General features: G+C 34.7%; 2 protein-coding genes across 2 annotated transcripts; both read right to left on the bottom strand.

Annotated features, from left to right (window-relative positions):
- Nucleotides 1-34,227: 34,227 nt before the first annotated feature.
- On the bottom strand, nucleotides 34,228-35,333 carry LOC131629682 (F-box/kelch-repeat protein At3g23880-like). Its single transcript, XM_058900459.1, has 2 exons — nucleotides 34,685-35,333; nucleotides 34,228-34,616 (listed from the first exon to the last, which is right to left on the bottom strand). Exons 1-2 carry the CDS (start codon nucleotides 35,331-35,333, stop codon nucleotides 34,228-34,230), a joined length of 1,038 nt encoding a protein of 345 aa, XP_058756442.1.
- Nucleotides 35,334-57,059: 21,726 nt separating this feature from the next.
- LOC131629684 (F-box/kelch-repeat protein At3g06240-like) lies at nucleotides 57,060-58,305 on the bottom strand. Its single transcript, XM_058900462.1, has 2 exons — nucleotides 58,184-58,305; nucleotides 57,060-57,907 (listed from the first exon to the last, which is right to left on the bottom strand). Exons 1-2 carry the CDS (start codon nucleotides 58,275-58,277, stop codon nucleotides 57,162-57,164), a joined length of 840 nt encoding a protein of 279 aa, XP_058756445.1. The 5' UTR covers nucleotides 58,278-58,305; the 3' UTR covers nucleotides 57,060-57,161.
- Between the last annotated feature and the right edge of the window lie 13,784 nt (nucleotides 58,306-72,089).

Here is a 72,089-nt window from a genome sequence, read left to right as displayed (position 1 = left end):
TTGAGACGTCTTCGATTCGTTTGGAAGATTGTGACTACCTCATTTCTTAGTTGACGAGGGATAGCCGTTGTGGTATCTTCATATTTTGACCTCCTAGTGCGAGAGATGACCATTGTGGTTTTGATTTTCCTCAACCTTTGAAGGATAACCATTGTTGTATCCTTAGATGCGAGCTCCTAATGAATTTTGAATGCTCATTCAGGTTAACTGAACACTACCCTGCCCCTAGGTTAAATGTGAGGGTTTTTCGTATAGAAAATAAACTCCTACTTCAAGGCTCAAAGGGGTTTGCAAGGGATTAACTTCCTTATTCCTCCAGTGTTTAGGGATTTGAAATAATGCATGTAAATCATCAACATGGTTTTACTCGAAAGCACACCAATTGAGGTTATGAGTATTATGTGTTTGTCATTCTCCCTTCGGAGTTATCATGCTTTATCACCGAGAGTTTGGTATCACAAGAAAAAAAACGTATAAGAGCGAATGGATATTTTTTCAAGACAAACATATCCAATGCATTATTATTATGGTTAAAAAATAAACAAGTATTACATATGAACAGTGTTGAATCAAAACAAGAAAGATTACGCATGAAAATGCATGACAGTGTGGTGATTGCCAATGTCGAGGAGATTCTCTCTGTTAGGACTTATTGCTTCAGAATATCCATTAAGTTAGAGGAGGGCTTCGAATTTGGACTTCAGGTATGAATGTGATAATAGCCTTTTGCATTAATCGGGTCTTAAACCTTGTCTGTGAATGGCTGACAGTCATTAATCGAATGGTTAAGTGCCCCAGAGTGGAAAACTAACCAGGCATTAGTATCTGAACCTGTTATGCAATGATATGTATGTAAATGCATATGCAATGTTTTCAAGGGTCTTTATGGAATCTAGTTTGCAACATTAGAATTTGAACTTGGTTGCAGCTTTGTGTGAAGAACTCTGACTTTCATCTTTGAACGTCCTTCTATAAGAATCAAGCTCACCATATCAAGTTGGTCATAGCCTCTGATTCAGGATACTTTACTTTGCGTTTGAAGGCGTGTGGCTAGGGGAAAATAAATCCTCTTTCCTTTTGATAGGAATTTATCTCTCGATAATCCTTCCATAATAGCACCTGGAAATTGTGCGCCATAAATCTCTAAGATCCTTGAACAAGGTTAGTTAACATACTATGTTATGATGCTATGATGGTATGCTGATGCATTAAGTAAAAGCATAAGGTGATGAGGACGAGTAAGTCCTACAAATAGCTAAAACAAATCTTGCAAGGAAATCAAGAGGTTAGATGATGAATACAAACAAGTCACACTAAGTACAAGGTGATGAGGATGAGTAAGTCATACAAAAAGCTCAAACAAATATTTCAAGGAGATCAAGCGGTTAGATAATGAATACAAACAAGTCACACAAGTAGCCTTAGGTTTAAAGGCTCGTATCAGATCAATAGGTATGTACCCTCCCCCTTGAAGTTTAGTTGGCTCAACCTGTCTTAGAATAGTAATTGGGTTCTAGGGAGCTCATATCACAGAACTTTCTCGAAGGCATTATTTTAGTTCGGAAATTGCATCGCCAACCAAAAACATCCTGAAAGTCTGATCTCAATGAGTGTAGCTTCGAGTATCAACCAACTTCAGTCTAAAACAAAGCCAGCCATCTCGCTACTTTCTAATGGCTAAAGATGAGTTAACTAAGGTTCTAAAGGTCAGTTAGTGCTAATGACACCATGCAGTAGACTAATGTTATCCTCGATTCGGGCCTCAAGGAACATCAGTACACACCAAAGCGTCGCACTAACCATGGCCACCATATCAAACATACCGGTATACGCCGTATAGTCTCCTTGGTCTGATGGTAAAGTGATTCGTTGTTGATCGAAGGTGTTGCTCTAACTAATGTGTTAAGTTTTTTGATGATGATCTGATGGAAGCTTGATGTAAGTTTGGATGGATTTTTCTTTTTCATAAATAACTCTTGTATTAAAAGAGAGTACTAGGGGTAATAAACCCTTAGAAGAGAGAGCAGGATAACCTGAATCCCAACTGTCATACCCCAAAATTTGCCCATCATATTTCAAATAATTTGGTTCAAGCATTGAGGAATAAGCTTACTTACATATCTCCTAAGCAACAACCTTCCAACTAGGGTTCTGCTCTTCTCCAGGTAAATTCAATTTTTGATGCCCAGGTGGACTTCATGGCCTCTCATATGCTTCAAAGGATCCTCGGGCCAATTTTCAAGCTCTGATTCCCAAGTTTGCTCAGTCAATTTCTCAAATGGTCTACAGTCGACCAATTTGACGTAAAAGTCAACTATGGTCAAACTACAGTCAAAACCCCTGATTTTTTGTCAACATCAACATTTTTGAGTCATATTCATCATTTTATCAAGGTTTGATCATGATTCATCAAGGAAAGCTCATAAATCATCGAAAGTTTGAGTTTCTAAATTAGGGTTTTGAACCATAAGTCAACTGAACTTTGACTGATCATATCTCTCTCATACTTTATCATAAATTTCTCAACCAAAGCTCATTCTCAAGGAAATTTGATTCTCTACAAATTTGATGTTGGGCCCAAGACCAAGAAATGCACCATTTGAGAGATATGAGCCAAAATATTACAGGTCATTCTAGAAGCTCGCAAAAAGCTGTTTTTTTGTCAGGAGCCATATCATCAAGATAAAATCTCTAAATGTAAAAAAGATTCCAAAGTGGCTTGTAGAGGAAATCTTGAGCTTTCCAAAAAGACCTAGAACACCTTCATAGGATGAAAATTGAGAGAGTTATGATTAACAGAAGTTTGGCGAAATTTGGAAAATGCATGAAACCCTAAGTGAGCAAATTCAAACTTTTGGACAATGGGCCTATAATATTGAGTTGTCCACGTGACAATGAGCTTATAGGAGGCCCATAGATCATTTTTTATTTATTTAATGGTTTTATTTCTTTTATTTTTGAATTTATCAATTTAAATTCAAATTAAATCAAATAAAATCATAAGATATTATATGATTAATGCTCCAAATATTTGATCAACTCAAAAGCAATCCAAGGGCCATAAACAAAAGAGAAAAACGTGAAAAGGTGCACAAAATAGAATTGGAGCTCAAATTGGAAAGTTTTGCACAAGAATCAAATCTAATTTGTTCTCCATAAAAGCCAATAATTTTTTCCCATGTTAGTTGACCTAATTCATCCCATATATATACTCTACCACTTAGCATCAAGCTCTGACGAATCCTAGCCTCCAAGCAGCCCTCCTTCACTTGCAAAAATACCAAAAAAAGTGTGAATTTCGTGTGCCTTATTGCAGCCTCTTTCAGGATCAAAGGACCATTCAGTCGTCCTCTTGAGGTAGCTTAGAGTGATTTTGGACGCAAGCATGACCCCCATATTGTTTATATGATCACATCTTATTGTCGTATTTTCACATATTTATTTGATCTTAGTTTTACACATATCTTCATGCTATAACGTAATCTAATGAATCTAATGATCTTTTTGAGTTTATGACATGATTTTGAGAAGGTCTAAACTCTTAAACCAAAGCTTCCATGCAAGAATGCAAATTCGCCATTGTTAGGGCATAACGAAGCTTCCTCTTCAAATGCGTATTTCCATTCGTTTTTAGGACAAACTAATGCCAAATTTGAATTCAGGAGACAATTTTACATGGATTTGGGTTATGCCTCTTTTTGTTCATGATGTTTTTTTGTAGGTTTTGACTTTCGAAGGAATTTTCGCAAGAAAAATCGCAACAAATTTCCTAAGGAAATCTGCAGCAAACGCGTGGGAGGAAGATGAACAGGGACGAGACTCTTTGACCGCTGCGTGGCGAGATACTACTGGCTGGTCAACAAATCCGAATTCTCTCTCCACTCATGAGTGGCCACTCGTATCTAGATGGGGCCCATTTTGACTTTTATTTTGAACTTTAACATTTAGTCACTTATTTTATATATATTGTTTGTTGTTGGTGATGTTAACAGCGAACGAAAAATGGCTGAATGGAGGAGAAGATGGACTTAAGGCTTTGGTGCTCAAGGGCAGGGACTCTATCCCTGCCTCTTGCATTTTATTTTGTTAATGTTTTTCAGATTTACCTTTGTTGTAGATCCAGCGCTTGCAGTTCATGCACGCATACGATACACTCTCACTCTCCACCCTCAGATCCCATGGAGTGTAGATCTGAAGAACCCAGCTGGAGGTCCCTACGGTGCTCTTTCAAGAGGCCACCGTACCAGATCCCAGCCTATTTTTCTTATTTATTTATTTCTTAGTTTTATTTTTGCACTAATCACCTTTTATTTAATTAACTATTAACCTACCAAAAACTTTATTTTATTAACAAAATTAGATTTAGGTTCCACCTTTTCATTTATTTAATTAACTTAGAATAAATTAATTACTTAGATTAATCAGGTTTTTTTACCAGCTTTAAATAATTAGATTAATTATGTTTTTTAACCAAATTTAATTCACTAGATCATTTAGGTTTTTTTAGCCAATTTAATATTTAATCAATTAATTTTTTAATTAGGATTTGAATCATGATTAATTAGTTAATTTAGATTTACGGTTTAATCAAATAGTTTTAGTTTAGACTTTTAGTGTGGATTAATTAATATTAGTCAGGTTCACCCTTAACCCTATTTTTTTTTTTCTAATTAAAATTACTCTCAATTTTCTTCTCATCTCTAAATCCTATGAATGTCGTGTGCTTGTTTTCTTCATAATTATTTAATTATTCATTTAAATTTTAGAAATCGATGTATATGTTGCAAGGACGTTTTGGTAATAGCGTAGGTTTACGTTTCCGCATTTACTTTCTGCACATTATAACTGCTATTATTATCTGTTTAGATGTATGGTCTAGGATTGTATGGTAAGATAAAAGTAACCTTTAGATCACTAACTCAAGATGATTAAATATCTAAATCTAACACACCCATTTTACTGTTCACACACTCACCTCTAGGGTTTCCCCTCTTCTGTTGCCTTCGAATAATGGTCAAGTCCCTCGAACGTAGGGATGTCTTAGCAAGGTTGCCTCCGATTAATGTCATCATAGTCCCTTCGAGTTGCCTACGATAAAATGATGACCGTCCCTTTGAATGCTAAGACGTCCTTACATGTTGCCTTCCATGACCATTCGATGACCCTTCGACGTCCCTTAACACGTCCAATAGATAGGACTACCTACCCACAAATGGTATGGTTAGTCCTATCCCTTAAATGAAAGTAGAAAGTATAGGAAAGACCAAACATAGGGTAAGTAGCCTTTAGTTTGCTTGCTCAAACATAAAAATGCTTTCCACACCCCATTTTTCAACATTGTCTCTTCAGACATTTTCAAACTCAAACTGTTTTTTTAAACACACACACACACTATGCTTTTTCAAGCCTTTCAAACAAAACAAATGAGTTAAGCAAACTAAGAGCTTGTAGATAACTACGGATGAAAAGGGTGCTAACACCTTCCCTTTTCATAACTTACCCCCCGAACTCAATTCTTTTCTTAAATGGTCTTTCCTGTACTTCTATACCTTTCCTAATAATTGGACAAAATAAAAGTCGGTGGCGACTCTTGCTCACCGCAACATTTGCTTGCGAAATAAATAAAAGTCAGTTCTCCCATCGAGTTACACCAACATAATGCTAAATCAAATGCACAAAGACAGGTTTTTAACAGCTTAACCGTGCATTTTACTCCTCCCTTTTCTGTGTTCATGAGTCGTGTTTATATATTAATGGATGGTGAAATTTTAGTGAGATTTTCAGAGGGAAATTTCTTGAGATAGAGGGGCAGAATTAGTTAGATTTTGGAGGGAGTTTTTGTTGATCCGAGTGAATGAATTTGGTTGAAAATTGGCCATTGATAATTTTTTAATGGAAGTGGGATTGTATTTGATGAAATTCTGTTATGAGTTTTGTAAATGTTGAAATTTTGTAATGAATTTTGAATGGAAGAATGTGGAATTGCCGAGATGCTAAAAACGTGTGAACTCATGGCACATGGTCCCACATAAATAATTCTCATAGCTTGAAATATTAAAAAATATGGCTTGAAAGCTTAGAAGTGGCTTAATGGCTTGTACTTGGAAAAAACTCTGGCTTAGGTGGCTTAGATCACAAATACTTAATGAGCCCTGATATTCTTGAATCAAATGGACCTCCCTTTATATTAATTGCACCTATTAAAAAAAGCAAAAAAACAATAACCAAATAATATGATAAAAGAATAAAAATTATTAGTTTTGATTTAAAATTCAACTTAATCTAAATTGAATTAAAAATTAAAATTATAAATCTAAAAAAGATTAATAAAATAAACAGAAAATACTATTTAATCGTAAAATCAAACAAAATGCGCATATGGAAATGTATATATATATTTTGAATGAATGCTAGCATAAATGGACAAATAATAATGTGTATATATTTATTTTTTATTTGTTTTTATATAAAGATGAAAATGATGAATTAACTGAAAATGTGCAAAAATGTACGACTTTTTCTATGCATCTGATGAAAATAATAAGGGAAAAAATGAGGTATTACAATAAGAACTCCTCACACTCGTTGTACTCAACAGGAACCGTTTTGATTGTTTTGCATGTATGGGTGTTGTTTAGGTTTACTTGCAATTAATTCTCTATTATTGGATTTAATTAAGGCAGAAAAATAAGTTTTTAATTAGTGTGCGCACCTTAGTTTTGAAACCTCGTGTCTACGTATGTCGATAATGCAATGAAGAAATCAGAGCTCCGTAGTTCGTGGGGTAGAAAATAAGTATTTGTTTGTGGTTTTTAGTGGACGATGTTAACGTTCTCGTTCTAGCAGTTAGACATTGCCGCTTACGCTTGGAGACTTATGAGTTGCCTGTATTGTGGTAGAACAGAAATAAAATGTCTTTTTTGAAAAGGTTTTTCATGCCCTAAGGCGGAAAAAGAAGGTTTGGTGAGTTGTGATTGATTTTAATGTGGGAGACAAGCATCTAATCACAAGCCAAAGTTCGGCCTACAATTAGAGTACTCAAAAAGCAGAAGGGATATGGAATCTACAACGTCTTCATTTTAATCCTCAAAGGGTTTTTATTTAAGAAATTCGTGTGGTGAGTTTAATAAATGGTTCTTGGAGGGAGATGAGTATATAACCACAAACCAAGTATGGTTGGCAATCAGCACACTTAGGAAGGTGAAAGGACAAGTGCGCCCAGACCTCTCCTATCATCCCATGAGGACCGAATTAAACTCGTTTATTATTATGTATTTTGAATGGATGACAAGTGTTGGTCCACAAGCTTAGAACAGTGGGAAGCCCAAGTACTTGCGAGATTATATGGACAAGTACGTACACATCATTCCTTTTTCATCCAATTTATTATGAAAGTGAGTTTGAAAAGGTAACTTGATGGTGGATCAAGTGTTTTTATTTTGATTTCTTTTTTTGGTTCAATTGTATGGAGTGCAATGGGATGAAGTACTTGACATTGGACCAAGCACTTGCATGCAGTGTGTTCAATTAATTTATTTTTGAAAATACTTGACATTGAATCAATTTTTTTTTTGTCTTTTGAAAAAAAATTGATTTTATAAGATCGTTTTCGTTTTATCTTATTTACAAACATGTAAAGGAAAGCAATAAAAAAAGTAAAGTTCTACGTTGTTACATGTCCATGGATAGGGGTAGCATTTTACCCACCTAGGGGGATGAATTACACTTTCATGAGAATGGGGGACATTTTACACATAATGGAGGGGGGGGGGGGGGGGGGGGGGATGAATCCATAAAAAATCCATACGAGCCATACACCATACAAAAAATATTCACCAAATTAAGCATACACCGATGCAAAACATAAGCCAAAAATATGGCATAATGTCAAACCAAAATTTATGCACATGTAGTGAAAAAATACCAAAATGCATGTAAAATATACTAAGGAGAAATAGCACACAAAAAAACCATATAGAATTTAAAAATTATATGAAAGAGAGATCTAAAAATTAAAATGCTAAAATAGTATCCCAAAATTATTCTAGAATAATCCTAAAAAAATATTAAAGAACTATCTAAAAAATTTAAATGGTGTATATCATGTAATATGTGATGTTGAAAAGAAAAGAAGATGCATTGGGCTGAAAAAATAAGACTTTAAGCTGGCCTACTGTTTTATCTCAACTTCTTATTAGGTGCAAAATTTTGAAGAAGAAAAGAGGGTGTGAAAAGAAAAATAATAGTGAATGGGAATGGGTATTAAAAATATTAAAGAATAAAAGAAAAATAAAAGAAAAAAATTAAAAGGCCCTGAACCAGACCGGCCGGCCGAACTAACCCGGTCCAATTCTTCCCATTCTATCCAAGCGCTACAACGTAAGAACAAAGAGGAAAAATGGAACGATAAAAAAACAGTGCAATCCCATCCCAAAATCTGAGACACCCGGAGCTGTGGGGTGGTTGTCTGCCGGCTCTGCTTCGGCGGCGACGCCTCCCCTCCCCATGGTGGGCCTCTCTATTCATTGCACACTCTCTTCTTCCTACATTCTCCATTAAAGGTCTTTAAGGTAAAATTGAAAATTAAATTTTTTGGCATAATATTTGTGGAAAATGGAGTTTTTGGTTAGATTCTAATGGGTTTTTTTTCCTAATGTCAATTCTTTGTGTTTTTCCTGATTGGGGATTGATTTGGGATTTGGAATTTCAAGAAAAGAGTTTTTTTGGGTTTATGTCAAGGTTTGGGGTTTTAGTGTAAAAATTGATTTTTCAAATATGTTATTTAATTTTAAATGCTTGAATCCATGCTAATGTCATGCCTCATTCAGTTCTATGCAAAAACTATGAATTGGAATGCTTATGGTGATTTTTCTTTGTTACTTGAATTGAAATTCTGATGGATAAAAAAAAGTTCTTATCTAAATAATCTACTTCGTGACAATAGTATAAGTTAGTATGAGGTGTTGATGTGGTTGTGGAGTGGTCGTGTGATGAACTTGAATAATATGTTCAAGATTGAGATAGAAGAGGTGTTTATATAGTGTATGGTAAAATGTGTTCATGAAATTACACATTTATGGATACAAAGGGTTATTTTGTGTTAAGATCAAGTACATTGTAACCTTTCATTCCAATGGTATAACAAAGAGTTTTTTCTAGCACTAGGATCAAGTTTGGTTCTATGTACACTTAGTGTAGAAGAATAGCAAAGTGAACCAAATACTTTGAATGATTCAATCTCAGGAATTTTGTCATGAAAAACCTTATATGGGGACTGTTTGTTCAAAGTAGCAGCTGGGACCCTATTTATGATGAAGGTGGCATAAAGAAGTGTATAGGACCAGTCCTGTTTTGGTATTTTGGCTTGGTAAAGTAGTGCTCTTCCAACATTGAGTAAATGTTGGTGTTTTCTCCCTACCCTCCCATTTTTCTGAGGGGTTTCAACATAAGGCTTCAGGTGTCGAATACCTAAGGAGTCATAAAAGGTTTATAACAAAAATCCAGGGCTATTATCATTTCTTATGGTTTTAGACGTAATATTGAATTGATTATGGATCATGGCTACAAATTGTTTAACTTTTGTAGAAACTTCAGCTTTGGTTTTTAGTAAAATAATTCATACATAACGAGTATAGTCATCAAAGATTGATAGAAAATATTTATGATGGTGTGTTAAAGAGATGGCCAAGGGCCCCCATATGTCAAGTTGAAGCATTTCAAATTTGGAATTAGTAATGCTAGAACTATGACAAAAATGAAATTTCTTTTGTCTAGCTAAGTGGAAAATATCACATGTAGTTTTATTATCAAAATAAATAGATGCATACAACAAAGTCATATGGCTAAGGTTTCTATTTAACATATGACCTAGTATAAAATACCATAAGGCATTACTAGGTAGAATGGTGTGAATTATGGTAGAAGAAGAGTGTGGTGGTCTTGTGTCATCAACAAGGGTACAAGCATCCATTTGCAGTCTATATAGACCTCCAATCTATTTACCTAAACCAATCATCTGCATCGTGCTCAAATAATGTAATACACATTCATTGACAGAAAAGTCAATTTTATAGTTCAGAGATTTACACAATTTGGATATTAAGATCAAATTGAGATGAAACTCATCAGAATATAAGACATTGTGTAGGTAAAATATGGAGGAGAACTTATTGTTACCATCTTGCTTGACACAAATAGAATTACCATTTGGTAATGTGATACTAAGAGGTTTAATATCAAGAGTTGAAGTAAAGAATTGCAATGAAGAACTAACATGGTCATTGGCACCAAAATTGATAATCCAATATTTACTATGAGGTAAAGTTTTGTAAATTGTGTAGATAATATCTGATGATGCAGTAGTTGATGAATTATCAAGAATCATGGAAGAAACTGATACATTATTGCAAGGATTTGCTGAAGGTAACCAATTAAATTGTCGGAGCAAGTTAATTAGTTGATCATATTTTTCTTGAGAAATGGTAGAATTGTTGCTTGCTTGAGACATTTCTGTAGTGGCATCAATTTGTGAAGCAGGATCACTATTTTGACTAGTGAATCCACTAACTTGAGATTTTTTTTGTTGAAATTTGGGTTGCCATGAGTTTGATAACAAAAACCAATTGTATGGCCACTCCTATTGTAGAAAGTGCACTGTGTACGAGGATTCTTGAAGTGTTGTGGTTTGCCTTTGTGGTCGAATCTATGAACTGCATTGACCAATAATGAACTATCTTCCTCATTTGGAGTAACAAATTTTTTATTAATTTCTTCTTGTACAACAAGTGAGTAGAATTTGTGAATTAGTGGTAGAGATTCCTTTAATAGAACTTGAGTTCTCACAACAAAAAGTTGATCATTAAAACTAGTTAAAAATTGCATGACTTGATCTTCATGTCGATAGGCGCATATTTTTCATGGCTAAGCATCTGCATTGATGGACACGTGAGCACACAGAAAAAGGACGATACTCATTGAGTTCTTCCCATAATTCTTTTAACTCGATGAAGTAAATCCATAACAGGTTTTGTTGCTTGTTTCAAACTATTGATAGAAGATCGAAGTGTGAATATACGAATGCGGTCAACTTTTGAGAATCATTCTTTCAGGTCAGTCCATACATCAATGGCACGGACATGAAAGTTAACGGTGGATACAATTTGTTCAGATACAAAATTCAAAAGCCAAGAATGAATTAAGTAATTGCACCTTTCTCATTGATTACGATTAGGATCATCATGAGGTGGAATATCAACTATGCCAACAACAAATTGGAGTTTGATCTTTGCACCTAAAGCTTGTTGCATTTATTTGCTCCATGCTAGGTAGTTAGATCCATTCAGTTTTGAAGAAATGCATATGAGCTATATATATTATCTAAAGTTATTGTGGTGTATTACATATCTATATATAATTATAGTATATGAGCTATATATACTTATTATCTAGAATTTAACTTTATAAATATTTTATGGAATTAGATGGATCATCAAGATGATAAAATGAGGTTTTTTCTTCACCCACCTCCTAACCTTCTTGCCCACCCCTGGTGAATTTACCACAATACCCCTTGTTTCGGAAGTTCATTTCCGAAACGGTACTTTTTTTTGGAAAAAAGGTGTTTTCGGAAATGAACTTCCGAAAACGTGTTTTTTTTAATATAAAATATTGATTTCGGAGATGCATCTCCGAAATAAAGTCACTTTTCAGAAAATGTGGTGTTTCGGAAGTTCATCTCCGAGCGCACCCCCCTTGGAGGAATTCGGAAATGCACTTCCGAAAATAGGTCTGGACAGAAGAAAATGAACAATTCGCTTTATTTAATCGGGTGAAAATTACAACGATAATATTACATAAAATTAAAGTTACATATTGTTAAACACGGGTAGGTGGGGATGAGAGAGTGGTTGGGAGAAAAAAGGCTTCCAAATTTCAAAAGGTTTATTTATTATTTTAATAAAAATACGTACAACTGAATGTAACAAATGACGGAGGAGGTGTAACCGGAGCCGAAACATATGACGGAGGAGGTGGATGTCCGGAGGAAGAAGACCCGGAGCCGAAACATATGACGGAGGAGGTGGATGTCCGGAGGAAGAAGACCCGGAGGTACGTCCACCGCGAGACAAAGGAGCCAATCAATGTAAGCTATAATTTATCATTATCATCAGGGGACGTCATTACAAAAAATTGGAAAAAAAATCTTATTATTTTTAATCTTGATTTTTTAGAAATGACGTCCCCAGATGATAATCATAAACTATAGCTTACATTGATTGGCTACTTTGTCTCGTGGTGGACGTATCTCCAGTTCTACTTCCTCCAGACATCCACCTCATCCGTCATATGTTCCGACCCCGGTTACCACTTCCAAAAACTAACATGATAAATCCAATACAAATACACTGTGCGATACAATCCGAAATCAGAACAAAACAAAACAAAAACATGTTATTCTGCCCGACGAGCGTTACAAAATACACATCAAACAAAAAAAAACACGTTATTCTTCCCGACGAGCGAACTCCTCCGAATGAAGATAATTATACCAATCCTCATCCCACTCAGTCTCAGAACCATCAGCGTTGATCACGACTCTCACGCCTGAAGACTGAGCTTGAGCATCCGGGCCCCGGGCCCCCTGGGAACGAGAAGTAGAGCCGGTCGAAACCTTCTTCTTCTCCTTCACCTCCTTCACCTCCTTCACCTCCTTCACCTCTTTCACCTCTTTCTTTGAAGAATCCTTTCTTCCCTTAGCGCCCTCTCTAGAAGACATGTTCCTGTAAACAATTGAAATCGATTAATATGCGAGACAAAATAAAAAACAAAAAAATTTGAACTTCTGATATATTTCGGAAGTTCATTTCCGAAAACTGGGATGGAGGTGTTTTCGGAAATGAACTTCCGAAACACCCCTGCGATGCAATTTCCTGCAACTTCCATGGCAGACCCCTAAATCAACCTTCAAACCAAATCAAAATGCTTCTAAACAACCTAAATACTACTAACAACCTAGCCATATATCATTTATGCAATTAAAACCCTAAATAACATGCATTTGAATAATAGATCTAAAAATTTCAAAACTTACAAAGTGTTAGGATTGAGGGCTTTTGAATGTTGTTTAGCAGTGTGATTGGAGCCTTGATGCAGCTTTGGAATTCTGTTTGCACAAATTTTCGCCTCTGCCACTTTTTGTTTTGATTTAGGGTAAATGATTGGGGGAGGGGGAGTGTTTTGATAAATCTGCAGAAATCGCAGTATTTCGGAAGTGAACTTCCGAAATAATTGTTTCGGAAATGAACTTCCGAAGTAAGTCAATTTTTTAAAAAAAACACGCTTTCGGAAATGAACTTCCGAAGCAGGGGTAGTTTTGGTTTTTCGCAGGAGGTGACCACCCATAGGGAGGTGGGTAAAGAAATTTTCTAAAATGATTCATCCGATCATTGATCATATTATTATTGTATCCAATTTATCAATATTTTATTTACATTTTAATATATCTTAAAATATTTGAAATATTAAATATTTTGTGTTTGATTATTTATGTTGTTTATGAATTGACAAATTATTTTTTGTGTGAATATCACGTTCTCATTATTCGATCCAATTTATCGTTTCTGTTATCAATAATTCTTCTTCTTCTTTCTTTTTCACATGCTATCATTTTTTATTCACGTTGTTTTTTTATGAAGATTCATCGAAAAAGAGAGAATGAAGCTAGAGTATTTGAGCTGATACCATATTGTGAATCACCATATTTGGTGTAATTTTAACTAACTTCATTGAAAAATTGTGAAGAATACAAGCTATTACTTATAAATTAAGTAATGTCTATATTAACTATACAACATTAGTATGTATTTGATTCTGAACTCCAACTAACTACCAGCTGTCATATAACTAACTACTAATTGTTATAATAGAAAATAAATAGCTATTGTATGTTGCAGTTGGCATCTCCATATTGCTTAGAAGAAATTGAGTCTTGTAACACTTATCAACAATTGTTAATTGATCCATATTTATCAATTATTAGAGTACACATAACTTTTTTTGGTAAGATATCTACACTAACAATATCTATATCCACATTGGTTTTTTAAGATTTAGAAACCACTAGGTCTTTATTAATCTAAGGCCTAAGTGAGTCTTGTTAAATGTTGCCTCCAGTGGTGATTTTGTTTTAACTTTTTTTAGAATGTATTTAGCAATATTTTTGTCCAATATCTTTACGAGTAAATTTTTCTACCCTATTATTTGATAAGATTTCTAAAACAAATGGAGTTTAGGATATTCTACATCAACATTAAATACATATGTTTTTCTTTCTAAAAAAATAAATTGGATAAAAAATTCAAAATGTCAAAATCCATAATATTCTAGTTAAATATCCAAGGTTTTTTTTTTTGTTTTTTTCAAATTCTTAGGTATCCTGTTGTTTTGAATGGGTACTGGTACCCAATTGAACTGGACTAATTACAAATTCACTACAACACGGAAGGGCTTTAAAAGCGCTTTTTATGGACTTTAAAAGCGCTGTGAAAGGCAGCGCTGACGTAGGTAACAAAAGCTCTTCAGAAAGCGCTCTGGTAGGCCCCCCCTATAAGAGCGCTTTTCTGGAAAAAGCGCTCTGGTAGGCCCCCCTATAAGAGCGCTTTCCTGGAAAAAGCGCTCTTGTAGACCCCCCTTTAAGAGCGCTTTTTCCAGCAAAGCGCTCTGATAGCCCCCCCTATGAGAGCTCTTTTTTTTGAAAAAGCGCTCTGATAGGCCCCCCTATAAGAGCGCTTTTCCAAAAGCGCTTTCGTATGTTGCGTTTTTTTTTATTTTTTATGCTTTTTTATTAATCTTTGGCAGCGCTTTTACTAAGAAGCGCTTTAGTAGGGGTACCTTTAAGAGCGCTTTTTAAAAGCGCTGTCGTTGCTAAATGAGGTATTTTAATGTGCAGCCTGTAATTTAATCCTCCCAATCGACGTGTAATATTTTCGACCTGTAATATGTTTTCAACCTGTAATATTTTCGACCTGTAATTTATTTTCGACGATATTATTTCAGCCATCAGTAAGACAATATATATACTAATATAATACCATTATAATATCCAAAATTATATATATACATCATTATATCGATAATATTATAGTTCAAATCGACACAAATCCTACATGAAAAATTGCTTAATATAAAATTGACACAAATCCTCTTTTATTTCTCCCAACTTAAGTCTCGGGTACCCAGCAGCACGGAATTCGTCAAGGTACTACAAAACAAAAACATAATATGAATGATATATTTAGTTAAATGTAATAAATTATATGAAATTATCTTAAGTTATAAATTCATACCGTGAGCGGAATCTCTAATTGATTTGCCTGAAAGATTTCTTTCATAAACCTCAATACAAAGTATCCGCAATCGTAACTGTTTCGCTGTTGCGGACACTACATAGAAAAACAAATAAGATTCTATAGTTGTCTTGTTTTATCAAGTAGCATAAATATATTATAAGCAAAATTGTGAAAAATAATGTACCTGCACTTGGATCCAAGTAATTTTGTTAGATTTAGTTCGGGATACCTGTGCGTCCCGTTGACTTCGGAACACTTGTATTGATCTAATTAACAAATATATAAAAGCATATGTTTAGATCAATCCCACAAATAAGTAAATATATAAATATACACGAATATATATTTAGAACGATCCCACTTACAAATCAACGATGTCCTTCATAGCCGGATAATTGGTCCATTCACCATTTATCGAATTCAGATAATACACGACTTCCCTTATAGGGTTGATAGCAAGCAGCAACCAGTGTGCTCTATAAATTAAAACAATAGGTTATATGAAAATTTTGCTATACACAAAAGAAACAGAGATTAGATGAACAAAGAATGAGAAACTAACCCTACTGGTCGGGTATTATACGCCCAAAGATGCAGACTTTCTGTATTGCCGGTGGACATGAATCTATCGACTAAGCGCTGTCTAACTGATTCCGGTTCCGAAGCAATTGCCATTCCGCTGCAATGGGCGGAAGACACGAAACGGAATCTGTTAGACAATGGATTCCCGCGCAACACTCTGTCATACAACAACCTTAAATAAAAACATAATAAACATTAGATTATTTTCATTGAAATGTGTAAATAAATTATATTGTGGGACTAATTAAATAATATATCGGATGAGTGAATATTACCGGATGTATGAGTGCATGTTACTGACGCCTAGTTGATCATGCCTAAAAATCTCCTCCAAGTCATCAATTGTAATAAGTGACTTGAATTCAATACCGAAGACACTTTCATCCATATCGATTTCACGTAAAGCACCATCTTTCAAATCGGACATATCAACCATTGTTGCGAGCGTCGACCGGTATCGAGGCACAAAAGCACCGCCTTTTTTTGCCGCTTGCTTCGGAGGACCAGTGGGTGGTACGGTACGAACTTGCTGCGTCACTTGTTGTGACTCCCGAGCGGATGCCTAAAAATCATATAAGTTAGGTAAAATATAAAATCATGCAGATTTAGATTTAGATTAATTATTAACACTTTAAATGTACCTCTTTTAGTGATGCAACAGACTCCTCCTCCTGTAAAATCCCTTTACCCTTAATTGCGGGTTTTATAGGAGCAGTCTAAAATTAAAATGTAAAAAATAATTAATAAACGGTTTAGAATTGACATTCGAAAACTAAATGATTCATAATCGTTTTCAATATACCTCATCACTAATGGTAATGAGCTCCGAGGGCCATGCAACAAATGATCCTATTGCATCTCGCAGCAATGTCGTCTCTGAGACCATGTCAGGTACCGGTAGCATCGCATCATGATCTACTACAACATCCACCGATACTTTCAGGTGTCCATCCGGGAGCGGTCTATGGTGAAGTAAATCTCCTAAAGTGTTGTGCACTTTTCCCTTGCCAACTAGTCGATAATTCGGTTCCGATAAGTATAGTTGGCAAGATGAAATGCCCTAAACCAATAGTAAATATAAAGTCATTATCATTAATAAAATAGAACAATTTAAAAGGAAAAAAAATTATAATTACCTCGGGAAATTTCCTTTGATAGTTGATACTAGCCTTATCACTAGTTTCTTTCACCGATGAAGTGTTGCACTTTTCTCTCATATACATCTCTTTATCTCTTTGCAATTCAGAGACTTGTGCTTGCAATTCCTGCAACTTTTGCAACACTTCTTCATTGGTAGGATTTCTTCTCCTAGGACTCTTGTAAAAAGAGGTTGGAGTCACACCATGACCCTTACCCCTCACCCGACCGGGATACTAAGGAGCATCTAGTGCTCTACTAAGTACGCTCCCCTCACCGGTGGATGCCGATTGCGACAAGGTCTCCTGTAATTCATTTACATTAAAAATCACTTATATATTAAAAAACATTTGAGTTAATTAAAGACACAGTATTATACTTACACATTCAGTAAAAACTCTCTGAACTTCGGGATCGACAACTTGATTCTTGCCCACACGAGCTTCCCTCCACAACACATGTACAGGAAGTGAGGTTTCCTCACTTTTAGTCTCCTCTAACTATGCATTGACACAAATGATAAAATCGTCAAATAAAACACATTTAGACAATTAATTAAAACGCATTTCTATTTACTTACAATTTTATCCTCCAAGCGTGCATATCCCAAACGCCCTTTTTTGTATGGATATGCGGGTTTTTATGCTCTCGCACTATTCGTGGCACTCCTTTTCCGAAAATCTTCATCTCTTTGATTTACAAACTTAACCCAATCTTCTTCATCAATAAAGATCTCATACTTTTTTGGCCGTCCCGGCGCCTCTTCAAGAAAGTTTCCATCTTTATCCTTAAGATAGTTATTTGTCAAAAAAGCTTTCCACCCTCTATATCTTTTTCCGGCCAAACTAAGTATGTAGCGTCTACGCTCATCTGGTATGTCAAAAGTCCTCTGCAAAAAAACATACGCATAGTGTGTTAGTATAAGTAATGTAAACAATTTATCGTCAAGATAATAACAACAACCATATATGGTATATACCTGAAGCTCTTCCCAAATCGCTTTTTTTTTTCGCATCCAAGTCTTTGCTTTTTAGATTCCATTTAGCTACGGAGACTGGAATATGCATACGAACAAGTGTACCAATGTAGCTTGTCAACTTTGTAGAATTAGGACCAATTGGCTGTAATTCAGAATTCCATTCCAAAGGGTATACTAATCCTTGGTCTCTATGTCGAATGATTCCCTTCATAATGGTGATGCCTCGTGCAACTTCCTTTGCTTCAGTATCAGGTGGAGCATTTGTATCCGGAGCATCTCTTTCTTGATTATCTCTTTCTTGTGAGTTTTCTTGTGAGTTTTCAGGCGGAGTATCTCTATCCGGAGCCATTTAACCTGTATCAAACAAACTAAAGCACATTAGTACACTATTAATAAGCTAACAATCTATACAAGTCAAATGTCTCCTCTAACCATGCATGTACAAGTGTATCGGAAACGAAATCGGTACAAATCAAAATAAGCGTCAAAAAAGAAAGTTGTCGGAATTGAACGAAATTTACATGGCTATGGTAAAACGTCCCCACGGACTCAAAAATAAAGTCGGTTTTCCGAAATTTAGACCCTAAGCCCGACTTTTGATTACGGGCAGAAGCAAAACCGATAAAAAACAGTCCCGAAATGTAAAGATAAGTGCATGAGCAGCTCCGGAATCGTCAAAATAGTATAGTTACATGTAAAGAAGTCGACAAACGGATACATGGTTCAAAAGTTATGTACAAAACGAGAATATGCACCAAAATTGAATAAGTACTATACTATTGATTAAAACAATCGGTACAAATTGAATAAAACAAATTAGTCGGAATATGTATACTATTACCTTTATCACTAACGTCTCTTTCTTTTCTTGGTAGGATTGTGTTCTACGCGTCTCTTAACAACGCGGACGGTTGGATTGATCCAAATACCCTCATTATGATCATTTCTAGTACAAGATTCATTCTCATTTTGATCGTTTCTTGTACAAGATTCAATGCCAACACCAATATCACCTTGATCTTCAATGTTTTCATCAACTATTTTGTTAGATAAAAGCACTATAGACCATTTCGTACTTGTCGGATCATTGACATAGAACACTTGTTTAGCTTGAGAGGCTAGAATGAAAGGCTCATCTCTGTACCCTACCCTATTGAGATCCACTTGCAAAAATCCTGACTTATCCATTCGTATGCCACTATTATTTTCAACCCACTTGCAACCAAATACAGGAATCTGAAACTTCGCGTAATCAAACACCAAAATGCGCTCGATAACCCCAAAATATGACAAATTTGAAAATTTCGGATTTAAGTCATTCGCACTTGATATGTGCATTGCTTCAGCTACCAAGGTAACACCACTATTTTGCATAGTACTTTTATCATCCTGTTCTTTGGTATAAAATGTGTATCCATTAATAGCGTATGCGCTATAAGAAAGCACAATTACAGTTGGACCATAGGCTAAACATCTCAACCTTTCTGTTACTAAAGCAGGATCTGAACGATACTTTGAAAAAATATGATCCCTAAACCACGGTATGAAACTTCGATTGTGCTCTCGTACTATCTAGTTCTCATTTCTATTTGGATTTAAATCTCGGAGAACAACCTTGTGCATTTCAACATACGGCTCAACCTCAATCTCATTGTGCAGAACATACAAGTGCGCTTGATCCCGTTCGACCATTGATACTGTCACAACTTTATTTCCAATTAGCCTTTTTCCTTCTTTTTTTTCGACAATATGAGATTTGGGGAGTCCAATTGATTGAACATTTGACAGATATTCAGTACAAAACTCAACCGCTTCTTCAACAACGTATCGTTCGGCAATACAACCCTCCGGTCGACTTCTGTTTTTCACGTACCCTTTTAATATTTTCATATAACGTTCAGCAGGGTACATCCATCTCATATAAGTTGGTCCGCACAATTGTGTCTCTTTCACAAGATGAACGACTAGATGAACCATTATGTCAAAAAACGAGGGAGGAAATTACATTTCAAGATCACATAAAGTAACAACTATCTCTTTTTGCAATGTTGGTAAGATCGCGGGATCGACCACCTTACTGCAAATTGACCTGAAGAAGAAACACAGCTTAGTTATTGCGCTTCTTACTTTTTCTGGCAGAATAGAACGTATACCTATTGGTAAAAAAATGTTCTATTATAACATGACAATCATGCGTCTTCAAACTCTTTAACTTGAGGTCTTTCATGGACACAAGTCTTCTAATATCTGAAGAGTAGCCTTCTGGAACTTTAACTTGACTGAGGAACTTACACAATGTTTTCTTCTCCTTTCTAGATAGAGTGTAAACAGCAGGTGGCAGATATGTTCGTCTTCCTTTCGTCACGGGTCCCAATTCAGTTCTCATTCCCATGTTTACCATGTCCTTCCTTATGTTAAGGCCATCCTTAGACTTTCCTTGTATATTGAGTAACGTACCTATGACGCTGTCAAATACATTTTTTTCAATATGCATAACATCCAGGAAATGTCTTACGTACAACGACTTCCAATATGGAAGTTCAAAAAAAATGGACTTCTTCTTCCACCCACCCTTGACAAGTGAATGTGCAAAAGGCTTGCCAAACTGAGTGCTCACATCTTTCACCTTTTCAAAAATTTGATCACCTGACAAAAAAGGCGGGGCTGTACCATGTTCGGCCTTTCCGTTGAATGCTTTTCTCCACCCACGGTAGTGATGATTAGAATTTAAGAATCTACGATGGCCGAGAAAGACATTCTTCTGACAAAGCTCCAATCGTGTCGTATCGGTTTCATCTTCACAAACGGGACACGCCTTTTGACCTTTATTGCTGTACCCGGATAGATTTCCATATGCTGGAAAATCATTAATTGTTCCAAACAACATCGCCCTCAAGTTGAAACTTTCCTTCCTATACCCATCGTAAACCTCCACACCGTTGTCCCACAAAAACTTTAAATCTTCGATTAACGGTGCCAAGTATACGTCTATGTCATTCCCTGGTTGTTTAGGCCCAGAAATTAGCATAGATAACATCATGTACTTACGCTTCATACATAGCCACGGAGGTAGGTTATAGATCATAAGAATCACAGGCCATGTGCTATGCAAGATACTTTGAATACCATGCGGGTTCATTCCATCAGTAGACAATGACAACCGAAGGTTTCTTGCTTCTTTTCCAAATTCAGGATAATCAGTATCAACTTTCATCCATTGTGGTGAGTCTGCCGGATGTCGCAACTTTCCATCAATAATTCTTTCATCTGCATGCCAAGTCAAGTGTCTTGAATCGGTCTCACTACGATACATGCGTCTAAATCTCGGAATTATAGGAAAATACCATAAAACTTTAGCAGGAGACAACTTTTTCTTATATCGAGGGGCACCACATTTAGGACACTCATTCAACGCTGCATACTCGTTTCGAAACAAAACGCAATCGTTTGGACATGCATGTATCTTATCATAGCTCATGCCAATAGAGGACAACATCTTTTTGGCTTCATACGTTCGATTGGGAAGAACATTATCCTCTGGTAGCATATCTTTCATAAGGGCTAATAACTCTGTGAAACTTTTATCCGACCATCCATTGTCCGCCTTTAAGTTGTACAACTTTAACACCGCAGACAATCTTGTGAATTTTAAACAACCATCATACAACGGTTTCTCTGCATCGCTTACCAACCTATCAAACATTTTGGGACAATCCGCAAGATCTTCTTCAAGCGCTTCTGCAATCTCTTCGATTCGATCGCAATCGTATGTGTCTGTGCAATCGTCGTTTGAAGCATACTTCCTATTACAACTCGACTCAGCATTCCCGTTACTTTTCTCACCATGCATTGTCCAACATGTATAACTTCTATCAATTCCAATCCGTAGTAAATGGGATGCCAACTTATTCCCGTCAAACTTACCCCCATAACAGCAACCTAAGCAAGGACACGGCATTCGAAGCGGGTCTTTGGAGTGCGCAACCGCAAACTCAACGAATTCCCATACCCCTTTCTCGTACTCTTTCGACAATCGGTTTGAATTCATCCATGTCTTATCCATGTCTTAATTAAGCTAAACAAATGCTTCTTGGTTTCTCTATCAGGTACTAAGGAATTCTGTCAAGATAATAAATAGCTATCATCATAATAGAATACCTAATCAGAATACCCGATTTCTTAAAGAAGACATTACCTTATTTCAAGGTAATATAAGTCCACAAACCAAAAAACTGGTTGAGAGACATTAAATTGATATTAAATAGAACCATAAACAATAAACTATAAGCAGAAAATAACAAACTATAAGCAAGAAGAAAGGGATAGTAACCTGAGTTAGACTTTATGTGGGAGATGGGTAGGTTTGAATCGGCGTTGTACAAGTAGAAACCAGAGACTTCAAAGTAACTGTAAAATTAAACACACACACACGATGCAGTTAAATACAAATATCATAAAAGTGAAGGAACTATATGCAAACTGTAGCACAAACTACAATGATTTTAGAAGTAGAAACCAGATTCCATAAAACACAGTTTCAGAATAGTGCAGACACATACATTCATATCTCATTCAGAATAATTTCAAAAGAAATTTAAAGCGAAAATGACATGAAACAAGCTTTCACTAGGAGTCGCTTTAAAAATAATAAAAGACATATCTAAGTTTGTAACAGACTATCAATAACTCTACTCACTTCTTTATCACTAAATGACTACAATACTAAATGCTTTCCTGTTATCTCTGTATCCTCCAAATTATACAAAATATTTTTCTAACTAACTAACTGCTCTAACTAGTATGTATTGCTACTATAATTCTCCTTTATTTCTATATCATAACTAGTATGCATTTTAAGTAAATAAAAAATCAATGTCACTATTTCATTGAGGTTTTAATAGTTTTTTCCTATTGTAGTACCACTGTTATGTATTTGCCTCTCTAAATTTGATGTCCAAAACTATATGCTTCATCTTGCAAACAAAACAACAGTGGAAGAATCAGAACTACTCTGTCAAAGCAAATAAAAAGACTATGTAAATAAGACTATGTAAACAAAACAACAGTGGAAGAATCAGAACTACTCTTGTTTTTTCCTACCTCTGTCAAAGCAAATAAAAAGACTATGTAAATAAGATCAAGCACTACTCAAGGTTTATCTAACTATCTCATATTTTCAATGTCGTTTAAGAATCAGAACAAAACGACATTAAGCGACATGAATCAGATTTTCAGATTTTTAAGAGCAAAACACAAAATCAGATTATCACCGGACCTATGGCAGCAACAATGCAATGACAGCAAACCCATTCATTAAAACCTAACACAAAACCCTAAAACTACTACAGACCCTAAAACTACAACAGTGAATTTCGCTAACCTTCACAAAGTGAAACTGCTCAGCAAGAACGACGGCGGCGGCGAGAAGATGTTGAGTGGTGGTCGGTGTTGTGGAGGTTGGCGGCGGCGATAGACGGTGGTCGGTTTTGTTAAGGATGAGCGAAGAAGAGAACAGTACTGAGGGCAGTGAAGAAACAGTGAGAACGGTGAAATAATGAAAGGTACAAAACGCGTCTGTTTTAATTTGTTTTAAAAAATTTAATTTTAAAATGACCTACGTCAACGCTTTTCAAAAGCGCTTTCATAGGTAACCCTATACCAGCGCTTTTTCGCTAAAAGCGCTTTCGTACCATATACCTATACCAGCGCTTTTTGAAGCGCTTTCATATCTACCCCTATATCAGCGCTTTTGCAAAGCGCTTTCGTAAGGTGGGCTATACCAGCGCTTTTGAAAAGCGCTTTTGTAGACATGGGCTATACCAGCGCTTTTTTAATGTTTTTTTAGCGTGTTTTTTAATTTTGTTTTTAGTGAAGCCTATGCCAGCGTTTTTTCCAAAAGCGCTTTCGTAGCTGTGCTGGCAAAACTCAAATTTGGCGTAGTGGTCCATATTTAATTATTGTATAAGGCAAATTAGAAGCAAGCTCAATTTGTTTCCACTTATTAGCTGAGAAAATCTCCAATTCAATCGACCTAGATACCCAATAATAGGAAGCGCGGGACCCCAAAACTAAGAAGTAATCATCAGTTGAATGGACATATCCAAAACCATACAGAAAAGTGTGGTCAAAATTGTGCAAAAACAGAAACCCTCGACACGAACCACCAATTTCAAAACAATGTTAGAAGCGCACAAAATTCAGGATAAGCAAAGCATGTGATGAATCATCGTTAAGAGATGCACTAAAATCAATGGATAGGTTAAGAGATGCACTAGTGAGATATTTTACTAGTTCCATGGACTCATAAACATGCACGTAATCATCCCAGTGACCATTTAACTTCCTAATTCGACCAAGACAGTATCTCCCGCTTTGTCCCATCAATCAATATAGAAATAATGCAATATTCAGAGTTATTGTTTTCAAAAAGTAATTATATTATTTATCATAATAAAATCAATGAAAAAACGATTTTTTCAATCAACCTAATAGATTAATAACTACTGGTCAAATTGGTACAAGGTTTGTACAATCTAGGAGTTATAGTATCAACACAAACAAGCAAAGAAACAAAAATGATTTCAAATTTCTCAATCTCAAACAAAACAATAAGTTATTTAATTTTTGAACTCCATCTTAAACCACTAGTACTACCAAACCTGAAATTTAATTTTTGTTACCACAAAGTCCATGTCAAAAACCATAATCAGCCAAATTGTTTCTCGCCAAATAACTAGAAAGTAATTCTTAATCTTCAAAAAACGATCTTGTAACCCACTAAATTGTTAGGCATGCGAAAACAGATGTGTGATTCTCTTTGCCTTAACACCTACAGTATATTGGTTTCCCTTAGATGCAAGAGTTACAAAAAGGAATCCACATATTATACAAAGGTTCAATATACAATTATATAAGCATTCAACTAAGATAGATATATTATATTGATTTATAATGCTTTGTAGTAGCTGCCAGTTCAAGATTCTGCTAGAATTAATTTTAGAAAACGAAGACGGAAGATCTATTATGCAAACCAAACAAATTCATAAATTGAGCAAATCACTTTTAGCTTGTGATTTTCTGAGCTTAAAAAATCACTGTCAACGAATTTTCTGAACTTAAAAATAGACATCAAGCAAATTAATAAACAGTAAAATAATGGAAGGAAACAAATGCTAATGTTGACATTGCAATAACATAAAAAATTCTATAAAAGTTAAAATATAATGACGAAATTCTCATGCTTCATGATACATTCTTCATTTCTATAATCATGATACTTTGACCGAAGAGGCCCTGAATTTTACTACTCCAACTGTTGATAATATCGTGGGTACCAGTAAGATTACGAGAAATGGAAGGATCTTTTCACCGGAAATTTCTCCAAATGTTGCTACTAATCCAGTCCAGGTCCCAGTTCCTAATCAAGATGTCAACGCTTGAGGCAAAGAGCCACAAGTTGAACCAGTTCAAATACCGGTGGAAGTCACCATTGAAGATCCATCAAAGCAAGAAATGGAGGAAATATTGAAAATCATCTGCAAGAGTGATTACAATATTGTCGAACAACTAGGGCACACTGCTTCAAAAATCTCAATGCTGTCTCTGCTAAAGTATTCAGAAGCTCATGCTAAAGCCCTGATGAAGTTCTTGAAAGCTGCACATGTGCCGCAAGAGATTTCGGTCGATCAATTTGAAAATTGTGTTGCCAATCTAACAGTGAATAATGGCCTCAGTTTCTCTGATGTTGATTTAACCCCTGCTGGAAAGAATCACAATAAAGCCCTACACATCTCCATTGAATGTAATGGCACCACTATATCTCATGTGCTGGTAGATAACGGTTCTTCTTTAAACGTGTTACCAAAAACAGTACTGGAAAAGCTTGACTTCGAAGGAACTGTGTTGCAACCAAGCGATGTTGTGGTAAGAGCCTTTGACGGGTCAACAAGAACAATGTACGGAAAGGTGAATCTCCCAATCAGAGTGGGCTCTCAGATCTTTGATTCTACCTTTTACGTAATGGAAATTCACCCAGCATATTCCTGCTTACTAGGACGCCCTTGGATACATGGGGCAAATGTTGTAACTTCTACCATGCATCAGAAGTTGAAGTATCCAGTAAAAGGAAAGATTGTCACAGTTTATGGCGAAGAGGAATATGTGGTTAGTCACCTGAGCAATTCCAAGTATGTTGAGTTGGATGACGAATTCATCGAAACTCCCTGCCAATCTTTTGAGGTGGTCTCTCCAGATGTCTCTACTACCAAGCATATTTCTGCTACTCCAACTACAACTATGGCTTCTCTCAAAGATGCCAAAGCTGTGATCGAAAAAGGTGGTTGCACAGCATGGGGACAGCTCCTCGATGTACCTTACAAGTCCGACAAGCTAGGCCTGGGCTACGTTAATGGAAATCAAAAGAACGATCAAAGTCTTTGTTCTAGAGGATTAATGTCACATTTCATCAGCCAAGGAGTAAATGCTATTGAAGACGATGGAGTGTTCTTGAACCATATCATTCAGCCATATCCAGAAGAAGTTCCACCCCTTCCCATGGGAGTGTGGGATACTTTGGGAGAACCAAGTGGCGGGTATAACTTTCAATATACCGCACCTCATAGTTCTTTTATTGCTATGGAAGACATTACCCCAACTGGATGGGGTGATCAATTTGAAAATGGCAAAAGTTTCGCAAGTCCCATCACTGAGCAATATCAAAATCCACCTAAAGAAGTATGGGATACGCTAGGAGAGCCAAATGGCAAATATGACTTTATGGCGAAATATTCCGCTCCTCCGAGCTCACAAGTCGCCATTGAAGACATTGTCCCAACTGGATGGGATGAACTTTACGACGACAATTTTACTCTTGAAGAAACCAGGGAAACACCAAATAACGAGGGTTATTTTCTGTCAGAATACACCCCTCACCAGAATGCACAAGTCTCTATCCAAAACATCATTTCGACTGGATGGGACGGCCTTATCGAGCATCTCGCTCAGCCAACAGAGATATCTCAGCCTGGGCTCTCGTATCCAGCAGAGTATATCACTTATCCCGAAAGATCACCAGCTCCTTTCCCCACCGGAGAAATCAATGCTGTGGGAGATGAAGAAGACAACTGCAACTGGAACAGCTGGATACTCCCTGCTCACAACAATGGATTGAACAACTGGGAAGATGAGGATGTGATCTCCTTTGATCAGGAGTAAATGAAATTTCCTGTTTTCGTTGTTTATATTGTTCAAAGATAAAAATGGTTCCTTTTTCTTTCTTTGCTTTTTTCATTTTTCAAATAGCTATGTTTTCTTACACATACCCACATAAATAAATGCAGATTCACATTCACTTTGGATCCAGTTGATAACGATTCTGCTATTGCCCGTCATGACTTTGAAAATCCGATCTACCAAACTGAGGACGAAAGTGAGGAAGATTGTGAAGTGCCAAGAGAGCTGGCAAGGCTGCTAGAACAAGAAGAGAAGACTATACAGCCGCATGAAGAATCAATTGAGGTTATCAATTTGGGCAGCGGCGAAGAAAAGAAAGAAGTCAAGATAGGGGCTGATCTAGAAAACAGTGTCAAGAAAAGACTGATTCAAATGCTGGAAGACTACGTCGAGATATTCGCCTGATCCTATGAAGATATGCCTGGACTTGACACGGACATTGTGGTTCATCGCCTGCCAATCAAAGAAGGTAGCACTCCAGTCAAGCAGAAACTACGGAGGAGTAGGCCTGATATGTCAAAAAAGATCAAAGACGAGGTTGAGAAGCAATTCAATGCCGATTTTCTGAAAGTTGTGAGTTATCCTCCTTGGATAGCTAACATCGTGCCTGTACCCAAAAAAGACGGGGAAGTCAGAATGTGTGTAGACTACAGAGATCTGAACCGGGCAAGCCCCAAAGATGATTTCCCTTTACCTCACATCGATATACTGGTTGACAATACCGCACAATGCAAGGTATTCTCCTTCATGGATGGATTCTCAGGGTACAATCAAATCAAGATGGCACCCAAAGATATGGAAAAAACAACTTTCACAACACCCTGGGGAACCTTTTGTTACAAAGTAATGCCCTTTGGTTTAAAGAATGCAGGAGCTACATATCAGCGTGCAATGGTAGCTCTGTTCCATGATATGATTCATCAGGAGATAGAGGTGTATGTCGATGATATGATTGCAAAGTCCAACACCGAAGAGGAAAGTCTGGGTCATCTACACAAGCTGTTTTACAGACTCAAGAAATACAGATTGCGACTGAATCCGAACAAGTGTACCTTTGGAGTAAGATCCGGTAAACTCTTAGGTTTCATCGTCAGCAGCAAAGGTATTGAGGTTGATCCTGCTAAGGTCAAAGCCATTCAAGAAATGCCTATACCCCGTACCGAGAAACAAGTCAGAAGATTCTTGGGACGTCTGAACTACATCGCCAGATTTATTGCCTATATGACTACTACTTGTGTGCCGATCTTCAAACTGTTGAAGAAAGATCAAGTGGAAAGGTGGAATGACAAATGCCATCTAGCCTTTGACAAAATCAAAGAATATCTCCAAAAACCGCCAATCTTGTTGCCACCAGTGGAAGGAAGACCTCTGATAATGTACCTAACTGTGTTAGAAGATTCAATGGGGTGTGCACTGGGGCAACATGACGAGTCCGGCCGAAAGGAGCATGCAATCTATTATCTTAGCAAAAAGTTTACCGATTGTGAAACAAGATACTCACCGCTCGAAAAAACTTGTTGTGCCTTAGCATGGGCGGCTCGCCGACTAAGACAGTATATGCTAAATCACACCACTTTCCTAATCTCCAAAATGGATCCTATCAAGTATGTGTTCGAAAAACCTGCTCTCTCTGGAAGAATAGCAAGATGGCAAATGATCTTAACAGAATATGACATCCAATACACTTCACAAAAAGCAATCAAAGGAAGTGTGGTAGCTGATCATCTGGCTCATCAAGCAGTGGATGATTATCAAGCATTGAACTTTGACTTCCCAGACGAAGACATTATGCTAGTCAATGACTACAAACAACCAGGACCGGAAGAAGGACCCGAGCCAGGATCCCGATGGACTATGGTTTTTGATGGAGCTTCTAATGCACTTGGCAATGGCATCGGAGCTGTGATTATTTCCCCTGCAGGAGGTTATACACCATTCAATGCCAGATTATGCTTCAACTGCACTAACAATATAGCCGAGTACGAAGCATGTATTCTGGGTCTCAAAGCTGCAATCGATCTAAGAATCAAGTTCCTGGAGGTCTACGGAGACTCGGCCCTTGTAATTTATCAAGTCAAAGAGGAATGGGACACGAAGCACCCGAATCTAATTCCTTAAAAAGAATATGTGCTAAGTTTGATTCCTTATTTCGAAGAGATCACTTTTGAACACATCCCGCGCGAAGAAAATCAACTAGCTGATGCTTTAGCTACCATGTCATCCATGTTCAAGGTCAGGTGGGACAATGAGGCGTCGATGATCACCATTTACAGACAGGATGAACCAGCCTATTGCAATGAGATCGATGCCGAAGGAACAGAAGGAAAACCATGGTTCCATGAAGTAAAAAGGTATCTCGAAGCTCAGGAATACCCTGAAGGGGCATCCATTAACGACAGAAAGTTTCTAAGAAGATTTGCTGCCAAATTCTTCCTAAGTAATGGAACCCTCTACAAACGAAACCATGACTCGACTTTACTTCGTTGTGTAAACAAGAAGGAAGCAGGACAGATTATGGAAGACATACATGATGGTGCCTTTGGTACTCATTCAAGTGGACATACAATGGCTAAAAAGATCCTAAGAGCAGGTTATTACTGGTCTACCATGGAGACAGACTGCCATCATCATTCCAGAACCTGTCACAAATGCCAGATATATGCCGACAAAGTACATGTACCTCCAGTCCCGTTGAACGTTATAACGGCTCCTTGGCCTTTTGCAACGTGGGGTATTGGTATGATTGGAGAAATCAAGCTTACTGCTTCCAACGGACATCGCTTTATCCTGGTCGCTATTGACTATTTCACAAAGTGGGTAGAAGCAGCTTCTTTTGCTTCTGTCACCAAAAATGTTGTGGCCCGATTCATCAAGCACAATCTCATTTTTCGGTACGGCATCCCTGAAAGGATCATCACAGACAATGGTACAAATTTAAACAACAGAATGATTACCGAACTCTGCACACAGTTCAAGATCAAACATCATAATTCCTCTCCCTATCGACCAAAGATGAATGGCGCGGTGGAAGCTGCCAACAAGAACATCAATAAAATCATACAAAAGATGACAGTAACCTACAAAGACTGGCATGAGATGTTACCTTTTGCTCTTCATGGTTATCGCACATCTGCGCGTACTTCAACAGGGGCAACTCCATTCTCCTTAGTCTATGGTATGGAGGCAGTTCTTCCAATTGAAATTCAGATTCCTTCCCTAAGGATTATGAAAGAAGCCGATCTAGATGAAGACGATTGGATTCAGACTCGGTTGGACCAGATAAACTTGATTGATGAGAAGAGGCTCGCAGCTATTTGTCATGGTCAGTTGTACCAAAAGCGTATGATCAAAGCCTTCAACAAAAAAAGTCAAAAGTCAAGCATACCAAATTGGTGGCTTGGTTGTCAAACGCATCATCTTACCACAAGGTGACCCCAGGGGCAAGTGGACTCCCACTTATGAGGGACCATTTGTAATCAAGAAAATATTCTCCGGCGGTGCCATGTTGCTTACCACTATGGATGGCGAGGATTTCCCACACCCTGTGAATGCGGACATAGTCAAAAAGTACTTCGCTTAAAGAACAACTCGCTAAGTTGAAAACCTGAAAAGGCAACTTAGGCAATAATGAGCGTCTCGGTGGATTGAAAACCCGAAAGGGCGATCCAAGCAAAAATTAGAGACTAAATAAATATTATCCCGGTAGGCTGAAAACCTGAAAAGGCAGCCTAGGCAAAAGTTAGGGAATAAAGCGTACAACTATGTTCCGTTTATTTACCTACTCACCTTCAAGGTTCAACACATCAAAGATACCGATCAGTCCAATTACTTTCTTCCAACAAGTGAGGGATGAGATGCTCGAAGACAGATTGGCAATAGCAGAATTGAAACTTGACTGGATTATTTTCACATAGCTATTTATCTTTATAAACACTTTTCAAAGCTTTATGACAATTTCCTACTACTAGGATTTTTGTTTCCTTGTACTAATCAGCCCATCATGGCTCTTTTTCAAAAATCAATACAACTTAGGCTCAAAGTCAACATTTTCACTTTTTCTGTTTTGAATACGTAAACGTCCCAAATGATAATTTTGAATGAACATGTGCATTTGAATATGATGGATGAACCTTAAGATTCAAGAAAACATGTTAATCCAAAAGTCTAGACTTAAATGGTTAAATGATGGAGACTCAAATAGCAAATTTTTCCATAAGGTGATGAAAGGGAGGAGGTCCCGCAATCATATTGGTTCTATTGTGACGGAGAGGGGGTTGCTAGATTCGGTGGAGGAGGTGAAAGAGGAAGTGAAGAACCATTTCGAAAAGAAGTTTTCCGAGGTGGAGGGTATTAGGCCCTCTTTGGAAGGTATTCCGTTTTCTTGTTTGAATCATTCAATTAGTGAGGGGCTTGAAGTGCCTTTTTCGATGGACGAAATTAAAGAAGCGGTGTGGAGTTGTGGGGGAGATAAGAGTCCGGGGCCCGACGGCTATTCTTTTTTATTTATCAAGAATTGTTGGGAGTTTATGAAGGAGGAATTTTTTAATTGTTTCTCGTGCTTCCATCGGGATGCTCTTTTATCAAAGGCTATTGTTTCATCTTTCCTTACTCTAATTCCTAAGAAGACCAATCCGTTAGGGCTTAATGATTATAGGCCTATTTGTCTCGTGGGGTGTATTTACAAAGCTTTAGCTAAATGTTTGGCCGCGAGACTTAAGAGAGTGTTGCATTTGGTGGTGTCCGATTGTCAAACCGCATTTATTCCGGGGAGACAATTGATGGATGGGGTTTTGGTGGTGAATGAGGTGTTGGACATGGCGAAAAAGAATGGCAATAGTTGCATTCTTTTTAAGGTGGATTTTGAGAAGGCGTACGATAATGTGTGTTGGGATTTTCTTAGATTTATGCTAAAGAGAATGGGGTTTGGAGCTAAATGGTTGAGATGGATGGAGGCGCTTATTTTTTCTAGTAAGATGTCGGTGTTGGTTAATGGTAGTCCAACGAGAGAATTTGTGGTGGAAAAGGGGTTGAGGCAAGGGGATCCTCTTTCACCGTTTCTCTTTGTCATTGTGGCGGAGGGTTTAAAAGGGATGGTCTCTAGAGCGATGGAGCATGGAGAGTATGTGGGGTTTGATGTTAGGAGAGCGTGTAATGTTAACTTATTACAATTTGCGGATGACACTCTTATGTTTGGTGAGGGAAGTTGGAATCAAGTTTGGATAATTAAGGCTATTCTCCGTGGGTTTGAACTTGTGTCGGGGCTCGGCATTAATTACCACAAGAGTAAGCTTATTGGTGTTAATGTTAATGAGAACTTTTTGGCTTTTGCTTCCTCGTTCTTGTCGTGTGGAAGGGAAGAGAACCATTTTTCTTTTCTTGGGATTCCGATTGGAATCAATCCTAGAAGGCTATCTTCTTGGAACTTCATTTTGGAAAAAATAAAGAATAGGCTCTCGGATTGGAAGAACCGGTATTTATCGTTTGGAGGGAGATTGACTCTTTTAAATTCGGTTCTTAGTAGCCTTTCTATTTTTTGGCTTTCTTTTTATAAGGCTCCTAAGAAAGTTCTAAAGGAGATTTCGAAGATGGAAAGTAAATTCCTTTGGGGTGGAGTGGGGGAGGAGAGAAAGGTGCATTGGGTGAGTTGGAAGACTATTTGTTTACCGGTGGAAAAGGGAGGTATCGGTGTTCGGAGAATAGGAGATTTTAATTTGGCGCTTCTTAACAAATGGCGTTGGAGAATTTTAAGAGGAGCGGATGATTTGTGGTTGAAGGTTTTGAAAGCTAGATATGGAGATATTAGTATTCAAGTTATCAAAAAAGATGAAAACCGTTGCAAGAATAGCTTGTATTCTTTGTGGTGGAAAGATATTTTATCTTTACAAAATTCTTATTATGATGACTTTTTTGTTGAAAAGTGTAGGTTCGACATTGGAAACGGTTTTAATACATCTTTTTGGCATTCTTATTGGAGGGAGGAGAGGAGTCTCAAGGAGTCATTTCCGTTGGCTTATTCTTTATCGAAGCTAAAGTTTGTATCCGTGGCGGGTATGGGAGGTTGGAGAGGTGCGGTGTGGGCGTGGGGTGACCTTGGCATCCCGGATTCGGGTGATAATGGGGCTGCTATCTTGCTGCGGCAGCAGCTCATTCATGAGCTGGAAGGCGTGTGCTTGAAGCCGGGAGAAAGAGACGGCATCCGGTGGCTAGCGGAATCGGACGGTATGTTCTCGGTTCGTAGTTATTATGATCTTCTTAATTTCTTTCACTTACCGAGAGGGCCTTATAATAAGTTGGATAGTGTTTATGCTTTGATGTGGAAAGTGGTGGTTCCGGTTAAAGTCAAGGCTTTTGGGTGGCGGTGTTTGTTAGATAGATTACCCACAAGGGACCTTTTACTAACTAGAGGAATCATCATCCCTTCTCTAGATTCTTGTTGTTTATGTGGTTTGGAGAGGGAATCTATGAATCACTTGTTTTTTAAATGTGCGGTGTCTTCGGTGATATGGAATAATATTTCTTGTTGGGTGGGTTTTGAAGATTATAAGTTTGAAGATATTCGGAATAGTTTTATGGATTGGCTTCTTTTTTGTAAAAAGCTCAATGTTAGAGCCGGCACGGAAGGAACCTTGTGGCTATCGGTTTGTTGGACTATTTGGAAGGTTAGGAATGGCATTATTTTCCGAAATGATAGTTGGAGTGTTTCCGACATTATTTGGAGGATTAAAGAACTTTGGTGGAGATGGTCTTTCATGGGGAAAATTACCCGCACCAATTATAATTTCTTTGAGTTTACAAATGATCCTTTTTTGTATTATTCATAGGTTATATTTGGCTTGTAATTTTTCTTCCGGGGTTTTTGTTGTTGTTCGCCCCGTTCTTTGTAATCTTTTCGGTAGAACTTTTGGTTCTTTAATGAAATCTTGATTACAAAAAAAAAAAATAGTGATCTTCCTATGTTTGACCGGAGCTGGGGAGGGAAAACAAAGACTCTGTATACAACACCCATAGGTATCTGTCTGAAACCAAAGTCTCTAATTTCTTTCCTTTGTCATTAAACTTCACCAATTCGACTTCATAATCTCTTCCAACTATATCACCACATTTTGTTAAGCATAATATGTATAAAGAACTGTGTAAGAAAAGATCAACAGAAAATTGAATAATCTTTGTCCAAGATGAGTGCACTCCATATTCTTGCATCACATATATCTTCACTGTCTTCTGGTCATTCATCCATGCACCGATAAGTCCTCCAACTTCCAACAAATTATAACGTATATGTAAATTATTACTAATACTAATAAAATCATTGGCAGAGGTATCTCCAACATTGCCATTTCCTTTATGTCAAAGGCAATAATAACATTCTTAAAGGTCTCTTTATTATAAAGAATCCAATGAATAGAACCATTCAAGGACAACCCGGATTTAGGGTCACTATCCCATACGGCAGTAGTTATATCAGGAAAACGAGAAGCAACCTCCATTGGTTTCCATTTATTAGCTCTCAATGAGAAAATCATCAATTTAATTGCCCGATCGTATTTGCGAAACAACGAAACTATCAAGTAGTCATCAGTGGACTGGTCATATGCAAAACCAGACAGCAATTCGTAACTATCATTAACATTTGCTATAGGAGAGGCGAGTATATGTTTGTGGGCACCGGTGGATGGATTCCAAAGGTAGAAGTCTATACCGTGCAAAAACAGAAACCCTCTACACAAACCCATAATTCTAACAGAACATCGTGGGGAGCTAACAAAATCAAGGCTTGATGAAGCATATGCAGACTCATCGTGAAGCAATGCATCACCATCTACGGGTAGGGATTTAAGAGCATAACGGCTTATGAAGACACGCCTATGTGTGGAGGCAAGTTGAAAGTGTGAAGTAGCGAAATTGTTATCAGAGATGAGAGAAAGCCATGATTTACAGACGCACCTGCAACATAATAGAGTCTTTACCGGCAACCTCAATAGGATATCCTCAACCAGTTCCTGAGGAAGATTGGCATTCACTCTCTTCACTCTTTTCACTCTCTTCTTCTTCGCCATCTTGCCAGCACCAGCAAATCAAAGTAATATCAAGTACGTTATATATAAGTCATTTTTAGGGTTTAGGGTTAAGTTTAATTTTTATATAAAATAACGGCCTGATATAGGAGTATTTCTATTACTATATGTGATTTATTCAATTAGAAGAGTATTTCATAGCAACGTAGTAATATTTTATTTGGTTTTCTGTATTTAATTTTAATCATTTTTTTTAAAAATTTAATCAAATGAATTGGATTAAATATTGTAATACAATATATAAATAGAAAAAAAATAATTCAAAAAAATAACGTTTGTGGTTTCATATCATGATTTAAAATAAAAAAATAAAATAATATTTAGTAGTTGTACATCATTATTTAATTCTTTCAATCAAATGAACTAGAGTTAAAGAGTATAGTAAATAAAAAGTCTTTGAAAGTTGCATAAAAATATATATATATTTTTAGAAACAAGCCATAATTTAAAATAATTTTCCTATTTAAAAGAAAATTTGGCATTAATAATCCTTCATTTTTTAATAATAAAATTATATTTAATTTATTTAATTACAATTTTAATCAAATTCAACCAACTGAACAATCTATTGATTTTATTGTTTTTTTTATAATCACAACTTTTATTTATTTTTAGTTTAATTGGCATGCGTGCATCATGGCCATTTAATTGTATTACTCTTAAAAAAGTTAAAATAAATATTAAACTATTTTAACTTATCTACGGTTTTACTCTTAAAAAAGTTAAAATAAATATTAAACTATTTTAACTTATCGACGATGGGTCAGTCATAGCCGTGATCCTGAACAATTAATATGGTTAGTATGTCTATTTTTAATTAAAAAATATTTCAAAAAGGGGACTGTTTTAATTGATACCACAATTATTTTTGAACTTTTAAAAGTTTTGATTGAATGCTACAAATTTTGTTTATCATAAACTAGTGTCTTATCCGTGCGTTCGCACGGGTGCCCCCGTCGTTTTCGCGCATTGTGATTGAGAAAAATAAAAGATATTAGTAAAAGATTAAGTTTTGGGTAAAATTGAAAAAGTTATAAAAATAGTAATATTTTATTTGACAAATTATAATGACGAAAAATTTTTAAAATCGCAAATTCACAAATTATAATGAAGAAATATTCAATCAAATTATATAATTCAATTAGTGATAACTATTTAATATAATTGATTAAACTACAAACTAGTAGCCCAATCTCAAACTATTAGCTAAGGAGAATCGATTATTTTTGGCAAGCTAAGGAGAAAATTAATTATTTTGGCTCAATTATAACTACAAACTATCAGCCAAATCTCAAACTATCAGCTCTCTTGTAGGCCAATGAGAAACCACTACAAATTCCATTTATTATAATGATTCATTCAAAATACATAATTAATAGGAAAATACTTTGACCAGTTACTTCATGTTCCAGTTAATATTCATTTTTTTGATAAGTAACTTCGTATTCCCGTTAATATTTCAAATTTATTCCCCTTAATTTTCAATATTTTGATCAATAACTTCATGTTCTTGTTAATATTCATTATTTTGATCATTAACTCTTTGTTCCCGTTAATATTCATTATTTTGATCAATAAGTTCGTGTTCCGGTTAATATTCCAAATTCGTTTCCGTTAATATTCAAAAAAATTATCAGTAACTTAATGTTTCTGTTAATATTCAAAAATTTATCAGTAACTTCGTGTTCCTGTTACTATTTAATATTTTGTCAATAACTCCGTGTTCCCGTCAATATTTATTATTTTGATCAGTAACTTCGTGTTCCCGTTAATATTCAAAATTTGTTTCCGTTAAATTTTAAAATTTGGATCAATAACTTAATGCTTCCGATAATATTCAAAATTTTGATCATTAACTTTGTGCTCCCGTTAATATTTAATATTTTAATCAATAACTCCGTCCTCCCGTTAATATTCAATATTTTGATCATTAACTCCGTGTTCCCGGTAATATTCAATATTTTGATCAATAAACTTCATTTCCCGTTAATATTCAATATTTTGACCAGTAAGTTCATGTTCCGCTTAATATTTAATATTTTGATCAGTAACTTCGTGTTCTCGTTGATATTCAATATTTTGTTCAGTAACTTCATGTTCCCGTTAAAATTTAATATTTTGATTAATAACTTCATGTTCCCGTTAATATTCATTATTTTGATCACTAACTTCGTGTTTCCGTTAATATTCCAAATTTGTTCATGTTAATATTCAATAGTTTGATTAATAACGCCATTTTTCCGTTATTATTCAATATTTTTAGCAGTAACTCCATGTTCCCGTTAATATTATATACTTTGCTCTGTAATTTAATACTCACGTTAATATTCAATATTTTGATTACTAACTTCATGTTCTCGTTAATATTCAATATTTTGATTAATAACTTCATGTCTCCATTAATATTCAATATAGTTTGATCAATAACTTTATTTTCCCGTTAATATTCAATAGTTTGATCAATAACTCCGTGTTCTCGTTAATATTCAATATTTTGATCAGTAACTTTATGCTCTCGTTAACATGCCATTTTTTATCAGTAACTTCATGTTTCCCTTAATATTCAATAAATTTAATATTTTGAACAGTAATTTAATATTGCCTTTAATATTCAATATTTTGATTAGTAACTTCGTGTACCCATTAATATTAAAAAAACAATTAATATTCAATATTTTGATTAATAACTACATGTTCCCGTTAATATTTAATTTTTTTTATCAGTAACTTCATGTTTCTATTAATATTCAATATTTTGATGATATTTTTAAAACAAAAATAAATTAATTTTAACGTTGTTTAAAAATATTTGATGATAATTAAAATAGTTTATAATAACAAAAATCTTAAATTGACAAATTATAATGAAGAAGTATTCTATCAAATTATATAATACAATTATTAATAAATATTTAATATAATTGATTAAACTCAATTTACAAATCAAATATATTATTCCATATATAAAAATATTTGAATCAATAGTTAATTATTCTTATATATATATATAAATATTTTTGTTTTGGAATTATTTATAAGACTATTTAAATCAATTATAAACTTATTCTCGCTATTATTCAACATTTAATTAAATGTATTAATATCAATACAATATGCGTGTACCATATAATTATCCGTGTGTATCCGTAATATATTTTTTTGTATTTGGATAGAATTGACCCCATTAAAGTTTTAATGGTAATATTTCAATTATATTATATTATATATAGATAAATATATATATTGATTATTGATGAACTTGTCCAGTTAAAATTTTAAATTTTATAAATGACAAACAAATTGTATGATTAATAAAAAATATCATACAATTTTGATATTATTTATTCATATATTACTTATGTTTCATTCTATTACTATTTATTCATACATTACTTATGTTTTATTCATATAGTACTTATGTTTCATTCGATTATTTATGGTTATTAACACCCATAGTTATTTTTAAATATGTTTTTAAATAAAATAGTCAATAGATCTAATATATTTATTTTATTTAGTAATCTCTAAAAAATTTCATTAATATATATATATATATATATATATATATATATATATATATATATATATATATATATATATATATATATATATATATATATATATATATATATATATATATATATATACTTTCAGATTTTATATTTTAAATAATTTAGTAGTATTAGTAAGAAATCTTATTAAAGTGAAAATAGAAAATAGTAGTTAGTTTTTCTATACAGAGAATGACAATGACACATGTTGTATTTTAAATATTTTGAAAATATACTTTATTTTTATAATAATAATTATGCATTTTTTATCAAAAAAATTCATAAAATATATAAAAGGAATGATATGTCTAAAACACTTTATTAAAATATGTATCTAATAATATTTATCCTTTTGTTAAATGAGATGTTAGAAATCTTCTAACCATATGAAATTTGGTTTCAAAAGTATGTTGATAAATTCATTATTTTGGAAAGTTTCTATTAAATAATTTTGAATGAAATCAAGCGAGATAAATTATTTTTATTAATTTTTAATGATAATTTTTTTCAGGGAAATGATTAATGTCACAAAAATTTATTTCGTGAATTTTAACGAAACCGTATTTTTTCATGCAAATCTAACTGAACTAAATCACAGAGTTTAACTTGATTGTCTTCCAAGCGAAACTTACATACTATAAGATTAAAATTCAATTTAATTTAGTTTTTGGACTGAATTATGTATAAGTGATTCACTCATCTCTTATAATTTCCTTCCAGCTTCTTCTTAGATAAAGAATGGCTTTTTGTTGACATGCGGTGACGGTGAAGCAAGACAGTAGTAGATCTTGCAAGTGGAGCAAGGCAGTAGTAGATACTGTAAAGAATGGCTATTTGTCTTATTTTTTAATAATAAATTATAATAATATAGAAACAATCATTCAGAAAAAAACAATTATTTATATGAGCAAATATAGATTATGTGGAAGATTCGCTTTGCATTCACGAAATACTTTTCGCGTTAAAGAGCAACGCTCTTTTTTTCAATAAGCAATTGATTACGAAATCACACTAGGGGTGCAACCCAATCGGACAAATTACAAATTCGTGAAGCAAATAAGCGGTAACTTGTACCACTCGTAAAACGAGAAAGAAGAGTTCAATTTTAATGATAATTTGATTCACTCAATTTTTGGTGATACAACTTCAATATAATTGGAGTACGAAATATATTTGTAACGTATTTATTTTATACCAATTAAATTATTCCCAACGTAATGATTTTAACGTATGGGTAGTTAAAAAGGCTTTTATATCTTATAAAATTAGATATTTTTAGGTAAATCATACAAAAGTACAATATTTTCTCAAAATTATATCTTTTTTAGGTAAATCATACAATATTGTAAAAACAGTATAATTTTGTAAGATATAAAAGTACAATATTTTCTCAAATCTAATAATTTAAAAATACATATTGCAATTGTAAGTACTAAAAGAATAAGAAATCAAAAGTTGCAATCACATGCATTAAATCATAAATTAAAAGTTGCAATCAATCAATCAATGATTTCTAAAGGTAATTATGATATTTAACTTTTTTATAGGTAAATGATTTATGTCTTTTCATTCTAAACTCTTTATTTACCTAAAAAAATGTACTTTTTTTTATTTATTCTTTGATTCTATTTTCTTATACATTTCAAAATTATGTATATATTTTTAATTTGTAATATTTTTATTTTATTTTATTCTATCTTTATTTTTTTTGTTTTGTTCGAGCTTACAATAAATAAATATCAATAATATTTTATAAAACTAACTTTATAAATTATATATATATATATATATATATATATATATATATATATATATATATATATATATATATATTGATAAACTTAATTTTTTAATTTGACCTAACTAAAATATTCTTTAGTTCTATGAATTAATATACAATATTATGTTATTTATATATTATAATATCTATAATTTTTATAATTACTAAGATTTAATATAAATATCACTCAAACATAAAATCAATTAATCAATGAAATTTATTTATTAAAATTTGCAATAATATACCAATTATTTCCATATCAACAAAATAGGTGCGCTGCTTCATTATTTCAACAAGCCATTCTTTAAAATCACATTCAAATCGACCATAATGCTTGGACTATTATGGATAAGAAGTTAAAAATTGCAATCACATTAAATGAAAAATCAAAATAATAAATCAAAAGTTGCAATCAGATTAAATCAAAAATTAAAGTTGCAATCAATTAAAGATGATTATGATATTTAATTTTTTTTATAGGTAAATGATTTATGTCTTTTCATTTCAAAACGTACTCTTTATTTACCTAAAAAAATATACTGTTTTTTTCTTTATTCTTTGATTCTATTTTCTTATACATCTCAAAATTATGTATACATTTTTAATTTGTAATATTTTATTATATTATATCTTTATTTTTTGTTTTGTTTGACCTTACAATAAATAAATATCAATAATATTTTATAAAACTAACTTTATATATGTTGATAAACTTAATTTCTTAATTTGAAATAACTAAAATATTCTTTAGTTCTATGAATTAATATAAAATATTATCTTATTTACATATTATAATATCTACAATTTCGATAATTATTAAGATTTAATATAAATATCACTCAAACATAAAATCAATCAATCAATCTATGAGATTTATTTATTAACATTTGCACTTAAAATATAAAAAATTAAAGTTTATTCTATGAATTAATATAAAATATCATGTTATTTACATATGGTAATATCTACAATTTCGACAAAACTTGCGCAAGCATAACCCAGTAATTTCAAGCAGATTCTCCATTGTATATTGACACCAGCTAACTTGATTTCTACTTCTACTGCTCAAATTTTCAGGGCAATCAAAGAAGAATATTTATTTCAAACGAATCGTATGGACGATGTTTGCTACTGTCTGCACCAGAAAAAAATCCAAAACACATGGATTAGGACAATATTTAAATTGTTACTAAAAGAATAGAAAATAGGAATTGGATACAACCCACGTAAAAAAAACGAACCATATACTATGGAGTAACGCCAATTGGTACTATAGAATGATACACTACAAATTCAACATGCAAATAACATGAAAGATATTTTCTATCATGAAATGAAAAGAAAAGAAAGGAACAAATGTTAAATATCGGTTTGTATAAACCAAATTTTCCACGATTAGATTTGATGAACATGATAGAGAATGTGAAAGTATGATCGGTTATATATAGTAATGATAAAACCGTTTTGGAATGTGGAAGGTGGAGGACTTGGAAGGCAGAAGAGTTGTGGACAGTCTCAATCATCAAGAAAAGGGAGACTTTTCTTATATGATAGATAACCTCGTCAAATATTTTGAATTCCCAATCCAATATATATCGTTAAACTTTAAGAATGAAAAATGATAGGTTACTATTTTTAATAGCAATAGTTTGAATTCTCAATCCAATATATATCGTTAAACTTTAAGAATGTTACTGTTTTTAATAGCAATAGTTTGAATTCTGAATCCAATATATATCGTTAAACTTTAAGAATGAAAAATGATAGGTTACTGTTTTTAATAGCAATAGTTTGTCTTAAGTCTATAAGAGATAGATTTTTTGTGCATGTAGTTTTCAGCATGCTGCTGAAAGAGTGTGTTTTGTTAGCTATTTTAATATGAAATCAAACTCTATCGTAACTAGTACAATTTATTTCCCCTAAAAAAACTTAATTCATTTGGAACTATTAAGCTTTAGATCAGATCTTGATAGAAACTTTTTTTTTATAGAAAAATCACTATAATCTTATAGGTGTTTATTAATATCATAAACCAACCAAATACAAGTTTAGATTCACTCTTTTATAAACCCTAAAGTTGTTAGAAAGTTAATACTCCGATGAGAGAGAAACTGTTTGGCTCTCTCCCTTCTCTCTAGCCTGCTTCTTCTTCTTCTTCTGCGCGCAATATGGAATGGCGGAGAGCTGAGAAGAGAAATTTCAAGCATATTTCTTCAAGATGGGATTCGTTTCTGTATGGTGGTATGCAGGTGGGAGAAGGGGAGATTATATCTTCTTTTTACTTCTCGGATTTTCCGGAGAGGTGTAGGGCGGTGGATATTTTCAAACTCTTTAGTTGTGTGGGAGAGGCAGTTGAGGTGGTGATTCCTCCCAAACGTAATAAATTCGGAAAACGTTTCGGGTTTGCGAGATTTAAAGAAGTGAGGGAAGAGAGGTTATTAGCTGTGAAACTCGATAACATTCTCATTGATGGAAGAAAAATTCATGTAAACCAACCTAGGTTTGTGAGAGAAGTCAGGGATGTAGGGAAAGGGGACAAGCACAAGTAAGGGGAGATTCCAAGCAACATAACCATGGTGGAATCAGAAGGGAGGTGAATCCGGGGAACCCAAATAGAAGAGTGGATAAATCTGCTTCCTTCGTTGATGCTGTACAGGGAAGAGAGCCTTTGAGTACTGCTGTCGAAGTGAGCTCTGAGCTAAGTTTCAATTCATCCCCTGAGATCAAGGAAAAGTGGAAGAATGCTTTCATTGGTGAGGTCCTTTTCTCAGGTGAATCTTACAATATTCAAACACATTTGGAGATAGAGGGTTTCTTTGCTATTAAAGTTCATCCTTTAGGGGTAAACCTTTGTCTGCTTGGAAGAAGGAATTATTCAAGAACTCTTAACTGAAGGAGAATGGTGGTGGAAGCAGTGGTTCAAAAGCATCAGTCCTTGGCATCCGAAAATTGTTGATACTGAGAGGGTGATGTGGTTGCGTTTGTACGGAGTACCTTGTCAAGCATGGAGTTTTGATTTCTTTGAAAAAATAGCTAACCTGTTTGGCTCGTTTATATGCATAGATGAACACACTAGAGATGCTATCAACATGGACATAACAAGGATTATGATAAGAGTCCCCTTCAACTTCACTTTAAAAGAGCAGTTGGTTGTTTCTATTGATGGAGAAAGATTCACTCTGTTTTTACGCGAAGATATGTATGGACCGCTGAGGATTTTGGAAAAGAAGGCCGCAGAATCGACACAAGTTTCAAACTCTTCATCAAATTCCGATTATGAATCTCGCAGAGAAAGTGAAGCTAGGGGGTATGAAGGTGATGAGACTTTGGAGATCTCTATGATTCGGATGATAAAGATATGCAGGATTGCGGCGGTGGAACGGGAAAGACGGAGCAGGATAGGAACGGCGGAGATGAGATAGTTTCACACGGCAAAGGGCATGGAAGGGACAGAAAGAATCATGATTTTCCTAGGGAAAATAAAAACTTTATATTAGAGTCAGCTAGTAGAGTAGAGGGTTCTTCCTTTGATAAAGCTATTCAGGAAATTCTTGACCTAAAAAGGAAGGAATTGGCAATTCAGAATCACGTGGAAGAGATTTCTTCTGAACATACCTTATCCATGCAGAAATATCCAAAGTTTAATGATGTTTCTTCAAAAAAGATTGGTGGGACCAATTCTTCAGAAGCCGTTTCAGAAACATGTTACAAGGAGAGAGAAAATTTTTCGGTCTAGTGCTTTAAGTGAGGAGGATGGAGTTTTGAATAAAAATATGGGTATCAAGAAAAAGCCCCTTTTTAAATATTTAAACGACTTGGGTGGGGCCCATACCGGATCTTCTGTTGGGCCTGGTAAGACCTCTTTTCTACTCAAGCCCAAGAGTCACTTGAAGGATAAACCGGTCGCGAGGGGGGTCCAAAACAGGTTTTTGCTTTTAACCCTGTTTCTCATTCTTTAGCAGTTTCTTACAGTACCAACGACCAAACTGATTCTGTCTCTTCTGCTTTTCATCCGGTTGATTCTGACATTGATAAATGTAATAATAGAACTCTCTCCAATTTTGGTAAGAGTAGTGATGATAGGATGAGTAAGGAAATGGCTAAGTTGGGTGTCTTTATTGATCAAAATCGGAAGGATGTTCTAAAGAAACCTTTGAGTATGGAGGGGCAATATAGGGGAGATTAAGGTATCGATGGAAGGAAGGCGCTTATGAATTGTCTTAAATGATTATTGGGAGCCTTAATGTTAGGGGGGAGGTAGTCTTATTGAAAGAAAAAAAATTAGAAGCTTGATATCAACAGGAAGGGCAGATTTCTTTCTTGGTCAAGAAACAAAATTGAAAGAGATAACGGTTTCAATGGTTAGAAGCATGTGGGGGGGGGGGGGACGAGATAGACTTCTCTGTTACTGGTTCGGAAGGACTCTTGGGGGGATTGTTGTCCATTTGGAGAACTCAAACGATCACTGTTTTTTGCTAGTTTTAGGGGCCCGGGGTTCCTTGGTTCAAAAGTTTTGTGGAAAGGAAATTGTTACTATATTGTCAATGTGTACTCCGCTTGCTCCATGGCTCTTAAGCGTATTTTATGGTCTCGGTTGATTGAGTTGAAAAACAAATATCAAGACGGTGATTGGATTATAGGGGGGAGACTTTAACGCGGTGAAAAAACAAAGTGAGAGAAGCGGTGTTTCTTCTAGAAGTAGCACTTTGGAATGGAGGGAATTTTCGGATTTTATTGATGAAACCGGTCTAATTGATGTTCCTTGCAAAGGAAATAGGTTTTCTTGGTTTAGTGGGGATGGAAAATAAAAAATTAGAATCGATAGATTTTTAGTTTCCAACTCTATTATCTCGTCTTAGGGTGTTGTTGGCCAATGGATTGGGTTGAGAGATGTATCCGATTATTGCCCGGTTTGGTTGATGATTGACAAAGAAGATTGGGGCCCAAAACCATTCAAATTCAATAATGAATGGTTTAATGACAAGAATTTCCTTGATTTTGTTAAGAAGGAGTGGGGAGAGATCATTGTGCACAGGAGAGGAGATTTTGTTTTGAAGGAGAAATTTCGGTTACTTAAGGAGAGATTGAAATGGTGGGAAAAAATGTTTTCGGTAAGATAGACTTGGAGATTGAGGAGAATGTGAAGGATTTGAATGAATGGGAGGATAGGGATTTTTGGGAGGAAGAGGTTCATCTCAAAAAGGTTAAAGCTTCCAAGAATATTTGGTTTAATCTTAAGTTAAAGAAGAACATGCTTATTCAAAAAAGTAGGTTGAAATGGTTAAATGATGGAGATGTTAATAGTAGGTTTTTCCATAATGTTGTAAAGGAGAGGAGACGTAGAAACCATATTTGCTCTTTAAATTCCAACGGAGGAGTTGTTAATTCGGTTGATGACGTGAAGGATATGGTGAAGTCTCATTTTGAAAGCAAATACAAAGAGGATTGTATTGAAAGACCTTTGTTGGATGGAGTTGCTTTTAATTCTTTGAGTGAGGAACAATCTTTGTCGATCGAAGCTCCTTTTTCGATTGAAGAAATTAAAGAGGCGGTGTGGAGTTGTGATGGAAATAAAAGCATGGGACCGGATGGCTTTTCTCTTCTTTTTATTAAGAAGTGTTGGTTTTTCCATAAAGAAGATGTTCTAGCTTGTTTCAATAGTTTTTTCTCCGGAGCCGTGTTGTCCAAATGTATCACATCTTCTTTCCTTGCTCTAATTCTGAAAAATAGTAAGTCCTTTATCTTTAGATGAGTACCGGCCTATTTGCCTCGTGGGGAGCATTTACAAGAAAGTTCTTCCTTCCATCATTTCTAATTGTCAAAGTGCTTTTGTTCCGGGTAGGCAAATGACGGATGGAGTGTTAATTGCTAACGAGTTGGTTGATTTCGCGAATAAGGATGGAAAGGAGTGCCTTCTCTTTAAAGTAGATTTTGAAAAGGCGTATGACAAAGTGAGTTAGAGCTTTCTTAGGTACATGATGCGTAGGATGGGTTTCGGGAATGTGTGGATGAGGTGGATGGAGGCTATTGTGTTTTCTAGCAAGATGTCGGTGATTATTAATGGTAGCCCAACGAAGGAATTTTTGGTGGAAAGGGGGCTTCGTCAAGGAGATCCTATCTCTCCCTTTCTTTTTGTGATAGTGGCAGAGGGGTTGAAGGCTTTGGTTGGAAGAGCGATCGATAATGGGGACTTTGTAGGGTTTAATGTAAATGGGAAATGCTTCATTGATATTCTTCAATTTGTCGATGACATGCTTTTAGTAGGTGATGGGAGTTGGAACCATCTTTGGGCCATTAAGGCGGTTTTACGGAGTTTTGAAACGGTATCGGGTCTTAGTATTAATTTCCATAAGAGCAAGTTGATTGGGGTTAACATTAATTCGCACTTTATGGGTTGCTACTCATTTCCTTAATTGTAGGGAGGAGGAGAAGGAATTCAAATTTCTCGGTATTCTTATTGGTTCAAATCCTAGGAGATTTTCTACTTGGAATCCTCTCTTGGATAATGTTACGAGGATATTGAATTCTTGGAAAGGGCGGTGGCTTAGTTTTGGAGGGAGGATAACTCTTATAAAGTCGGTTTTAAGTAGCTTGGCTATTTTTACTCTTTCTTTCTACAAAGCCCCTAAGAAGGTTATTGCGGAGTTTAACAAGATTCAAAGTAACTTTTTATGGGGAGGGTTGAAAGAGAAAAGGAAGATGCATTGGGTGAAGTGGAATGACTTGTGCCTCCCGGAGGAGAAAGGCGGTCTTGGATCTAGAAGGTTGGATCAATTTAATAAAGCGCTTCTCTTGAAATGGAATTGGAGGATTTTCGGTGCATCTAATGAATTATGGTATAAAATGTTAAAAGCTCGGTATGAGGATGTGAATCTCAAGTTGAGTTGTGATTATGTTAACGTCAAGAAGGAAAGGAAATCATCGGTGTGGTGGGCGGATTTATCCTTATTGGGGAAAGAGTTACCGGAGAATTTTTTTACTAACAATTTTCATTTTCAGGTTGGAGATGGTCAAAATATTTCATTTTGGAAATCTCATTGGATGGAAGTCGGCCCATTGAAGGATCTTTTCTCGAATTTATACAAGATATGTTTGTTACAACATGTTTCATTTGGTGCTTTGGGTGGGTGGATTGACGGGGCTTGGAATTGGGGAGACTTGGGCATTCTCGCTATTCACTTTTTAGGCCCTACTGTTGTTCCGAGAGAAGCTGTATCTGCTGCTGGAAATGTGAATGGTGCTGCTGGTCCGAGAAATGTTGTCACAGTTCTGAGTGTTGCTGCCACGGCTCAGGATACCAATGGTTTGTTGAGACTGCAGGAAGCTAATGCTCAGAATGTTGCAGCCAATTCTCAAGCGGCTCATATCCTGTATTGTGCTGCTAGTTTGGAGAATGATTTTAACAATCTGTCTCTGTTGCTTACCGACGTTAGGTTGGTGGAATCCCAAGCGGATTCGACTGTGTGGAGGCTCCAAAAGGATGGAGTGTACACCGTTGCTTCTTGCTACAATCTTCTTTGTAGTTTTTTGGTTCCTTATGGTCCGGCCAACCGTTCTGATTCGGCTTTCTTAGATATATGGAAGGTAGATGTTCCTTTGAAAGTAAAGGCCTTTGGTTGGAGATGTTTCATCAACAAAGTTCTGACGAAGGATTCTCTTTTGTCTAAAGGTATCATTGCTCATACCGCGAGTCTTGATTGTGTTTTTTGTGCCGTTTGGAACAAATCCCTTTTACACTCGTTCTTATCTTGTCAAAATGCCAGTATCGTGTGGAGGGAGATGGCCGAGTGGATTGATTTACCTTTTAAAAGAGGTTTAGATTTCAAGGAGGATTTTATATATATATTGGAGCTCTTATTGCCGGTCTAGGAAAGTCAAAAGAGGAAAAGTTGGTACCGTTTGGTTAGCTATTTTATGGAGCCTTTGGATGCGTAGGAACGACATAGTCTTTAACAACGGCTCGTGGACTTCGAGGGATGTGGTTTGGAGTTGCAAGGCTCTTGTGTGGAGGTGGTCGTATATCGGGAAAATTAATCATTCCAATTATAACTTCTTCGAGTTTAGCAATAACCCATTGTTTTACTTAAGTTAAGTTTCAATCGGTCTGTAATTTTCTTGTTTTGGTTTCTTTTTGGTGTAATTTCGAATGATTGGTGATTTATAATATATTTCTTGATTTCAAAAAAAAAAAAAAGAATAGACTAAATTAAACATTGCATGCAATAACATGACATCCACGATCAACTAGAATTTACCAGCTTTTAGTGAATTTCATTGCCTATTAAAAAAAACAGCTTTAAATTCAATAAATTATGTATCAAATCTTAAAACCCGATAAAATTCTGGAAGGAAATAAATTGCTAATGTTGATATAGCTATAAAATAAAATTCTATAAAAATATAAAACATAATGATGAAATAAAATAAGTGTTAGATATATGGTATGATAATCCTGGATATCTTCAAGAATCGTGTTTGTTCACTTTCCGAACAAAGTATTTCGACCCTATTCTTTGTCTGGGTTCACGAAATCTTTGCGGGGATAATTCTTGAAGAACAATCTGTTTCTGACAATGGAGAACAGATCAGAATGTAGAGAGGAAGTCTGTAATTTCGTATATCAAATCGAGACCAAAAGACTCCTTATATAGGAGACCAATAATAGAAACGAACAGACACACCTTTTCGGAAAACAGTTATGTCTGTTGGAACGGGTGCAACTATTCAAACGAATCGTTATGTCCGTTGGGAACGGGTGCAACTATTCAAACGAAACATTATGCCCGTTTCTATTATTCATATTCAATTACGCGTTTGGCTTGACGAGCGTGCACTCCGCACTACCCTAACTCGTTTCAAACTTAACGCATAATTGCATTGGCCTATAGTAAATCACATTACTACCAAAATGCATTGATGATACTAAAATCACCAACAAACTCCCCCCATTTTAGTATAATCCTTGATTTACTTTACAGGTATAACGATCAAACAAATGCATAGAAGAAAATGTCTTACGATTGAATTTTCATCTTAGTACAAATACACATTCCAAATATTCGAAAATCGGGGTGTCATAATGATTGAACCCGTCAATCCATTTGAATATCTAAAGATATAGTACACATATGTTTCTTACAATACTCTACTATTCATACTTGACACTTTACAAGCCATGTGTCCTTATCCATTAATAAGCATATAGGAAGCCAAGTCCAAGCTTCTTGAAGCGGCAAAACTTCATGCTCACATAGGTGATCCTTTTAATCTTGCACCTGCATTTGCAATTTTTCAAAAGAACCATTAAGAAGATATACTTCAACCTAGCCATCACTTGCAGGTCTGAGCACTTACCTTGGAAGATAAACACAATTGCTCCAATCTTTAACTATGATCTTTCCACATTGAATTCTGCTTCTAACGTTGTATTAGAAGGGAATTGGGTATACCATAACTAATAGATTTAAATGGACTTTAATACCATCCCAATTACCGACTTCTTCACTAAGTCTCTTGCTAACCCCTTCGTCAAGTGGTCAGCTAAGTTTTGTTGCGATCGAACAAACTCAATAGATATCACCCCATTCATGATTAATTACCTAATCATACTATGTCTAATACCCAAATGTCTAGACTTGTAGGTGTTTAGTGTACCATCTTTATGATACTTCCTTCTAAACACTCACTTGCATCCAACCAAGTATGGTTTGACATTGTTGAATCAATTTCATCTTGGATAATAACATTATTCCAAGAGAAGTCTCTTGAAGTTACTTCTTCATTGTAAGTCTAAGGAACATCTTTCACTTGAAGAATAATCGAAATCTTACGAACAAAATTCTCACTATTTCCTTTAATTAGGAAAGAAAAAATAAGTCGAGAATCTATTTTGTTCGGCTCTAGATCCTTAGTCTTTCAGACTTCCTGCTTATTATAAGTTCGAGTTGTTTTCAACAATTACGGACAAACTTTGTGTTTCAACAATTGATGGAGAATCTTCCTCACGAGGTTCTTCATTAGTGAGAATCTCGAATTTATTATCCTCCTTAATAAGGTTTTCAAAATTTCACATCTCTAAATTCAATAGTTACCTCCAAATTCAGAATTTTATATAAGTCATAAATCTGAATCTATCTTTAAATATTCTGTGTTTTATAATAATAGTTTTCATTAAACACAGACATATTTTTCACATATAATCCCCAAATTAATTATATTATTCATACATTTCAATCCATAGAACATGCCATCCATCGAATTTCTTACACGTGAAGAAAATAAAATTCGTATTTCACAAAACCAATACAGAACATATATGTTTATCATACCGAAAACTCAACTTTAATTATACCTTTCAAATCTTGAATTGAATTTCATGCATAATGAGGATCATGAACTAAATAGATATATCCATCTCATGATATTTACATCTCACGTATATCACTATATAAATTTTATTGTTCCTGCTTTATTGAGATATATTGCTTCATAAAAAGGTTTCATTCCATATACAGAATCACGTATTAACATAGATATGAAAAAATATATATTATATAATGTTATAGTGAGTGTATTTGAATTAAGGCTACCTTTCATGATACACTAACAATGCAACGATTCATATTGAAAACCTTTGGAATCCTGCCTAATTATCTTATATATACATATTTGAATCAAGACCACCTTTTAAGATATACGTCATATTTACGCGGATGCATTACGATACTCATTCAGTCTTTTATATCAGCCCATGGAATATAGTATATCTATGATAACGATTTTTGTACAGTACCAACACAACATTCCACATTAACATATATATAACCATTATTTTTAACACAGAATATGGATACTATCATTTTCATAATACATACGAGAAACAATAAAACATACTTGATATCATAATTTTTTACGGTGTTTTAATTTTAATAAGAAATAATAAAACGTACCCGGTTTATGATGTAAATTTTTCGTGTGTTCACCATATGTAAATTATCCTTGAAACTTGTCTAATTTTCTGAAACTTTTAGTCATCTCCTTGACGGTGCTTCCTCCTCCAGCCATGATTATCAAAAAGAATACTTTGTTCGTTTGTTAGATTTTGGTGTGATAATCCTGGATATCTTCAAGAATCGTGTTTGTTCACTTTCCGAACAAAGTATTTCGACCCTATTCTTTGTCTGGGTTCACGAAATCTTTGCGGGGATAATTCTTGAAGAACAATCTGTTTCTGACAATGGAGAACAGATCAGAATGTAGAGAGGAAGTCTGTAATTTCGTATATCAAATCGAGACCAAAAGACTCCTTATATAGGAGACCAATAATAGAAACGAACAGACACACCTTTTCGGAAAACAGTTATGTCTGTTGGAACGGGTGCAACTATTCAAACGAATCGTTATGTCCGTTGGGAACGGGTGCAACTATTCAAACGAAACGTTATGCCCGTTTCTATTATTCATATTCAATTACGCGTTTGGCTTGACGAGCGTGCACTCCGCACTACCCTAACTCGTTTCAAACTTAACGCATAATTGCATTGGCCTATAGTAAATCACATTACTACCAAAATGCATTGATGATACTAAAATCACCAACAATAAGATGACAAAGTTCTGGTCAAATCTTGTTGCAGTTTCACTATTCTGCCTATCAATTTTCATGTTTCATCATGCCTAGAGTTCATAAAACAATATAAATATAAAGAATATGGTAAATGTAAAATATATCAGAATCATATTCTTCTTGTTTTTTATCACTACAAGCATACCGAACCAGAACATACAATGGTTCTATAGCCCAGCCAGCCCGGGCATGCGCCCGGGCTCAACCCCTATATTTTTTATACTCTTTCTAATTTAATGATCAATTTTTAGATAAAATCAGGGGAAAAACTAATAAAAATAGAGTGCGAAAATTAAAAATGAATAATCAATGATTTAGACCCAACCCAATTAATTATTTATGAATAACCAATGATTTAGACCCAACCCAATTAACTAAACAATAATTACAAAAGAGGTTCTTGCTAACGAGTGTCCTCACGGCACTCGTTAAGATACTCGATAAAGATTGTTTTTTTATAAAAGTCAATATTTTAATTTCTAATACATTTTTAATGGATTAAATACACACATTTTTAAAAAAACTTACCATTTTAATTACTTAAAGAGTGTTTTTGGAGTACTGGTCAACATTTCCCTAATATATAGCACTTGTCTTATATATATTCCTAAACGTCAGTATTATTTTTTATCATTAATTATGACTATCATAAAAAAAAACATATATGAAATATGATAATTCTATAAAATGAATGTATTGCTTGGTTAAAACATATATAAAAAAAGTTCAAAAGATATTTAATGCATATACTTAAATCAAAATAAATAAAAGCAAAAACAAGTTCCTTTTAGTTTATTTGAATTAATTTATTTAGTCTTTTGTCTAATTTACTTAATTTATTCTAGTGTTAAAAAATATTTTAAAAAACACGAAAAATATTTTCTTTTATTATTATTAGATTATTTATTTTATTAAAAAAATAGAAAACATGTAATTTTTATTTAATTTTGTTTTGCTACTGTTTGTTTTTTTTTTTAATTACTATAATTTCTAATAGTTTTATATACCCTATATAAATTAATTGATAAAACATTCTACTAAGGATATGAGGTTTGTAAGCACTCCTCAAGTTCTTTCTTAGTTAAGTTTATTATTAAATTTAAGACAATTAAATTCATTCATAAATTAAATAACTCAGAATCTTCTGAGAGTTCAGGTTCACACTCATTCCAACTGCATCAGTCTCTCCTTAAGTACTCTATTAGTCTACAAATTCATTGAGTTGACTTTGATATTATCGGTGTCGACAACATCCGTTGAAAGAGTTTTTTCAGCGATGAGGATTATCAAGTCTAATTTGCTCAACAAGATCAACAATTTGTTGTTCAATGACTTGATGATATGTTACACCGAGTGGGAGATATTCAAGTCAATTAAAGATGTTGACATTATTCGAAGATTCACCGCAAAGAGGTCTTGGAGAGGGCACTTACCTCCTAATTTTATTTAGCACAATATTCGCATGTTAGGTTTCATCTCTCTTATGTAGCACATTTTATGACTATTTATATATTATGTCACATGTAATTTGCAGTTAAATTTTTTGCCCAGACTATCTAAAACTCCTGGCTCCGCCAATACACTAAAAGCAGTACACTGATCAACAGAAAACACCTTTGTTCATCAATACAAGAAGAAAAAAAAAACCACCCATGTTGAATCACTAAACCTAAACAACAAAGAAAAAGCATAATCAACACTAAAATAGACGATATCTCTATCTCTTAAACTACCTAATCTCATCTTTAAAACTTTGCACAATATTACACAACATGACATTCAATCCAATTCTCAACACCAATTAGCATTTAGCAATAAATCACATAATTCATGACATTAGCATCACATAATGCATTTATGAACATTGATCATACACGATTCATCCATAACATACACACGTAATTACATGATATTCTCAATTAAAATCATAATTAAATTAAACAATTGCCAACCAATCCTACTCTATCATATAAACAATTATTTAAGCTTCAATATGCTTCAAACGACACATAAAAAGGAGTTACGGATCAAAAGATACAACATTTCAATGTTTGGAAAAAGTTTTGCACTACACGGTCCGCTTAGCGACCTCAAGCGCGCTTATGGAATTAGAATTTCAATAACCCCGCTTCAAGCGGCTAAAAACAGTAACTTTTTCTCTTCGCAACTCCGCTTAGCAACTTAGCTCCACTTAGCGAGCTCCTTTTATTTTTGAAAAACAAACAGCCTCCGCTTAGCGATCCTAGGTCCGCTAAGCGGACCTGCAATTTCACAGAAAAACAGAGCAACATTCAGAACTGCGAAATGCACAATCCACTATTCCAAATCACTTCCAAACATCAAATACAACCAGTATTAATCATTATTGAACCATAACATTCATCAAAATCATGTTTAATCATGTAAATCCATATAAATTAGCACAAAAGTTAGGGTTTACACATTTTCATGAAATTGCAAAGATTGAAGATAGCACATACAGAAACACATTACCCGATCATAGATTCTACAAGAATTTGGATTCTAACTCTTACCTCTAGCTCTTAATCCACCCTCTTCAAGAATCTACTTCCTCTTCTCTTTTCTTCTCTATGCCTCTTTTCTCTTCTCTCTATATTTCTATCGTTTCCTAGTTTAGGTTAAGTCATAAAATCTTCTTCTAACCCTCATTATCTCATTGGGCTTAACCCATCCACTATTCTTATTTCTAATTCAACTAAGCCCAATAGCTAATTCTAATATAATTCTACCATTTATTAATTAGTTAAATAACATATTACCACACAATTAAATAATTATCACTCAAACAATAATTAAATAAAACACACAAACAATTATCAAATATCAAATAATCCTAATTAAATGAAATCTAATAAAAATAGGATGTTATACGGCAAATCCAAAATTCCAATCTAACCCGCCATTTTTGGCGCATGCGAGGGCCCAAAATATTTGCATGCTATGTTTTTGACTTAGTTGAAAATTGCCTTGAAGCATGGACAACTTTTCAATATTTTAATCCTTATTTGAATTATGTCTAGCAAATTTGAACATCGTACTAAATGGGTGCGTGGAAACAAATAGTGATTTTATTAAAGAATAAATTATGTATGTTTTTTTAATAAATAATGATTCATATATAACCTTAAATCGGATACAAGAAAAGGAGTACTCCAATTTGGAGGCAACACAAGACACACCTTTATCTCGAAATATAGTTAAGAGGCAGAATGTTCCAAAAATAAAAGTTACACGTATGTGATGAGCTATTAACATACTAAACCACTTTCAAAAATTTAACATGACCGTGGAAAAACAATCGTCGAATATGAACGTATTACCGTTAAAGATAATAACATTCCTAATCACCCAAAGATTCCATACGACCGCCAACCAAATCAATCCTACTGTTAATCTATCAACTAATTTTTTGATCTTGTGACTATTAACAAGAAAAAATCTCAACTCTTTCTCAATAATATCGTCCTTACTGCTAATTCAAGATTCAATTTTATTCCAAATTCCTTTTGTGAATAAATGTGTTGTGGATTCGTCTTCCGTGGCACAAAAAACACAAGCCTCCACCCGAACGTCCAGATATTAGATGGAGCTTTCAACTTCCATAAAAAATAAAAGGGCAGTTTTTTTTACATGATCTAGGCCATTGCTGTTGTCTATCTAGGCCATTGCTGTTGTCTAGGCTTCTGAAACTAACCGTGCAAGACTTGAGAGAAAATTCATTGCCATCCGTTCCAGCCCACTCAAAAACGTCGTCAATCCCTGTTGCGGGTCTGCCAAATATTTTTTCTGCCAAATATTTTTTCCTAATGTAATATGCCCTCTTTTAATTGTTGTCAGAGACTTAATTATTATTTTAAAAGAGTAGTTCATGTAGGGATTAAGTAAATGATTTTACTTTTTAAACTTAAAGGTAGTGCACTGTCAGTGTAAAAAATTTTATACGGTCAGTGCATCACAACCCTTAAAAATAAATATTTTATATTTAATTTAAAAAAAAAATCAAATTTTTATAAAATTAACGATTACTGTCAGTGCATTTCCATTATATCCTTACTTTTTGTATGAGACAACATTAAATCTACCAAAAAAATTTATTTAAATGAATACACACTTTAAAAAATAAATAAAAAAGAAGAAAAAAAGTGTGCTATTGAGAAACTGAGAAAGAGTGTGCCAGGATGGACTCGAATTATACTAAATATATCATTAGCTGTCAAAACAAAAAAAAATTATATTTTGATTTTCTAAGGTTTGAAGTTTGAAGAGCGTTGAAAAATGCTATATTTAAAGGCAAATTAAGCAATTATTCCATGCCATACCAGGACCATGCATCCTCTCCATCATCTTCCGTGAACTTTCAACAGTTGGATAAAACTTATACAACCCTTATCTTATAAATCGATTTTATAAATCGATTTTATGGATTTAAACTCAAACTCTAATGTGGTTTTAAACTCTGTTGTATATCTCTTATTAGGGTTTTAAAAAACGGTAACAGTCGTGTCGCAGTCGCGTAAAGGTTTTTGCGATTCCGATCGGTACAGGTGTGATTGTGGTAGTCGCGGTGTGAACTAACCATAATTTATTCTTTAATATAAAAAACGGTGATAACGTATCGGTATCGGCACTTGCAGAAACCGTTTTGTCGCGGTCGTTTTCGCAGTCGCGGATCGTTTTTTAAAACCCTGTCTCTTATTAATTTACCCATAAAATTTAGCCTACATGCTCAATGAAGACAAAATAAATAGTAACCATTTAAGATCATGTAAAATCAACATTCATTAGTAATTCCACTTAACTGCTTTTGAGGCAGAGAGGATGAGTTACCAGCATCAAAGCAATACTATGTATGGGAGTGAAAGCAGAGACTCTGTATACAACTCTGTATACAACGGCATTTGGAATCTGTATGTTGAGTCGATGCTCTTGGGACGAGAGTGATGCTCCAGCAGCTGTCCTTTGTCATTAAACTTCATCAATCCACCTTCCTCATCTCTTCCAATTATATCACCACAATTTGTAAAGCATACCATGGATAAAGAACGATGCAAAGCATGATCAACAGAAAATTCAAGAATCTTAGTCCAAGACGAATGCACTGCATATTTTTTCATCACCCATATCTTAACCATATGCATTTCCACAACCCATGCACTGATGAGTCCGTCAAGTACCAGCAAATTGTAGTCGTTACCATGAAAACCATATGGCAGAGCTATCTCTGACATTCTGCTTTCCTTGAAATCAAAGGCAATAATAACATCCCTATTGGTATGATCATTATAAGCCGTCCAATGAATAGAATCATTCCAGAGTAAACCGACTTCAGCATCACATTCAAAGTAAAGGATCACTTGAAAATCAATCTCAGTAAGTTTCCACTTATTAGCTCTCAATGAGAAAATCTCAAAGTAAATAATAGTAGATACCAGATAATAATCACAAGAACGGCGATCGGTGGAAGCCAAAATTATCAAGTAATCATCAGTTGAATGGTCATACGCAAAACCATAAAGAGAAATGTCAAGATTGGAATTGTTGAAGACAATAGGAGAGGCAGGTATTGTTTTATGGACACCTGTGGATGGATTCCATAGGTAGAGGAAGTCTGTGTAAGTATACAAAAATATAAACCCTCGGCAGGAACCTCCAATTTCAGGATATGATTTCGGGGACAGAAAATCGAGGCTTAGCGAAGCATACGATGACTCATGGTTAAGCGATGCATTAAAATCAATCGATAGGGTTTCCAAAATATTTTCTAAACGGAGAATTTTATTTGTGGGTGAAGCCGCAAGTTGAAAGTGTGAAATTGCAAAATCAGAATTAGTGATAAGAGAAAACCATGACTTACATACGCATTTGCATCGCAGAAGAGCCTTCACAGCCAATCTCAACAGAATTTCAATGATCAGATCCTGAGGAAGATGAACGCTCTTCTTCGACATCTCACCTTGCAGTGCATTTGTTTTTGGGGAACTGATATTTTTTTTAGTGTTAAATACGTTTTTAGTCCCTATAAATATCTTTATGCATGCAATTTCAGTTCCCGATATTTTTTAAAATTTTAAAAACTGTTTAATTATCCTTAAATTTGTAAATTTTGGAATAATTTTTTTATATATGCTTAGAATACTATAAAATATTTATTTATCAAGTTTTAAAATTTTTTAAAACGAGAAGAATTAAATATGAATTTTTCAAATTTAAAAAAATAATGATAAAAGTAACGGAAATCTCAACTTAGAAATTTGAGTTTCTTTTTTTCCAGAAATTTTTTAAAACATTATGAACATGTCTGTAAAATAATCATTCTAAAATACACATTAGTTTGACAGTAGGGACTGAAATTAAGTGCATAATAATTTTATAAGGATCATTCTTTAAAGTAAAATTTTATAAGAACTAAAAATGCAGGGTCGCATATTTATAGGGACTAAAAACGTATTTAACTTTTTTTTTATAAGCAGAGTCAACTATTTATAGAGATGATAACACTTAAAAAGCAATTCATTCCGCAGAATAAATTAAAGTTGTTTTGAAAAATTAAAACTTTTAATTGACATAATTATTTTAGACATTAATATCAATTTTAAAGATATGAATTTGATTAAAAAATGGTGTATTTTCATTTACTTTTCAAATCAATTTTTTTAATAGACTTAATTATAAATTTATTGTATTGTTATAAATAATTAGGATAAATTACACTTTTTCATTTTTCATTTTTCATTTTCCATTGAAGGAAAAAAACATTGTTTTTTATTGACATATTTTCTTTCCCTATTACGCCTTTCTCGCATACGAAATAGGGAATTCTCCCTCCCAAAATTTCATCTACCACGCTAGCATTAAATCATTTCAGAAATCAAATTCACTTGTTTCAGCAATCAACGATATTGTTTCAAAAATAAACTTCACTTGTTTCTTTCTATAAACCTTAAACCATCACCACTGGTTGTGTTGCTCATTACCATCATCAAAACACCATTGTCGGCAAAGCCTGCTCCTCACCACTAATCTATGCCCTCCACCTTCGATCTGACTTCTCCATTCACAGCTCCCCCGTTCTTCATCATTTGCCACCCTCCCAACAATAACTCATCAGAAAACCAAAACGAAAAAATAGAACAAGAAAAGAGGGAATCAACTCCGCGAGTCACCGTTCCAGAAACACTATCCACACTTTGTTCAGCCGAAACCGAAGTTGCAAGCACCACCAGAGTGTGTCTGGCCAGATCCTCCATCATGAAATCCCGGTCGGTAGTTTTCATTCTCTGTTTAAACGTTGTTTGGTTTATGTTGACTTGTGATAGAGTTGGTGATTTGAGACTTGATGCTTAAACACCTCGTGCTTAAACTTAATGAGTGTTACCCACGTCATTCTTGCAAACTTGTCTACAAAAGACAAAAAATGTCGATTTCCTCCAAGTGAAGGTTCTGGAAATGGTCCACACACGTCAGAACGAACTACTCCCAAAGCATGTTTTACTCTTGGGGTTACTTATGACCCAAATGGCAATTTGAGTTACTTGCCTTTCATGCATACCTCACATGACTTCTCAGGCTTCACAATCTTCGGAATGTCACGCACGAGCTTCTTAGAACTCAAATGCCCTAGGCTTCTGTAGTTCAAATGCCCCCAAGCTCTTGTGCCACAATTTACTATCACCTTCAGCGTCTTTTGTACTAAGCATTTTGTTTCAGCTTTCTCCACATTCACCTTAAATGTTTTGTTGCTTCTCAGTTCATATTCTATAATCTGCTTCTGATTAGAATCATACAACTTCAAGAGTTTGTCCTCATGACAATTGAGAAACCTTTCTCAATGAACTGCCCCACACTCATCAGACTACTCTAAATTCCAAGAAAATACCAAACATCCTTGATCAGAACAGTATTCCCATTCTTCACTTTAACTTTGACATTTCTCATACCTTCTGGATTAAGGTACTTATCATCAGCATATCTGATCTTTGTTCTCCTTCTAGAGTCAAAATCTATCAGCCATTGTTTATTTCCAGTCAAGTGATTTGAACAGCAAATGTCCATATACCACCAATCTACTAAACACTTTCCATCAGACTCAGAAGCCATCAATAGCACAGGTTCATCATCAAAATCTCCTTTGGCTATATTTTCTTCTTCTGATTTTCTTCCTTTATTTGACCAGCAATCTTTAGCAAAATGGCCAAACTACTTATAATAGTAAAATTGAACCATCTTCTTGCCAAACTTCTCCTTTCCCTTCTGATGTTTCTTCTCATCAAAAGTAGAGGTTTATGACTTCTAGAGTCTATCACCACGTATATTCTTGGCTTCTGACCAATAATTCTTCTGTTCTTTCTTGACAAAAAAAGCTTTCAGGGTTTGTTCAACTTCCTTCTCAGAAGTTCTTTCAATCAGGCGTAACTCTTGCGCCTCTAGACTATTTTGCAGCTCTTCTATTCTCATGGTGTCCAGATCTTTAGAATGTTCAATTGCTACAACAATGTAATCAAATTGAGGAGTAAGCGATTGATAAGTGCCAAAATGTACTTATTTTGTGTATGTAAATAGTGGCACTTATTGATACTTTTTTTAATACTGTTTGAATAATTCCCCGTTTTGTGTATAAATACGTATATTTTGTGAATAGTTGTATTTTCATATACTTTTATACCATTTGATAGTTTTTCCTTTGTTTTTATAGGTATTCATGCTTATTGGAGCCTTGAGGAATAAAGTGTCAAAGGCACGGCTTCGATTTTGAAATTTCGGTGAAAGCCCGCTTAGCCACCGTCAAGCGAACTTCCAAAGACTCAAAATAAGGATGACCAAAATCATCATTTTGGTTTCCATTCATTCATTATTGGATAGAGCATTGAATAGGCTTTCCAACGCTTCGAACCGGGCGCAATTCGGAGTTACGGTTCTCGAGTTATGGCGAAAACAAAATCTGATTTTTAGCAGACTCCGCTAAGCGGAGGGGGTCCGCTGAGCGGAGCTCCAGCGGAGCAAATCAGCGTCTGAATGCAATTTTGAGTCCGCTGAGCGGAGGGGGTCCGCTAAGCGGACCTGCTAAGACAGCAGCTCGTTAAAAGGGGGCAAAAATCACATTTTTAGGTCATGGTTTGGGTATTTTTGAGTCCCAACACCATCAACTTCATTCTTAGAGTAGAATTGGCTTAGAAAACAACTTCGGAGGTTGCATAAGGATGATCGGGGGTGGATTGAGCGTCGAACGGAGCTGACAAACCGGGAGATTTTCAGTTCATTTCTCTTCTTCTTTGTGTATTTCTCTTTGGTTGGGTTTTGTTTGTATATTTACTTGAATCTTATGTATATTTACCGATTATAATGTTATGTTTAACTTGCTTTACAAATCTGTGTTAATGTTGTTCTGGATTTTTGCTCTATGCTGAGGATTTGGGGTGCTTTAGAGATAAACTTCTTGAATCCTTATCTAGGATGATAATCTGTTGGTTCTGAACTCTAGAGATAGATTTAGAGCTAGCATTCACTGTGGGTATCTGTACTTAATGCTTTCGTGTTTGAGCGGCGCGCGAGAGATCGCCGACGCGAGAATACGGATGTTCTCGTGACTTGGCGTTAGAGATAACCTTAGTTGTGAGATGATCTCGTTTGTGCTCCAGAGATGGACGCTTATGTGAGAGATACGTGATGACATAGATGAGTATCGTAGGTTGAGTGTAACGGGTTGGTAAGTGTATGTTTGTGAAGAGTGAATATATTTACATTCCTGATAAGTTATTTCTCTTCTAAGAATGTGTTTATTCTTTTCTTGTCTATATCTTTGTTTACTTTTTGCTCATTCAAACCCAAGCTCGAAACTGTAGAAACTGTTGAATGGCATCTCTCCATCTCTGTGGACGATAATTCCCGGATCAATATTTCCAAATCTTTTCTGTTGCTTGCCCTATACTGCATTCAACAGCGATCTCAATATCTTCTCAATGATTTCTTGTTCAAAAAGGGTTTCTTAACAAGCTTTCATCTCATTAGTGATCAGAATCACTCTAGAAATGTACTCAGAAATCTTCTCGTTGTTCTTCATATTGAGATTCTCATACAGCTTTCTCAGGGACTAAAGCTTCGGCGTTTTCACTGATGCATCACAATTGTAACATCTGACCAGTGTGTTCCACGACTCCTTCGTCGTTGTCGAATCAACGATTTTCTTAAACACGTTCACATCCATACACTGATGGATGAAGAACAATGCCTTCTGATCTTTCTTCCTCAGGTCACGCTGAGCATTTTTTTGCGCATCAGTTCCATATTCTGGAAGTGTAATGGAAACATAACCATCGTTGACGAGATCAAGAACATCTTGAGCTCCAAATAACTCACGCATGTGAATCTTCCAACGATTGCAGTTCTTACTATTGAACACTGGAAGTTTGGTATTCAGACTACTGTTTCCGTTCATCTTCAACCTTGTGCAAGTTACTCTGATCTCACCAAACACAGTAGAGGTGGCAAAACGGGTCCTGCCCACGGAGAAAGCTCGTTTTTCCCGTACTTTTTTGCAGGGCGGGACAAGGTTTTAGGCCCGCTCTCTTTAATATGTGTGCCTGTTTTTTATGGGCTTTTGCGGGCATGAGCTTTTTTAAACAATTTTAATATTTTTAGGCCTAAAAAGTTCAATGCCCGGGGGCTTTCCCCACCCCGACCTCAATTTTTTGTGGGGCGGGGCAAGGTTTTAGACCCGCACTCTCAAATATGTCCGCCCTATTTTTTCGCAGACTTTTGCAAGGTGGGCCTAGACGGGGAGGGCATGCCCGTTTGCAACCCCTAAAACACACTGTTTTCGAATCTCGAAGAATCAGAAAATATGATTTTATCACGATCCTTTCAAGATTCAACACGAATTCAAGAAACGAAATCAATCATACAACGCCTCACCATTTCACTCGTGTATCCCTGTGGATCTGAACCGAAGCTCTAGATACCAATTGTTAGTGCACAAGGTGATGAAAGCAAAGGAATATTATATTAATGCTCTGCAATGAAGGCTACAAATGTTGTGAACAATGATTAGGTTTAAATGCAATTACTACTAGTCTATTTATACATAGGAAACTAGGGCTACATAGACAACATACTAAAATACTAAATTACCCTTCAACAGTAATCTGGTCTCTTGGAGCATGCAAAGATCAATTTTTCAGACCGAATGATCTCGATGGTTGCTCTATCCTTTGCTTAGTTCACAGCTCCTCTAATATTATATTAAAGAATATTCATTTAATACTAGATTTGATGACTTCTTGGTTGCTCTATCCTTTTCCGAGTTCTCCAATAAGTTTACACTTTCGCTTGTGCTTCAATAAGATAGGCGAACATTCCAGTCCAATGGATTTTAGGCCCGACGCACTTAAAATTCCCCATAGGGCTGGATGAAGGGCTCCATATGCAAAGAAAGTCACTACAAGAAAAAAGATCTCCTGCCACGCCCAAGAAACCGAGGCTATATGCAAAATAATCGTGGCATAACGCTGAGGCCACGGTTTGGCCACGAAAATCCAACTGTGGGATATGCGGTCGTGGCTTAAAGTATAGTCCACGGTTTTTTTGGTATATACCACGTTTTTTTGACCACCGTGGCTTTTATAGGCCACGATTTAGGTAGTTTGATTAAGGCCGCGGTTTATATTTGCCATGATTACAAAACTGTGGCCATATGGTAAAGGCACGGTTTCAATTTAACGTTTAACATACAGTTTTGGTTCAAGATATAGCCACGGCTTGGATATGACCAAAGATTTAAAACAGTTGTTATATGTTATGCATTCTAAACCATTTATCTTGCCACGGTTTATTTCTGTATCATTGCATAAATATGTCATTTTATATATATCTGTATCATTACATAAATATGTCATTATATATATATATATATCAATATAAAATTAAAAATAATATTGATTTCAATATAAAATTAACAATAATATTGATGATTAGAATCTAATTAATTACAAGCAAATTAACATTAACGTCAAAAGTAAGTTTTTTTTGTAGTGCCACTAATAAGTTGGATACTAAGTTTTGATGTCATCCCAAATTCAAAATAACCATGGGATTCAAAACAAGAGCTAAATTAAACACAAGTTTCTCTCAAAGAGTCATCCCAAAATAACAAAAAAAGTTCTAAGAACTAGCTAGCTAGATAATATAAAACACAACTTCTTAATATTCTTCTTGAACATCTCCTTATTCTTCTTCCACATCTTCAGGACAACCTTCTTCCACATCTTCAGGACAACCTTCTTCCATATCTTCATGATCACAAGCTTATTCCATATCTTCATCACAATCTTCTTCGTCTCCACTCTGCAATAAACATCATTCCAAACATCATTCAGCATATTACAACTTTAGAGGCTCATTTAATGGATTCATAATAAGCAAGTATATCAGAATTCATAAGTGTACTTGGAACAAAATCAATAGAATTTATAAGTGTACTTGTCCAGCATTCTATATTATTTAGATTTTATAAGTTTACTTGGAACAAAATCAATAGAATTACTAGTCATGGTTGTGCAACAGAATCATGAATCAAATGGTTGTGCTCATCTGTTGGCTAGTCATGGCAAGCAGCTTAAGGGAGGTTGCCAAGTTTATTTTGATATCCCAAATATGCTTCCATCTTTCCCCTCAAAAATAGAATGCTAATGCAATAACTGGTTTTGTATTGGAACCAGAATGGCTATCTGCAACAAATGTGACTATCCCAGATTTCATAATAGTGATAACATGTTACAAATGTGACTATCTCAAGGATTTCATAACAACTGCAGCTTTATCAAATAATGATAACATGTTACTATCCCAGAAAGACAATGTAACTAGTTCTATAAAGAAAGAGAGTTTTAGGCCATCACCACCAGAAGCAAACTATTTCAGAATCATACACCTATTTCATATACCTATTTCAAAAGTCACAACAGTTTCTGAAGTCACAACAGTTTCTGAAATGAACAAGTTATTGATTCAAAGCCACACGTCGTATCAGGATAGTGATATTGATTTTGGAGTTAAAATGTGCTTTATAAAAGAAGATAAAGAAGCAGCATGATCAGTGAGTGACACAAGTAGTCTTTTGAAAGTCTTGTACAAAAGCATTACAAATTTTTCAACTTAGCTCTCCTAATCATAACTTTTTCCAAAGTGTGCATTATTTTTTGGCCTCCACTTTAAAGCTCATTTTCCATGATTCATATTATTGCCTTGAAGATAAAATTATAATTTGATTTTGTAAAACACTAGATGGTTGAGTGCACTACTAATTATTAGTTCTGCCATTAGTATGCTACTAAATCCTCACCTTATATTTAACTCATTTAATTTTGTTTTTAGAATTGTTGGCATAGATTTAACAAAGCTCATTTTTTCATATCTGCAATATGATCTTGAGCTACATTCTACAGTGCCCTATAGCTAGTTGTCCCTTCTTGATAGTATATATGGCTTTTGGTCAAGTATCACATAGTAACTACCAATTAGGTGGTGAAGCCTAAAAGAACACAAATTGTTACCTTAAAACAGAGAAATGGAGTCACACACAAATAAAATGGAGTTGTCGCTTTCCTTCGCCTCCTTTGAGGGAACTGAGCTGTATCAATAACAAAAAGGAATCAATAACCACACTGCAGCTCTGCAACTTAATAATACACAAAATTAGATTTATAAAATTCATAACAGAATCACATAAAAGTCATAAATTCCATAAATAACCAAGACTCATAGCAGGTAAATGGTTGTTTACATTTATAACAATAGTACTTTCGAATAGCAGTAGCAAAGAGAAATTTGTTTCATTGTATAGAAAACAGAAGAGTTAGAGTTAAAAAAATCTATAGACAAAATCTTTGACGACTTTAAGTGTACTTGTTTACTTGGTTTTGAACCAAAACTTCCACATGATTGGTATGAGAGTAGAGATGGGTCAGGAGAGTGTGTTAGGAATAAAAATGAATCTGTTTGTAGGAATGGAGAAGGGTTTGTCAAAGTTGTAAGCTTGAAAGTTCCTGATACATTTGTGGCAGTTGTTAAAGGTGGTTTAAGTTTGGAAGAATGTGAGAAAGAATGCTTAAGAAACTGCTCTTGTACTGCCTATGCACCTGCTGATGTGAGGAGTGGTGGAAGTGGTTGTTTGCCATGGTATGGGGATTTAAATGACATTCAAAAACTTAGTGATCAAGGCCAGGATTTGTTTTTACGCGTCGATAAAGTTGAACTAGGTAAGATATTCCCACCTACTGTGGTTTTCTTTCTAACTAATTAACTTTTATTAACAGAATTACTAACAATCTACTTGTAACTTTTAACTGCATACTAACAGTGCTAACAGAGCCAACAAAATCAAACCCTATAACTAACCTAACCGAATTTCAATTGTTGCCTCACTCTTAACAGTCCTAACGGAATTTACTACTAACTACTTACATTCTTCTTTTTAGAGATTATTATAACCAATCATTCATTCATTCATCTCAAAAGGATATGTATTTGTATTTGTAAGCAAAAGAATCATGGACAGTAAAGCTACCCACCTCATGAAATTATCATAGTTTATATAAGCAGAGAGAACACATAACCAAATAGAAAGTTTTAAGACCATCTCAAAAATCATAGTTTATCACCGACACGACGCGTACGTTTAACAAAAATTGGAAAAAAAGCATAGCATGACAATTGTATGACAAATCAAACTACCATAGATAATTTAACGAAATAAGTAAGCAAGTCAATTGTGTTCGAGATAATGGTATTTTCTTAAATTAAGTCAAGTCTGCAATAAAAATTACTTCTACATAGGCAACAATTGTGTCAAGTATGTAGTTTGGTTGGTGAGATGATGGAAGCTGAGAGAGTTCTTCTAACTACAAAGTCCAGGAATCAAGCTTTTTAAAATCGGCTAGAAATCAAATGGAATTCAAACCAAGATTGTCATATCATACAAATTTAAGTTCCTATAAAACACAAAACGGAGTTAGAGAATTTATACCTCAAATTTCTCTTGAAGGCCTTGTATTGTGGACTCAGCCAGTCTGTGGAACTCAGCCTCCGGTAGTAGCGAACTGCGTTCACATTAATCATTAGCAAATAGCAAAAGCATCTCCATCCATTAGAAAGAATAAACAAGACACATCATCGATTTCAATCAACATTGAGCATTATTGGCATTAACAATCAGCATGAACATTCGGATTTAACAGAAAATTTAACTGAACACCAACATTAAACTTTTTTCTTCTTATCAGCTAATTACTATAAAAAAAAGAAAAGGAGTCCTTGATAAAAAGACGTTGAGTGCAGATCAACAAAAATCAAACAAACCAAACAAACTGAACACCAACAAGAAGCAAACCCTGCCTAGTGGGTTGTTCGACGATGAAGACACCGATTTCATCTCAGATTTCAAAGATCTCCCAATGAGATTCCAACAGACACTAATCCCCGACCTCGAAAAAATCTCAACAACCTAGCAGTATCAATTTGTTCAAAATCTTATACTATAGCATATCAATTTGTTCAAACTCTTGTACTACAACACAACCCTAACAAAATCTATCAACCTCAAATCAGAAGAACAAAATCTAACCCTAACAAAATCTATCAACCTCAAATCAGAAGAACAAAATCTAACCCTAATAAACACAAGTTAGAACAATACGAGTAAAAATTAAACCCTAACAAAAGATAAACGAAAATCACATACATGCAAAACAAGAAAGAAAATCACATACATGCAAAGGAAGCTTTTGTTGGTTCAACGAAATCAAACCTGTAAAATGAAATACAGATTTAGGGTTAACTGCAAAACATAAATTGATTTAGGGTTTTTTCAGATAGAGAAAGAAACGATTGCAAAGCCGAGGAAGAGACGAGAACGAGAAAGGTTATACGCGAGAGCGAGAGAGAGAAGAAGAAGGTTAACGTTTCTTATTTTAATTTTGAGAGAAAAGATATATTTTTATGTTTTAAACATTTTTTTCCTTTTTTTAATTTAAAAAAAAAATATATAAAACAAAATAATCAAGAGAGGGAAACTGAATAAAAGAGGGAAAATATGGCGGGGTATAATTTTTTGGGCTTGGGCCACAGTTTGAAGTCAAAATTATAGGCCACGGTTTTACTTTGTGGCTTAAAATATCTGCAATTAAATAACCGTGGGTAGTTGAAGGAAAGGCCGCAATTTCGCAGTCTGGATTCAATGTTTTCAAACATTAGTCTACGCTTATAAAACTCTGGCCAAATCATATAAATGGCCACAGTTTCTGAGATGTGGAAAATTTTAGCGTGGCCGTAGGCCAAAAATGTAGTAGTGAGTTGACTTGGAGCAGTCTCCAAAGTCGGTAACTCTAGCTCTCTACCTATTCAAGTGTGAAGGACATTGTTGGAAAGATATATTTCACGTGTCAATAGTTGATTAGACATTTCCTTTTGGACCTTTTCGGCTGAATCCTGACAAGTTTTAAATCAAGTATCCTTTACACCATTTTGGATCCCCATTGCAACCTACTTTTCCTGTTGAGGATCTAAATCTCTCTCCAATTTTCTACTTCCACATGGGGAACCAAAACTATTTTTGACTTTCTTTGAACCATGATTTACTGAGTTACCGATCCAAGTTAAAACTCGAGGACTGATGAATCACGGTTTTAACAAGTTTGCCACCAAAGAATTTCCAGGTCGCGTCACGGAACAATACGCTTTATTTAAGACATTTTATGGTACTTCCAAAATTATGCAAAACAACTCTTAATAACCACGACGCCTCCAAGATAAAACAACCTAGTTCTATACTATACGATTGCTACTTGCACGGTAGATAATCGGTCTAGATATACACCCTCGGATGTTACTAAGACCATTCAAATATGGTATAAATATCACATCAGTATCTGGTATAACAACCAGCTGTAGTAATTTCTCAAACCAAGAGAAATTTCAATAATTCTCTAAAGAGAATCCAAGAAAAATTATACTTGATAATTTCTCAACTCAAACGATTAGAAATTAACATTATTCTCTAAGGAGAATTCAGGAAAGTACTCAGAAAATTCAACGAGTAGAAAGAAAGGGGGAGAAGTTGGCGATTCGACAATTCGAAAGACGCAGAGTTATGAGAATGAGGAAGGAAAAACTCAAGATAAGTTTTTGGTGTGTTTTGGAATGAAACAAATGGCTTCCTTATATAATGAAGTAAACTGTCCAATATTTCTAATCTAAGCAATGTGAGACTAAGGAGTTTTTTCAACTAACACACGATGTGGAAACTGACTTAGGAACTTTTTCAATTCATCTCCCTATTTTGGAATATTGACATAATGTTCCAACAACCCCCCACTTGAATTTAAAAAGTGCCTCAGAAGTAACGTCAAACGTTTCTTGGATTGTGCATAAGCAGGGGTGTCTACTTGGTCTACTCATAAATCTGTATAGCAATTCCACGACATATGCAATGTCGGGTCTAGTACAATCAGTGGCATACCTAAGACTGCCAATGATGCTCGCATACTCTGTTTGTATTACACTTTCACCAGTGTTCTTAAACAATTTCACACTTGGATCATATGGTTTACTCATAGGTTTACAACCAAAGTATTTACATTTCTTTAAGATCTTCCCCATATAGAGTGATTGATCCAAAGAAATTCCTTGCTCGGATCTCGTGATCTTGATACCAAGAACCACACTTGCTTCTCCGAGATCTTTCATATCAAAGTTGTTGCAGAAAAATGATTTCACATCATTAATGGTCTTAATGTTTGATCCAAATATGAGTAAATCATCTACATAGAGAGACATATGATAGTGTAGAAGCAATTTTTCAAATTTGTAATAAATGCATTTGTCATTTAAATTCACTTTATACTAGAGGTGTTCATGGTTCATGAACTACACTGAACCGAACCACATCATTGGTTCAGTTCAATTTTTAATAATCATATTAATAACAATTCAGTTAATTGTTAAAATAGTTTCAATTCAGTTATAAATTGATTTAAACTGAATACTATAAACTGGTAAACCAGTTTAAAGTTATAAACTAGTTTTATATTAAAAATTGTTTCAAAATCAATTTATATATATATATATATATATATATATATATATATATATATATATATATATATATATATATATATATATATATATATATATATATATATATATATATATATATATATATATATATATATATATATATATATATATATATGCGAGAGGATTCTGTTTGTTTCGCTAGTTGTTTTCAGAAATAAGATTACAACACCTTTGAAAAATCCATTAATTCCAATTTGTAAAGTCTCATATTTATTTGTTTATTAATTATTCAAAAAAAAATACATTTACATATATTTGTGGAATCCACTAAGTTTCAATTGTTCTCAACCACAACATTTACATTCGATAATCTTTATTTATTATGAGACACTAAATTTTCTTGCAGGTACATTATTAAACAAGATAAAAAATAATTAAACATTTGCAATTACTTATTCATTGACAAATAGTTATTTGATAATCTTCATTAAACATTATTAATTTGATAATCTTCATTAACAAATTATTAAGCCTCTTGAAATTGATTAATCAAGATAAAAAATATTTAGAGAAACGTATAATAAACATTTAAACAATTTAAAGAAAATTAAACCAGTTTATAAATTTAAATTTGGGTGATTCAATTATTTATAATATACAGTTTAATTCGATTTTTTTTCAATAACCATATTTTAAAAAAATCCAAAATAATCATATTTTCAAAATAATTATCAAAATGTCCAAAAAATGCTAAATTTAACACGTTGTCGCCGGGGGTGGAGACAACAATACCCCTTTAGTGTACTCGCAAGTGGGCCTGGCGACAACGTGTAAAAAATGGACCAAGTTGCCACCCCCTGACGACAACACCCCTTCCTATTTTTTTTAATTTTTTTACCTATTATATTTAACTATTTTGAACATTATATTTATTTACTTAATCTTTTTATGTAGAAAAATAATATAAATAAAAAAACTATTGATTTTATATGGGCCCGTTGTTCCGACGATGTCCTACATTTACCTGTAGCGCCGACCGAAATGAAACCAACAGCTTAATATGTCAACTGGTACAGGTCGGTTACAAATTCTGAAATGTTTGTGTCTGACCCTTTCTATTTGGCATACCCCCGAGCACAACAACCGTATTTCCAACAACAACAACCACAAATTTTCCAACAACAACCACAAATTTTCCAACAACAACAACCACAAAATTTCCAACAACAACAACCAAAAAATTTCGAACAACAACAACCACAATATTTCCAACAACAACACCAACAACAATATTACCAACAACAACAACAACAACAACAACCAATTTACCAACAACAACAACAACAATTCCAACAATACCACCAACAAAAATAATTCCAAACTCAACCACACACTCAACCCCAACCTCAAACTCAACCCCACCACCAACGCTTCCAAGATCCCAATTTGGCGGGCTACTCTAGATCACCGCCACTTACCCTTGACATAGGCATACATGAAGAATACCGGCCATACAACTCATTCGACCAACAAACATCACAGTACCCCAACCACTCATTGGACTTCAACATATCACCACAACCATTGTATTTTAACCAACCCGATTCGACCACAAACTACCAAAGACCAAACTTTGAAGTCACATCCACCAGGAGCCAATTTGTCCCACCAAGACAAAGTTTTGAAGGCGCCGCAGG

This window comes from Vicia villosa, unplaced genomic scaffold, assembly GCF_029867415.1.
Source record: "Vicia villosa cultivar HV-30 ecotype Madison, WI unplaced genomic scaffold, Vvil1.0 ctg.000591F_1_1_2_unsc, whole genome shotgun sequence".
NCBI lineage: Eukaryota > Viridiplantae > Streptophyta > Magnoliopsida > Fabales > Fabaceae > Vicia > Vicia villosa.
This window is presented reverse-complemented; position numbering and strand designations above follow the sequence as displayed.

What these genes read in the sequence shown, in the direction of transcription:
- LOC131629682 (XM_058900459.1), bottom strand. Translation starts at nt 35,333, where the DNA reads ATGGCGAAGAAGAAGAGAGTGAAAAGAGTGAAGAGAGTGAATGCCAAT. An exon ending in ATCCGGGTTGTCCTTGAATG is followed by an intron (nt 34,617 to 34,684) that starts GTTCTATTCATT and finishes TTTGACATAAAG; the next exon opens with GAAATGGCAATGTTGGAGAT.
- LOC131629684 (XM_058900462.1), bottom strand. Translation starts at nt 58,277, where the DNA reads ATGTCGAAGAAGAGCGTTCATCTTCCTCAGGATCTGATCATTGAAATT. An exon ending in TCTGCGATGCAAATGCGTAT is followed by an intron (nt 57,908 to 58,183) that starts GTAAGTCATGGT and finishes ATCCATCCACAG; the next exon opens with GTGTCCATAAAACAATACCT.